Genomic DNA, 72,089 nt, shown 5'->3' with positions numbered 1-72,089 from the left:
TTTCTTCCTTATATCTTCTTACTTCCCTACCATATCCGCCGCTATGCCTCTTGATTCGTTTAATAGATACATACGAGCTGGTTTTATGTAGTCATCCTTGGTATGTTAGTTGCATCATTACCAATCTCCATAATTATTGTTCTGAAAATCTGCACAGTATTCGCTCAATAAAGCAAACCGGAACGCGTTGCGGAAGAATTTCTTGTCGTGCGATATTCGTGGTTCCAGTTACTTTTTTTAAACGCATTATAACTCGAGATATGTTCTTATCAATGGAATAAACCTTCGTGGGAAATTCTGAGAACACACTTTGCGGGCTTCACGGCGAGCAACCTCTTACCTGTGTTTTTGCTTTTTTGTAGCTTCAGGTGTGACCATTCGAGCCAGTGAAGACTTCAGAAGACTGACGTCAAACTTTGACAACCAAACGGAAATCACCAGTGCCGATGTTGTGGATGGCAATCTCGACCCGCTTCCGCCTCGTGCCACACACGTCGTAACCATCGCCCTGCCTGCAACCTTCGCAAGTCTTCGAAGTGACGGAAAATATGACTGGACTGCCTACATAGCAATTCGCGTAGCAAATAGTTACGGACGGAGTTCAGACACTTCAAATGTTGTGAATGTCTCGTACAAGCCTCGGCGCGTTCCAACTGGGGTGGCTTCCACGACCAAAACAGCGGCGCCTACATCAGTTCGAGTTCGTACTACAAAAGAGGCCACCGCAGACAAAGAAGAGGGCGAGTCGTCTGAAGGAGGGCTGTCAAGCGGGGCTTGGGTCGTAATTATTGTTGCGGTTGTCGTTGTCATAGGTGCCATTGTTATAGCTATCATTGTCATAGCTATCATGAAAACAACCAACACAGACACTCTGGAGACGCCTGGTGAACAACAGACTTTTAAGAGCACGGGAGAAACTGTGAAAAAAAAAAGTCCGTAGTCCGTCACGTCGTGTGCTTGTTTGAGAGCGACGTTCTTTCACAAGTGTCTTCCCCTAATAAAAGAGTTAAAAAGACTTTCCGCTCAGAGTTAAACCACTGCATGCCTTGGATGAAATATTAAGACGCTGCTGGAATGTCGCTGCCTGCTATATCCTACAGAAAAACAACCACTCGCCGACGATCCTAGAGTTTTCGAGCAGTTTAAAACATGCAGCAGCCACTCCCGGTATGGAAATTGAAATGTTGCGTACCTATTTTGCAGGCGCAGCTGGGGACTTGCGTACTTGCAGGGTCCGGCATTCGGGTCCGGCATCCGGCATTCGGGTCCGGCAGGGTCCGGCATCTGGCGTACTTGCAGGGTTTGACACGCGAGGGAGACGTGCGCTATGAAATTTCTAGCTTTGCATTTGGAGCACCTGGCACCTGTGGTTGATCGTCAAGTATTAGTATTTGCTCGCAGTGCGACATCCCACGATATGAATCCTTGAGCGAGTTGTGGCAACAGATTCAGCCTTGGACTCCCCTTTAAAATATGCGGCGTGTTTTCAAATCTTTACGAATGACTGCTGAATGTGCTTCACGCCAACCACCTGTTCACTGGTTGAGAGGGTGCTGCAGTTAAATCTCCCATTCAAGATACAACGGTTTAGTGGGCCGAAGCTGTAGGCATTTGAAATCCCCAAGTGTGCACAGCTTCATGTGAATGATTCTGTGGTTTCCTGTGGCCATTTCAGCTTAGTTGTTTTACTTTGGTTGGGAAAATAATACTGGCACGAAATAGAAGAGGGGAATTTTTGTCACCATCGTCGGTGACAAGGTACGTCTGGCTATGTATGGCAGCTTTAGATTCTGTACTGTCACAATAGAATATACAAAAAGTTACGTATAAAAACCCTCTCACACTCAGGAAACAATCGCACCCCGGATGAAAGCAACGGGGACCACAAAAAGACGGCGAGATGCATATACACGGCCCAGGGCTTTGAAAAAGTCCGTGACGCATACAAGATGAGACGGCTTGTTGTTCGGACGGTTTGTCTAACATCCTGCCTTAGTGCCCATACCCAAAAAAGTTTCTGCTCAATGTGTGGTCCCTACGGAGCGATAAATGCAGTGTCTGGTCTGCAGCTTTACTTCTGGCTTTAATGCGGTTCAACGGAAGGACGATTCCACAGTGCACACACGCAAGCTTTGTTGAGGTGTTGCAGTCAGTGTTTTGGACACACGACTACGGCTTGGAATACCACAGTATCCCTCTTCAAATTAGTACACAAAATTTTTCATGGTAAGCAAGACCGGTGCAGAAAGAGCACGACCAATGCATAACAAGCACTACATTTAAGTCCTAGGACTGGGTTGAGAGAACAGCGCGGACTGCAGTATGCAAGAATAGCAAGGATTTTTTGGCACCGATAATACACATGACACCAATCAGGCAAAATAATATTGTAGCATATTAAAGCCGTGTAGACCATGAGTAAGAAACATCACCCCAATGGGGGTGGGCATGCCTTTATATCAAGAAAGAAAAGGCTTTGCTCAGCTTTGAACAAATGTTATCTATATGGTGTTAACTTTTTTAACGTTACACCAAGATAAGAGTAGGGTTCAACTTTTGAAACTACCTATTTATAATTCTACGCTGTTTTATAGTGTGGTTGTTCCGGAACGAAATTGCAATATATTTAGTTTTTATGAGTTTAATACTAGCCTATTATCACTGAACCATTGTGCCATGTTACTCAGTGACTCACTTGTAGAGGATTCTATTTGCTTAGTTTACTTGCTTAAAAGTGGTAACAATAGAAAATTTTAGCAAATAGTTACCTTGTTTGCGTTACCGTTTACCGTGTTACAGGAAGACGGAGTTTTCGTTTACCCCTGAAAACAGTCAGACACACCGTTGGCGGTTTGCGTATTCCCGCCGCCGTGGTGCAGGTAGCGACGTCAAATGAATTAGCCTCAAAGCAAATCACGCATAACTTTGTTGCTCATATCTATATGCTTTCGTTTAAAGTATCTTGAATGTTTCACAATTCGGATGAAGCGTTCGCAGTAACATTAGTTTTGAGAATACTGTAGCCATCATCTGTAGAGGTTTGAAAAACAAACCATGCCTGTGGTGTCGCCATCTACTGAGTTGAGTTGGAAGCAAGATAAAGTAGAATTTACGTCCGCGCTCAGTATTTCAAGAAATTAGTAAGATGTGTTGTAGTAATTACTCAATAACCTACACTACTCGGCCCAGCACAATTTCGCAGGCGTAAAAGCATTTTGTGAGCTTAGAAACTCAGCTAAGTATTTGAGGCGGACGAGGCTTAGCCTAAGCTGCGGCGACCATTTTATTGGCCCATTGGAGAAAAATAGTCGTTTGTCGTGGTCTGAGCATTTTATTAAGAAAAACGTGATGAATAACCCCAACAAACATTATTTTTATCGGCTGCAACAAGCATCAAGCGCCGAGCACACTTCATTTGGTGCAATCAAGACGCGAGGGTACACTTCGTCTCCTCGCTGGCTCGTTGGAAGCTCGCTGCTGACATTAAAGCCTGGCCTGTGTTGGTAAGTGACCGTTCATGGTAACTTCTTGCGCATGCGCACTCGACTCTTGCAAGCACGGCAGATGGTAACGTAAACAGGGTAACGGCATGCTAAAGCACTCTATTTGGCATACCGTTACCGTGTCTACGTTACCGTCTACCGTGCTTGCCGGAGTCAGCTGCGTATGCGCAAGAACTTACCATGAACGGTAACTTACCAGCACAGGCCAGGCTTTAATGTCGGCAGCGAGCTTCCAACGAGCCAGCGAGCAGACGAAGTGTACCCTCGCGTCTTGATTACAGCTAATACAATGAGATAAATAAATCTCGGGGAACTCATTCGTTTCATGTTCCTCCGGCAACGTGTTATGTCTGGCGCGCGGCTGAAGCGCTCGTGTGTAAGGCGTATTGTGTATGCTGGGGTCAGGAAATAGGGCGACCGGCGTTGCTTGGAGCGTGGCGCAGCGTGGAGGTGGCTGTGGCGCAGCATCTCTACTAAAATGAGCAAAATGCACATCGCACGAGACTACCGGGACGATGAGTTCGTCCTCACTTTACTCGGAGACAACAAAAGAAGGCCGAATTCGTACTGCATCTCCCGTGTGGTGTACTCAGCTACTGAGAGAACGGAACCGTGATTGTGCACGTCGAAGTCATAACAGGATTCAACATTATCAAATCAATTCATTATGAACTGCAAAATAGTGCCCCGCACTGGTATTGCGGTGACCTGTACGCGCACATCAACCAGACCATGAACTTTGATGATTGCCGTTGATGTCGATGGAAGTCGCGGCGGCGATGGTGGTCGCCGTGGAGGAACTTTGAGGTGTTGCGCCTGGCTTCCGATTGACGCCAAAAAAATTGTACCGTAGCGGTAATAAACAGCTCCTTTTTGTTCTGCAGAAATGTTTCAGTCTCTCACTACTATGAAGGCTTCCCGTAAGCGTTATTATTGCCAATCTTTAGCTGCCGAACTCTTTCGCTACCACGCCTATTCCAATTCGTTCAATTTGATCTATACTTTTGAGTGCCTTTTCATGGCGTTCCAGGTGTTGTTCGATCAAGTAAAGCTGTTAGGAGTTAGATCAGAAAATGGCCTTTCAAAATCAGTTTTGTTCTCACTTCTGCAACAAAAACGCAATTTCTGAGATGCGTTTGAATCACCTGGGTGTGGAAAAGGGGCGTGGTAATCGCGCGTCACACTTATCTCCACTAGAGTTGCTAAGTGGAGATCAGTGGCGCGTCACTGCTACCAACGAAGAATGCGTGCCACTCGTAATTACTCTGCACCAACGTTTGTTTTTTGCTATCAGTGCGTGAATGGGGACCCATCAAACAATTTTAAATCGTCAGGTTTGCATTCGAACAGTAATAATCCCAGAAATCGGCTGAAAATGTCAAGCAGTGCCTGTTTGCAAAGGTGTTTGCTAAGTTTTATTACTTTTGCGCACGTTGTTCTAAGAGTTGTGGTAGTTCTATTTACCCCAGGACCATTCGCAAACAGTTTACAACAGTTTCGGTTTCGTTTCTGCGTCGCGAAATTCATATTTAGCGCTACTACGCAGTTACCCAACTTGAAGGCTACCTGCCATGGCGCCTTGAGCGTCCGCGACTGATCCTCGACTGATCCTCGAGCGAAGCACGCCGCTCCTGATTTCCCCCCACTTTAAACCGATTTCTGCGATAAGAACGTCAGATGCAAGTCGAAAGATCACACCCAGTCGCCAGATATCTGTTCTGCCGAGGACAGCGCTTCAAACCAGCCTTACACTGCCAGCTGTTCGCCTTCCAATTTCGTTTACATACGAGGGTATCCCCGGTGAACTGTATTCGGACGGACTCTGCGATAAGTTTTTGTACTGTTTCATTTAAAAATTGTTAGGTGGCGCTGCAATGGAAGAAGCTCGTTGTGCTGATCTTTTTTTATCGCGCAACTGCTACTCGGCCAAAGATCCCAGGGCATGATTCCAGCGCATCGTACCCAGTTTTTGCAAGCAAGGGCCCTATTCTCGACTGCACAAATTGCCGGCAATTCGCCCATGTTTTTTTGCGTAAGCACAACGTAAGCAATCAGTGACGTGCTGCACCTATAGCTATGACGACATGCAGTGTAATTTGACGAGTCACTCACAAAGATCGCTACCAAGGTATCAAACATTGTGCAAGAAAAATATAAAAACACTTGGCACGTACTATAAAAATTAAGACGGTAGCTGAGGCTGACAAGAAAAACACATTTCTGGAGGTCAAATTTGGCGTCAGCACCACAAGGCGATCGAGTAACGTTTATCCAAAAGCGAGCGAAAGGCGGATGTCGAGCTAAACAACATCACACAATTTTTTACTGTATCTATTTATTTCTTTCAATCGCTTTCAGTAACATAGCTGGGCTCTCTGCTTCAAGGCAAGCTTTGTTGTGTTATCACCTTCCCTGCCTCCACCACCGCCACGCCATCTTCTGCTGCTATTTTACAAATTTATGGCGTGATCACAGAAAACGACGGCCGGGACCATCGCATCTATGACACATAAGAGCAGCGAAGCGCTGCGCCTGATAACCGCGGAGCGCACCGATGACGCCGATTCACTCATTCGTCAAGCTCGACTTCAATTGTCGTGCGTGCGTGGCCGAGCCAGGACCCTATAAAAGAGTAACAAAGAATAAAAGCGCCGTTTGAGCACGGGGTTTGACCACATTTGGCTTGGGCGAAAGATACTCTACTGCAGTGTCGTTGCCTGATATATCCTACAAAAAACGACAACACTCGCCAACGATCCCAGAGTTTTCGAGCATGGATAGTTTAGAGCATGGTAATTGCACCATTACATGCGTAATTTGCAGGGGTAGCAAATAACTTGAGTTCTCCGGTACCCGGTGTTTATTAAACATCGGAGTAAGATGGGCGCTTATAACTAAGCGATTGGAGCACATGTGGTTGATCGTAAAGTATTAATATTGCTTTGGACTGGGTCATCCTTGTGTGCGAATCCCTAAGCGGCGATATGGCACTAAATTAAATTTTGGTTTTCCATTTGAGATAGGCGATATGTTCTCACATCTTTAACAATGCCTGCTGAATGTTCTTCACGCCGACCAAACGTTAACTGGTTGAGAGGGTGCTGCAGTAAAATCTCCAGTTTCCAGATACAACTGTGTAGTGGGACGAAGGGGTAGGCATTTGCAAACCCAAAGCGTGCACAGCTTATGTGACTGTGAGTGATTGTGTGGTTTCGGTTGGCCATTTCAGCTTAGTTGTTTTTCTCTGGTCGTGCAATAGTGCAGGCACAAAATTAAAGACGGAAATTTACATCTCCAATCGTGGATAAAAAAGGTCCCAGCTGGAACCACATGGACCCAGTTAGGACCACGTGGAAATTTAACCACAAATCAGCTGGAACCAGCTGCATTTTCTCTTGAGTTGGCAACACTGTGTGAGGCAGATTGCCATTTGGTGCTCTCTCAGTGAAGTATTCGACAGAGGGTTACATGTAGAAAAATGCTCACACTGATGAAACAAGAATCACATTCCGAATAAAAGCAACGGGCACCGCGAAAAGGCGGTGAGATGCATGTACATGGCCGAGGCTTTGAAAAGGCCCGTGCATTATACAAGATGGCACGGCTTGTAGTTGTAACGGTTTGTCCAACATCCTGTCTAGAGTCCATACCAAAACGACGTTCTGCTCAATGCGTGATCTTTATAGGGCTCCCGCGCTGTCCGGGGGTGCTGCAAAACCGACTTTCACGTAGTACTTCCGGGTAGTACAATATTGCGGTGGTGCCATGGGATAATTAAAGCGGAGAGTTTGGCGAGTTGTTTACTGTCTAATGACCTCATACCGCTAGCGAACTTTAACACATACCGCTAGCGAACTTAAAGTTCGCAAGCGGTATGAGGTAAAGTTCGTACTTTTCCACAACAGCCCATCAAAAAAAAAAAAAATACGTAACGCAGTCGGCAATGATCGTGCGTAAAAGTCAGCGGGTCCGGCAGACCGCAGGCACACCTGGTGTGGTGCTCCGCACTTATGCGCAACTGCGCACTTAAGCGTGCATTTTCGCAAATCACGGCTCGTTTGCGTTGCCCGTTACGAATACGTCTTGCAGGGCTAGCTTGCCTTTTTATTGCGTGGATCAGTGACAAAATGCCGCGATCGTTAGAAGCATAAAATCTGTATCGTTGTTCCGAAAGTAGGGGCCGTAAAGCAAAGTGATCGGGCGAACTGAGTGGCCGTTCTGTTTCGTTGTTTCCTCTCACTTTATTTACCTACGCCCTTCCATCATATACGCCGGGTTCGCGCTTAATACACTAGAATATGGGTCGGCAGTGTTTTGAGGTGCAGGGCCTAACTGCACGAAGCCGACATTGCGGCCGGCTGGACGGCAAATCGGGTGGAATGAGCAGGGGGCTTTGAAGGCCAAGAGAAAAAATCAGTAAATTGCCAATATTTGACAATAATTGACAATATACTGCTTAAGTGTGAACATGGGGAACAATGTAACTGGAAGCGACCATTTCTTTTATCTTGTCTCACCGTCCAACCCAATTTGATATCAAAACTGGCGGGTTGGCGTTCAGAATTTTAGTGACAGGTGGCGGGCTGGAATTGTAATAGCGTGCTGGCGGCCGCACAATAAAAGCCCCGCGGTCCAAATTTAACCCGGAGTCCATAGATTACCGCCCGCTTGAACTAGAAGATACCGAAGTGAGTCAGTGACGATCGTGTGTAAATGTTTGGGCCATGCACCGTGTATCCGGCTGCGTTGTTATATAAAATAGAAGTACAAATGTCTGCATGAAGCGGTCGTGGGATTTGGTGCTTGTTTTGCGTCGTTTAATTGCGCTTAATTTGTTTTATGTTATTTCCTCACCTAGTCGCGAGTATACATGTACACTGCCGTTCGTAAACCGTGCGGCGTTAGATGTTAAGCAAGGAATATTTAGTTTGCGCAAATACAAAGCAAACTCTCTACTCGTTTTCGAGGCGGTGCCAGGCCAGCAGTGTAAGCTGCGTCGGCTTCGCTTCTCGCGTCCGCTTGCATGCTCCCGCTAAGCAACCATGTACGGTTACGTCAGGCTATAGTATAACCAGAGTTCTGTGTTTATGATTCTTGCGGAGTGTTCTGTTGTCGACCGTACGCAAGAATAAAAACGTAATTATCGTCAGGAAGTTAGACCACCCGACCGGGCGGTACTGACCCACGTCACGACAGCCGCGACAACTCGCTCAAAACAAAGCCAATAAACCGGCTTGTTGTAGCGGATGTTATTTTGTTTAGCCTCTGCAACTACTTCTGGGTATTTTTTTATTTAATGTGCATTCATTTAAATGCACCACAACGTGAATAAATTAAGTACAACTAATTAAGTACAACTTTCAGGCTTGTCACTGAAAACACATTCAGGGTGGCGATCGTCGTCTGCTTTTGTACTACCCAGACGCGTCGGACACAAGGGGGCGCTGCATGTCGCCAATATTCTAGCGCAGGAGCCCTATACAGAATTATAAATGCTGGTTATATTCTGCAGCTTTAGTACTAGCCCTACCTCGGTTCAACGGACGGGTAATTCAGCACTGCATACACGCAATGTTTGTTCAGCTGTTGCATTCAGTGTTTTGGACACATGGCTATTGCCTGGAATACCTCAGTACCCCTCTTCAGACTAGGAAATAAATTTCTCATGGTAGACGAGGCTGGTGCAGAGAGAAAAACAGGCCCAGTGCATACCCAGCACTACATTTAGGTCGCCGGACTGGGCTGCATCAGCCACGAATTATTCAGCTTGGAAGAATAGTAATTTTTTTGGCACCGGAAAACATGCCACCAATTAAGCCAAATACTGTTGCACTATATTAGGCCTTGTAGACCACACTCTAAGAAATTGGGGAGTATTTGAAGAGTCCAACAATCATTGTAATCTTGTAAGCATTGGCGCACTCCCCTAGAAAGCTGCGGGGAGTTGGATGCAATGTTCACTCCCCATGAGGAGGAAGAGCAAAACTGACCGCGTACTCTCCTCGTGTAGGGTGGAGTGCAGCCCCAGTTCCGCTACCGCACCAGTGAAGAGTAAATCTGCGCAATATCTCCGTCTCTCCAGTACGAAGAGTAAAATTGCAATTTCATTCTTGCCCAGTGCGGGAGTAAGCATGGAGATGCACTCCTACCATTTACGCACACCAATTCATCAGCGATGTTTTATTTGTATAGGTATATATTATATAATGCAGATGTGTAAAAAGCGCCCAATTACTTCCTCCGCGCATTCTAAACGTGCAAGAATATGAATTCGTGTGACGATTGCTCGCAGCGTTCAGTGACATCAATGAAGCAAGCTTAACAAAACTCAACAAATGCATGTCTCCTTGTTTTTGTTTTTTGTTTTGTTTTTCCTCTGTCATGGCTTCGTTATCGACATTGAAAAAGTTGGCAGACTATGCATCATAAAAGGTGCGCGCCATGGAGGAAAGAATACTGCGCGTCGATTTCAGCGGAGGTGCCGGCAACTTCGACTCACGTTGTGCGCGGCACCGTGCTTGCAAACATGCATGCGTGCGTAAAGGCCAAAGTGCACAGAGCGAATATGCAACGAAAAGACGACGAACAACGCCCGGCGGAGGAAAAACGTTCGTCCGCTGCCGGTCCAGCTGGGTCAGAAAAGTTCGTCGGCGGCGGAGTGGCGGCGAGCGGCAAACCGAAGGAAATAAATCTACGGGACGCTGCAGACGGCAGCTTTGGAAGATTTCGATAGACGTACGCTTGACCCGCACCTAGTCAAGCTAAAAAAAACGAATTGTAAATCTGAGATCCATTGAGAATAGGTGAGATAATGCACGGGGAACGTTACGCAGATTGTATTTGGTGTCTAAAAATGAGCCCGATTTTCTTGTGTTACGTATTAAAAAGAAATATCCATTTGCCCAATGGGAGTGTGCTTGTGGCGTGACGATTGGGACGGTTTCGTGAGTGTTGTAGAATAGAATGTCGGGCTAGTTGGATCTGATTCATGTTTAAAGCGCCGACAGACGATACACAAGAAGAGGACAACACGAGCGCTTTCTATCAACTGTTTATTCAATACAAAAACGCATACGCATTTACACTCGATCCTTCATTCACAAGACATGCGCAAAGAGCATGGAGATAACTTTTTTTGTCACCATCCCGCATGACCCTCGATTGTTGCATGCAAACATTTTACAAAATAGAATGTTGATAGAAATTCCATGACATCTGGGGCAACTTATAGGTCCTCCGTAACTATAAAAAACAGCATAGGTATCAGACAGAAAATGCACAAGTCACACTATCAAACACCTACTCAAAAAGACATCCCCCTCGCGAGGGGCACGATCAAATGCACAGCATCTCCGAGGGGGTGCGCCGGCAAGTCGTATCTCTCGATCGCGGGACCCGTGTCGTCATCTTTTGGAGGCGCGGGACAACTTGTGGCGCTTTCGAAACAAACGAGAAATGAGTGAAGGATATAAGGCGCGTTCGGTGCATCGAAATCTGTGTCGGTTTCGTGGCTCGGTCGGTAGTGCGCCGGGCACCTTGCGTTCCGCCCGCGGCGTCATGGGTTCGAAACCGCGCGCCGGAAACTGTCATTTCTTTCATAGTGTAGTGGCCTGGCTGCGGACTACGACAAGGCGCGCATGCGGACTACGACAAGGCACGCCAACGCCGCGTGACATCGTGAGTTACTAAAATGCTATGCATTTAAAAATGGGGTCGGAAGAAGTGAAAACGGCGGTTTTCTGATAGCTCAAGCCGCAAGCGCAGCACGGTCCCGACCTAGCTACCGTGGCTTGTGTCACCGAGTTAGGCATGTACGATAGCTTTTATTAGGTTAAATAAAGGGAATACGGCTACATAACTTGTATTAACCGCAACATGGGGCCCGTCTGCTATATCAGCGTGTGAGGAACTGGCGATATCACTGCGAGGGCATCTCAAATACGGCAAAATAGAAGCAGCCAGTCGTATGTATTCAGAGCAACGCCTGACATGGCCTTTTTTTCACTTAAGCGCCCTCTGGCGAGGTGGAGTGGAGGTAGAGCGCCGGTTCAATGTTCTGGGATTATAGGCATGGAGTTAGCCACACTGAGAGCGTCCCAGCGGTGGCGTGCCAGACGAACATACGGCGTCCTGCCACGGCGCATTTCTGCCACGCGAACTTCGTAATGAAAGTTGGCGCCATGTATTCTGGCCTTAATACGTCGGCGGCAATCGCGACGATCTCTCGCGTCCGCGGTGAGAACCGACACAGGCGGTGTACAAGCCAAGACTGGGCGGGCGACTGACTGATCGCGCCAGACCATGATGCTCCGCCAGCGCGGAATACTGGCTTCGCTTTGTAAACAACGAGGCACTCACGAAGTGGACTTTTAAACAGACGCTTCATGCAAGATGGGATGTTGTAAATCTGAGGACTTGCCCTTATCGTCATACAGTATGACGCGTTCTCGCTAACCGCTTGCATGGCTGTGCGTCTTAAATTCATAAGCCGTAAATCTGTACGTTCGTGCGTGCCTGCGTGCTGCGTGCGTGCGTGGAACTAGTTTTTCTTTCGGAAGAACATCACAGCGGCGGCGGCGCGCAGGCCGGTACTGGCACGATGTGCCGGTACTGGCACGAGGAATGAAGAAAGGGGGAGGTGTTGGCATGCTCATTAAACAAGGGACCGACTGGCAGAGAGTGCATGAAAGTTGTGAAGAGCATCTATGGGTTAGAGGCACCATAGAGGGGAAAAATACATGGTTAGGAGTGGTGTATCTGTGGACCGGAAGTAGTGCTCGGGAGGAAAATGAGGAAATGGTAAACTGTTTGAGAAGAGATATAAACGAGTTCAAAGATTCGGGCGAAATAATCATAGTTGGAGATATGAATGCCCATATAGAAGGTTTGGATGGATACACAGACCACAACGGTTCTCTAGTGATAGATCTATGCCAGGAAAACCGGCTTGTAATAGTAAACACGGAAAGCAAGTGTGACGGACAAATAACGTGGGAAAGCGGCAACAGACAGTCCAGCATAGACTACGGTTTAGTATCCGAGACAGTATACGGAAGGCTGCGGGAAATGAGGATAGATGAAAATGGAACAGACAGCTTAGGAAGCGACCACAAGCGGTTTAGCTTGCACTTTGGAGGCGCAACCCGGACAAATGCAGAAATAGGTACAATAGGAGGAAATAATTTGAATAATGAACAGTTAAAGATCATCGCTGATAGATTTGACGATGAAATCAATAAATACGCAGGCAAAAATTGGGATTCCGACGAAATGATTGCGTTCATAAAGGGTAAGATGAATGAAGCAAAGGAACGAAACTGATGGAAAGGGAAGAGAAAGCCGAGAAGCTGGTGGAATAAGGAAATAAAAGAGGCTATTGACCAGCGAAGAAAGGCGTCGAGAGAACATAGAGAAGCAAAAAGAACTGGTATGGAACCGGAGGTAGTGAAGGAAAGTGGGATGTCTACCATGGGAAAAAACTAGAAGTGCAGAAAATGGTGCAAGCAAAGATCAAGCAGAAAAGCGAACAATGGATGGCAGAAATACGGAAGAGGGACAAAAGCGCATCCAAGAAGTTTCGGAACCATGTAAAATCACTAAGCTCAAAAAACGATAACCATCAAAAATTCCTGATTGATGAGGAGGGGGAACATTTAGAAGGAGAGCACGCGTTGGCGCATATTCATCGAGTGATTAGTGAGAAGTTTAGGACAATAGTGGTATGGAAACCTCCACCGATAACATCAGCGCCACTAAAGACTGCGGAAAGGGAAATAAGTGTGAGCAACCTTGATTGGAAAAAAGCAGAGCAAAAGGTTTCCCCCCAGACAGCAGTGGGCCCGGACGGAATACCAATGCAACTGATAAACCTACTTGGACCTAAAAGTAAGGAATCGTTTATGAGGGCAATAGATAAGGTGATAAAAACAAACAAATACCAGAGGACTGGTTAGAAAGTAGGATGAATTTAATATGTAAAGGCAGAGGAGACAAAGCCAGTATTGATTCATACAGACCACTCACAGTAACGTCAGTGGTGTATAGATTCGTAATGCAGGCGATAAAATCAGAAATTCAAGCATGGATGGAAGAAAATGATATACTTGGGGAACTGCAGAATGGATTTAGACAAGACAGGCGACTGGATGACAATCTGTTCGTGATAACGCAATGCATTGAAATTGCGAAAGCACAGAATAGACCACTATGGATTACGTTCTTGGACATTAAAAGGGCATATGACAACGTAAACAGAGAACGGCTGTGGAGAATGCTGAAACTCCAGGGATTATATGACGAGTTAGTACAGCTCCTTATAGCAATCTATAAAGACAATAGAGTGCACCTTACTTGGGAAGGACAGAAATGCGCCCAGCAGGTCAACATCCATCGGGGACTGAAACAGGGATGCCCTTTGAGCCCAATACTGTTCATGCTTTACATGGCAGGATTAGAAAAGAAACTGGAAGAAAGTCAAGTAGGGTTTAGCCTAACCCATATGCTGCAAGGCGAAGTGGTACAACAGCATATTCCGGGAATGTTATACGCAGACGACATTGTTCTTTTAGCTGATAACCAAACCGATATGCAGCGGCTAATAAATATTTGCGGCCAGGGAGCCACTGACCTCGGGTTAAATTTCAGTGCAGAAAAATCAGGAATAATGGTTTTCAATGACGCTATCACCGACGTAGTGCCTATCCATCAAGGCGAATTACCTAGAGTGAAGGAATATAAATATTTGGGAGTGTGGATAAACGAAGGGGATAACTACTTAAGTACTCACGAGGAGCAACTTAAAGTTAAAGGAAAGCAAAACGCAGCTATAATGAAGCATAGAGCTCTGTGGGGGTATAACAAATATGAAGTAGTAAGAAGAATGTGGAAAGGAGTAATGGTTCCGGGTCTCACGTTTGCGAATGCTGTACTCTGCTTAAAATCAGACGTTCTATCAGGCCTTGAAGTAAACCAGAGAACGGTAGGACGTTTGGCCTTAAGCGCGCATGGGAAAACAACTAACAAAGCAGTTCAGGGAGATATGGGCTGGGCGTCGTTTGAAGTTAGAGAAGCTCAGAGTAAAATATGCTTTGAGATGAGGTTGAGGGCAATGGATCAACGAAGGTGGGCGGCTAAGGTTTTTAGGTACCTATACTTGAAAAGCGTGGACACGCAGTGGTTAAGAAAGACTAGAAGACTAACGATGAAATACGGAAAGAACAGTGGGGAATCCAAAACAGCCAAGGTAACCAAAAAAGAGGCAAGGCATATTGAAACGAATAAATGGAGGGGAAAAAATGGAAGCTAAAACGTCGTTAGAGATGTACAGGGCTGAGAAGATGAACATCAGAAAGGAAAATTTCTACGATAATTCCCAGGGCAGTGATTTGCTTTTTGAGGCTAGAGCAGGTTGCCTGCGAACTAAGAGTTTTGCGAGGAAGTATTCACAAAATGATGGGGTATGTGTGGTCTGCGGAAAAGAAACGGAAACTATGCGGCACATAGTGTTAGAATGTGAGGGTATCCATCCAAATCTACATGAAGGGAATATTGGGCTTTCAGAAGCCCTAGGATTTAAGGGTATCAGAGAGGAAGTTAACTTCAAGGCTGTCGAGGGGACGAAAAGAAGATTAGAATGCTGGTGGACGAAAAGCAGAGAGGGGAATATTGCCTAGGACAGTTACCACCTGTAACAGGGAAAGGAAAGTATTTCGGGCCTAATAAGCTCTAGTACCTGCCCTAAGCAGCGCTAGTATTAAACCAAGAGTGTAAAACATGGTTATATTAGTCCTTTTTGGTAAGATGACATGTCATCACCGCGCTTCAAAGGGGAAACCAATAGGAATCATCATCATCATCATCATCATCATCATCATCATGTGCACTGTGTAACAATGCGCGCGCAACTGGCCGAAGTGCATTCGCGGCCTTCGCAGACTTCGCTCCTGAAGCTTGGGATCTTTCGCTGCTGCGACGACCTTGGATTTATCTACCGGACGAAGAAACGCTGGCGAGAACTAGTCTTGTCTGATGTATTTAACGAAGCAGAGTTGCTGTGTAACTTCCATCCGCCGAAGCTGTTAGGCCTAACGTTTTAGATGCGACGCTGAGAGCATCTCTTGTCGGCGACCCCGTCCTTCCTGCGTGCGTCCGTCATCGTCGCCGGCGTCCGCACTCTCCTCCGCTCACCCCCTCTCCTCTCCAATAGCGAACACTCTCTCGCGAGGGGCATTGGATTGGATTCGATTGGATTGGCTTGGCTTGGCTTGGATTGGATTCGATTTCGATTGGATTGGATTAAAGTGGATTGTGTTGGATTGTGTTGCGTCATAGCCGCGGCAGACGCACTGGCGCCGGCGCGTGCCCAGGTGAGAGCGAACACTCTCTCTCAACATCTGCGGGTGTGCGGCCCAGCGCGCTCTCACTCCGCCGGTGGGCGGTGCTGCGCGCGGTGCTGCGCATGTGCAGTACTCTCTCTCTCCGCGGTCTCCTCGCCTTCGGGCGCGCTGCGCATATAACCGGTGTGCCACTCTCCGGTGGCCTTTCGGTCGACGGTTGCTCTGCGCTTGCGCTTGAACCCCCCTCAGCGTCGCATCACACCAGGATTCCCGCGAGGGGAGGTGGGCGTAATTTTTTGGGACTCATTTTGACCGTTGCGTAGATCTGAAGGGCGGCTTTTGTATCCTTGTGCAAACTGCATCAGTTGTTGCACCATTTCAATCCTTTTGTTTCGCGGAGTGTTGGTATCCTTGCCGAATGTTTTCGCAGGTAAGAAGCACGGTCCCGCGAATAGTGGCAGCGCTACCCCGCACTCTTAGCTCGGCGGCTAGGGGTAGAGTGGCGGCCGTGCAAGGGTTGTGGCTACCTGCACGGCTCCAAAGAATTGCGTACAATAAGCTAAGTGACAGGAGCGCATGTAGCGCTTGGCAGTCACTAAAAGTACTATAATTTTAGTGACCGCCGCGTGCACAGCAGCATACTGAAATGCTGTCCATAGAGGGTTTTTGCGTTTTGATTGAGGACACGACGGACGGAAACGGGACTTTTCGGGGCGTACATCCCGCACAGTTAAAGGGTAATACATGCGTCTACGGCCATGAGCGACGCGAGAAATCTCACACAATGGGTACAGCAAACAGGTATTGTGGGTGACACAGCCGAGCGAAAAATTTTTACACAGGCCGGTGGTGGCGGCGACTGCGGCAGGCGACGGGCCGTCGCCGTAGCGAGCTTTTTACCGGCCAGAAGCAGGCCACAAGCGAGCGGAAGCGACGACGACGGAGGGCATTGGCGGCAATGCATTATTAAAGACGATAGTCTTTTTTGGGCTACTTAAACCCAGAAATTTTGGTCTGTCTGTCTGTCTGTCTGTCTGTCTGTCTGTCTGTCTGTCTGTCTGTCTGTCTGTCTGTCTGTCTGTCTGTCTGTCTGTCTGTCTGTCCGTCCGTCTGTCTGTCTGTAACTCGATTCAGCCACCCGGCCAAAGAAAAAGTGATATTGCGCAATATTCTTATATACTCACAGCCAAATGTAAACGCCTAAGCCCGGTTTATATGTTCATACTTGTCAACTTTGTTGAACAAGAACAAGACATTACGCAAATATAAGACAAAAAATTAGTACACAAGGGATATTTACAGTGTTCCTTTATTAAAAAATTCATGGATGCTTGGTTTTTCGGTAATAAATGATATTCTACATTAAACCTCGGTAATTTTATTTCCTGTTTTCGATTTTCCTTTGACGTAATAATGCTCACCGAAACATGGTATCAGAACGACGACGAAGTTTGGAAACAACCTGGTTACACAACGCCTTACCTCAACCACCGCACTAAAAAAGGAGGCGGGATTCTGCTAATGACTAGAAACGATGCAAAATGTGACTTAGTTGAGAAATTCTGCCAAAATAATGATGACTTTGAAGTATTAACAGTTATGTGCACACAATACGTCTTCTCTGTTTTAGATCGCCCACCTTGTGGTTGTATTCCTAAATTCCTAGCTTTCTTGAATAACTTCCTGGGATGGGTAAACGATAATTCCTTCACACTTGTTTTGGGTGGTGACGTAAACATTAACATGCTAAACAAAACTTCAACACAGTGCGAGCTTACGACTTTACTGGATTCAAATGCCTGCATTAACGCTGTTACTTCCCCAACTCGTATAACTGAAACATCGGCAACCTTAATTGATGTGTTCATTACCAATATGGCCGCAGAAATGCTTCAGTCCGGCGTTATAGAAGCTGAAGTGAGTGATCACTTACCCATTTTTTTAAATGTTCGATGGCTCTTTAAAAACAACTCCAAAAAAAACCCCAGAATTAGTTATCAAGATATAATCCCAATCACATTAGAACTTCTCCGCAACGAGCTGTCACTAGTGAACTGGGAAGCAGTTTACAATAAAACTGAGCCTGACGCTGCCTATGACGCCTTCATGTCAATTTTCCTTAGAATATACAAAAAAAAATTCGAGACCAAAACATTGTGCCCCAAGAAAAGCCAAAAACCATGGATAACATGTCACTCATTAACATTGATTAAACAAAAAGACAATCTATACCGACGATTCCTACAAACTAGAGACCCAAGCGACCTGCGCGCGCATTTAAAAAATTTCGCAACAACGTTACAGCTGTCTTGATACAAGCTAAACGCAGGTATATCAGTAATTTATTTAGTACGCAAACTATGCAACGCAGCGATATTTTGTGAAAAAAAAAAAAATAACAGCGTTCTCGGGCGAGAACTGGGGCAAATTCAAATCAAAGAACTTGCACTAAATGGAACGCCAACATCTGGGACAGCACTGGCAAACGCATGCAATAACGTTCTTGTTTCCCTTGATAACAGCGCATACAATGCGCAATATGGGAAATATATGCCATCCCCAAACAGTAACAGCGCATTTTTATTACCAACACACTGTGCCGAAATCACCCATACCTATCTTTCTTTTAAAAATAGTAAAGCACGGGACGCTGACGACATACAGATTGGCCCGGTAAAGTACACTACACATATTATCAGCGCCGCCCTAGAGCACGTTTATAACCTTGCCTTTTCACATGGTATCTTTCCCGCACGCATGCAAATAGCAAAAGTGGCTGTTCTGTCAAGGGGGGAGACAAAAACAACTTATCCAATTATAGACCAATATCAGCTCTACCAATTTTTTCAAAAGGATTAGAGAGAGTAATAAAGGAAAGAATGACCTCGTTCTGTGAAAAGCACACCATAATAACACCTTCACACTTTGGTTTTCGCAAAGGTTTATCAAGCGCATCGGCACTGCTAACCCAAAAGGAAATAATGTTGCGTTCCATAGAAAAAAAATTCTTAACAGTTGGCATTTTTATTGATTTTTCGAAGGCGTTCGACCGCATAAACCACTTAACACTGTTAAATAAGCTGGAACACTATGAATTTAGAGGCGTATACTTAAACATAATAAAAAGTTACCTTTCGTTTGGGCGCCAGAAGGTCGTTATGGATAATGCAGTTTCCGAAATCAAACAAATAACGTCGGGCGCACCACAAGGCAGCATTCTTGGGCCGTTATTATTTAATATCTATATAAATGACGTAGCAAATGTTGACAGCTATACAAAGTTGGTTATCTACGCCGACGACACTACTTTGTTTTTTATTTCTCGTAATGCTACAGAACTACTAACTAAAGCCAACAGTGTTCTAGCGACCCTTAACGAGTGGAGCATGCTTAATTACTTGACTATCAACAGCACAAAGTCAAAAGCAGTTATGTTTAGGGCCAAAAGTCACAACTACAGTGTGGATCGGGAACTGCTTATTGGTGCATCGAAAATAGAGATTGGTGCTTCTGTAAAAAGCCTGGGAATTATATTTGAAGAGCACCTTAATTGGACAAAACATACTGACTTAGTTTCAAGCAGGGTTGCACGCGTCGCCGGAACTCTTGTCAGGTTGCGATTCGTCTTGCCCACCACCATTAAACTACTCATAGTCAAGTCTTTATTTCTTTCACACCTTAGCTACTGCTTCTTAGTATGGGGGAACACCACGATTACTAAAATTACAAGGCCTGAACGAATACAGAAGAAAGCGGTGCGTGCGATTTCAAATGTTGCGCATGACGCACATACCGCACCTCTTTTTAAATCTCTGAGCGTCCGCGAAATTCATCATCGGTACAACGACACTTTGCTTAAACGATATCATATGGGAATGAAGCAAAATAACAACTTCATTGCTTCGCTATCTAAGTTGGCTCTGAATTGCCCCAGCTATCCAACACGCCATTCTGAAAAATGGCACATTCCTTTTCCGCGAACAAACTACGGAAAACTGTCGCTTCAGTACTCATTGCCATCATTACTAAACAGGCTATCGTGTGACTGAACTTCTTTGTTGTCAGTGTTTATTTCTACAAAACTGTTTTAAATGTATATTCTGGGATTGTTTTGAGTGCCTCATTTATTTATTTTGTGTGATATACAAAACGTATTTTCCTTGTATGACTTTGATTGTGATACTGTGAAAGTCATTTATTGTCAGCATCTATATATTCTATAAAACTGTTTTAAATGCATATTTCAGGATTGTTTTGGGTGCCTCATTTATTTAGTTTGGAATACAAAGTGTCTTTTTCTTGCGTGACTGTGATTGTGTAACTGTGACTGTCATTCATTGTTACGGACGAAAACCGGATCATGTTGGATGTTGCTGCTAAACGTTTTGTACATTTTTTAAGTTTTATTTTTGTAGCTTAGAAAAATGCTTTCTGGATGATGTACGCTCAAATTAGGTGGCACAGACCTCGTCAAGCCTGTCTGAAGGGCTTTTTGTCTGGGCTCCAGGCATTTGTACCCATGAATGTCAAAATGAAGAAGATAGAGATGGAACAGCATGAGAGGTGAGCGGGAAAGCAAAGCGAGGCATTTCCTCGGCAAATGTCTACAAAGACTGTCGTCTTTCGACGACATTTGCAACGAAAGGAGCAGATACGCGGCCATTTTTTAAATGCGGAGCATTTCTAGGCTCGCCTTGTCCTGCGTCGTTGATGGCGGCGCCGTCCACACGCTCACTGCGCATGCGCAACTCTCCACCTTACACCCACAGCTCCGCGATACTACACTATAAAAAAAAGAAATAGTTAGCGGCGCCCGGTTTCGATCCCACGACTCTCTGGCCGCAACGGGAGGTACGCGGTGCTCTTCCCACTACCCTACAAATCCGGGACAGGAGCAAGTGCTACGAACGCGCCTTATGTCCTTGACTCATTCAAACTACGTCAAGAAGCTACTGATACAACGAAGGCACGCGAAGCTGAACGTCAACGGAAACGACGAACTGAAAACTTTAGAGGGGGATGCTGAATTTCCCGTGGGAAAGCTGTGGCGGGAAGCGCCACGCGCCTTGCAGCTCAACCAGCCCCGTCCGCAGCGCCTCTGATGCTGATTGTGGCAGGATGCCCCTAGGGATTGGCCAACCAAAGAATCCATCACAAGATAGGTTCGCGTTCAACCACCGTCGTCATCTTCCCGTAGGGGAACCGCCGAAGAAGAAGAACGAGAAGACAAAGCTGCGAAGAGGAGGGCGTGTACATTGCTCTCAGCCGGCGCACCAATGTTAACAACCTTTACCTCACCAAAGCTGACGGAGACTACCGAGTCTACCACAGAGACAACATCGACAAGAACATGATGGGCGAGTTTCGGCGCCTCGAGAATCACCGCCTACTCACCGTAACACAACAGCACTTGCGTGCCTTTGCCACCGGTGTGGACCCGGACGCGGAATTCCCTCTGGCTCTAGTAAAAACCACATCACTCAACATAACAACAACAGAATGGAACCACACGGAACCGCCACGATGCTTCGCATCCTCATCAGGGTTCCCCACGGGAAGATGGTGTAATTTTTTTCGCTTCTCGCTGCCGCACACACTGTTTGTTTTACCAATTACGTTACGTTTTTCGCGTCACTTGTCGCCGTCGCTGCATGTGGTTACCCCTTTAATGTTTGAGCGTTCTGATCGTTAAATAACGAGCGTATTGGTTCTCATCAAATGTTGCTATCTGCAGCGTGTATGCAACGAAGCATACTCAAGAATGAAAAAAAACAGTAGCTATGTTACCCACTAGCAGCTTTTCCCCACTGAACTTGTGAATGTATAATGGGCCGTACGTTGCAGTCGGCTGAGGACGACAAAATCCTATGCAAATTATTCAGGGATTATAAACTTAGTTTAATGACCCACCGACTTGGAATATACTTAACATGTTCGCGTGGCCTCTATTCCTATAAAAGGCACAAGTTATTGTCAGGCACTAGGTTATCACATACCCGAATCATTTTCCTACGATGTATATATTCGAAACAAAGCCGCATTCGTTGTCCGCGCAGCAAAACCAAACCAACCTCTCACTGTGCCAGTATCAGGTCTAAATGAGGCGACAATAAAATCCACTTGCGCCTGACATATTCGGAGGTGACAGTGATGACATGCTGCTGCTGCTGCCGTCGCCGACGCACGTAAGAGAGGCGAAGAAGCGCGCAGTAACGCGTCCGTGGATAGCTCTTGTTGGCGTTCGTGCACTCCATCAGGACACAGCTGTTTTTTGAAGTGCCCTAAACTTACTATTTGCTTACAGCCATCACCATAACAAGTTGTTTAGGGCGCGGAAAGGCAAAAAATTGGGCCCATCTTCCCGCGAGGGGGACTCGAGTAAATGCGTCGCATAGGGGATATTGCGTTAACGTTTAGTGTTTATGGAGTTGGTGGTAGCGAATGCGTTGTATCAGCAGCTTCTTGACGTAGTTTGAATGAGTCAAGGATATAAGGCGCGTTCGTAGCCTTTGATTCTGTGTCGGTTTTGTGGCGCAGTGGGAAGAGGACCATGTACCTCGCGTTCCGCCCACAGGTAGTGAATGCGTTGTATCAGCAGCTTCTTGACGTAGTTTGAATGAGTCAAGGATATAAGGCGCGTTCGTAGCCTTTGTTTCTGTGTCGGCTTTGTGGCGCATTGGGAAGAGCACCATGTACCTTGCGTTCCGCCCGCAGGGTCGTGGGATCGAAACCAGGCGCCGATAAGTATTATTTTTTTATATAGTGTAGGGGGAGGGGTGCGGACCTGTTGTTGAGAGCGAGGAGGGTAGCGTGATGCGGGAAAGGAGGAGTGGGGGAGAGGGCGCGCCTGCGCGCTGAGCTGTTGCGGACGGACGGCGGACGCTACACGTGAGTTAAAGAAATGCTCTGCATTTAAAAGAAGCGAAAGAAAACCGAAAAACTGCATGAGCCGCTATAAGCTGCGCAGCGGTCATCCCGTAAGCGCAGCGAAGAAGCGGCGGCAGGAGGCGAAGGGATAGCGAATCTCGACCTGCGGCCACAGCGGCCGTCTGCTCCCAGCGCGCGTCTCCCAACGTACTGTTTCGAGCGTCGCGGGGCGTTGTCTAGCCGCGCAGCAATATGCTCTCGCCGCGTCTGACTCATGTCCACGGTCGCTTTTAAAGACGATAGTCTTTCTTGGGCTACTTAAACCCAGAAATTTTGGTCTGTCTGTCTGTGACTCGATTCAGCCACCCGGCCAAATTAAAACAATGCCTGCGCAATAGTCTTATATAGTCACAGCTAAATGTGCCCGTCTAAGTCCGTAGTAATGTTCATACTTGTAAATATTGTTGAAGAACAACAAGACATTACGCATATATAAGACAACAAAATTAATACAGAAGTGATATTTGCAGTGTTCCTTTATAAAAAATCGTACATGTTTGATTTTGGCGAGATAAAATACTTCATCAACTGAAGAAAAAAAATATCACTCCGCCGTCGCCTGCTGTCGACCGCGCCATATAGCTTCTGGCGGCATTTGGAGAAACCAAGTGGCGAAAGGGTCCACTAGATAGGTTCCATGTTCTGCTTGCAACGCACGTGGAGTAGGGAAACGCGGTTCTATAAACGTTGAAGTAGGGCGCCTCGATTAACGCGCGTCTTCGCCGTACGGCAGCGTTCGCATCGAGACACCCGGTTTGGAGCAGTGGAACGCGGGAAATTTGAAATGATTTAAGCAAACCTCTGGCGTCTTTACCTTGGAAGGAGCGCGACGCAAGAGGAACAACATGAGAGGGGAGCGGGAAAGCGAAGGGAGGCATTTACTTCGCAAAAGCCGATAAAGACTATCGTCTTTTGACAGCATTTGCAACGATAGGAGCAGATACGCGGCCAATTTTTAATTAAGCGGCGGACGAGATCACAACGTAGGGGCATTAGCGGTAACTGCTGCCGAAGCGGAATTGACAGCGCTACGTCAGCTCTGCTCTGTGATATCCGTCCGACAGTCCCGCGGGCAGCTTTGTTTATACCGAATACAACCAAAACTGCTACTAGCCACATTCAAAACATCATTAATTAAGCAACCGTGTCGAGCTCTGAAGCAAACGAGGATTCTACACGCGATAAATAGGTCATTAGCTACTTATCACAACAACAACAAAACAAAACATGCAAAATGTCTGTCAGTGCCCCTAAGCGCCGGAGGCTAACAGGGGGCTGAGAAAGAGGGCGTGCATAATCCTCGATAGGTGAACACGTGCCGTCAGCCACGGCCCCTACAGAGAAATCCGGCCCGGGAGTTGAGAGAAAGAGTGGCTTTTCTCATCCGACGGAGAGCGAGAAAACGGTGGAGTCATTACGTAACAACTTCACTGTAAAATCAATGCGGATAACGGGAACGAAAAGGAAGAAACAACCAACACAAGCGATTTCTAAAATGAAATTCCTGCTGATGGTTTTCATGCGCAAGTATATGAGGCTGATATGAGGTACAACAAAAAAGAAAAGTAACTTAGCCACTCCTCAAAAACGCGTGACGTCGCGTGCGTCCGTGTATAAGGACGTCGCGCTGTCGTGCGTTAAAAGTCTGGTGACAAAATTTTTTTCCCGAATTCTCGTAACTATATTATTATAATCTTTACTCCACCCTGTTATTCACCTTGCTTGTTTTTCTTCTTGCATTCCTGCGATATTACCGAAGTTTGCGAGAGCAGGAATTAGAAGCTACTACAGCATAGCATCCTTGATAGGGTGCCATGATGCAGGATTTTGTAGTACTGGTAAGATAAATCGTTTGGGACGGTTTTGAGTATTTAATAAGTCACCGGAACTATAGAACGAAAACCCCTAAGCTAAATCTACGGGCTTCAATTGCAGCTATTAAATTACTAAAAATTGTCCGCGCGTGACGATGGTTATAGAAAACCTGGTGAAACAGAATTATCACCGCACTTTATTGTCAGAAAATTTACTTTCCTTTTGTCTTCAGGGGGCGGGAGCAAAACTCGGTACTTTGTACTGTGAAGGCGAGTGAGTAAGCCGGAAGCCTTAGTTGTCCATGAAACGCGACAAGTGACTGTAGGCGCGGCCTTCGTCGGCAGCGTGAACACTAGTGGTATCATAGTGGCCGCCGCAATAAAGAGAAAATAAATTCGGTTGGTGCGGGTTTTCTTCAAAGGTTGCCAGAGCAGGCTAGCACCACAGCGAAATGGGAAAAAAAAGTTACGCTGGTGCTTGCAACGGGAAATGTGCACTGGTGACACGTGCGAAGAGAGGGTGTACGCGAGGAGAGCTTTAACTGTGAAGAAGGTGCTGTATGTCTTGCGGTCATCCAGCTTGTCGGAGCAATTAGCGGCAAAAGACGAGTAAATGAAGCGAGGAAAGATGCGGAAAGACGATGCAGAGATAGACAAATCATCAGTAATCGCTAGACTTTCGCCTTCAAATAATGTAAGCAAACTTAACTTTCATAGGAATGTTTTCAACCAACTTTACCCTATCTCCAGTGTTTTTCGTATGATGTCTTGCATGGTTGTCTTGATTATACTATACCCTACTCCACACCTCCACACGCCGCAGGCATAGGGTTCAGATTTGAAACGAAACCTCAGTGACGTCGAAGGTGTTAAATAAATCGCGTACCACACGTTGAAGCTGCCTAGTTGAGTCAACTGAGGGCACTCAGCGTTTAGAATTGCTTTGTTTTCGGCTAGCGACCCCTAACGTGGGGCGCCACGCAGTTAAGAAAGGGTTACCATTGCGGTAGACAACATAAGTCAACATACTGCTAATCAAGAAATATCCTGGACATAGACATTCCTATTACGGTCCGTCAAATGCCACAGCTCCACCGCGTTGCACACTGCCTTATCACACGAGCGCGTCCAGTGTACAATCGACAGCAGGAAGTACCTTATCTGGGCTCATGTTTACACGAGGATGACACGTGTACCACGCCGTGTCCACAACACATTGGTATGCGAAGATAAATCAAACAGGTCAATGTTCGTCCTCTAATATGCGCTATGCGTAAGCCGCCATTATACCTTGGACCTCATTACTCAGGGATATCCGCTTGGGAGTGAAACGAACTGAGGTTCCAAAAGATATTAACAGCGCTAAAAAATAATAGTTCGACATCACATTGCGTTGAACTCCTGTATGAACCGCCAGCGTAGTTCTAATATCAAAACTTCTACACAGAAACGGCTTTTGTGGAAAGATCAATGTTGAAACTGGGGTGGTATTGTCGAGTTTTGTCCCGTTTGCGTCCCTTTCAAAGGTGTCCCTTTTGGCGAGCCCTGATTGGCTAAAAGCAACAACCGGAAGTGACGTAATGCAAGCGACACAAACCTACTGCCAACGCCCACTCCTTAACCGGAAGTACGTCACGACGAAAGGGACTCAAAAGGAACGTTTCCAAAAGGGACAGTTACGAGAATACCGCCCCTGGGTTCTACATTAGGAAGCAGCACTTTGGTCACGAGAGTGGCTGTAGTGGAAGGCTCCGGTTGCTTTAAACACACTTGTGGTCTTTAAAGTGCGCCCAAATCTCTACGAACGACTGTTTTTGTTTTCCATGGCATAAGAAAAAACGGCCACTTCTACCGGGCGATGCAATAACAGTACGGGAAACGCGTTTTCCACCCACTTATGTAGAATTAAGTTTACGTTTCGGATACACACTTTTCCTTTTTACTATAATTTACAGGATTTCTGTGGGTATGGAGCTAAAGCGTGGCGTCCGAGTAAGGTCGCCTTAAATTGGATTGAAGTATGCAGCACACCGAGCTGTTCATCGCAGTGGACGTATCTGCGGTTCTGTGCCATACAGATTGTTGTGATTATGTTTCGCGTTTGTGGCCAATTAGCAACCGTAAAACAAAGTCCTCCATAAGTCTGCTTTTCTACTCACAGTTTGCGTTCTGTGAGTACTTCCACAATGAGAACGTCCCCCACACAGATAGAGCGCTCGCGTTTTGTTGCAGATAAGTAGTCTGTCATCCATCCGTGGAAGCGAAGGTGTGGCACTGTTGGCGGAAAGTCAAGGTATTTTTATTGTCTCCACATTCAATTGGAACAACTCAAGAAGTTTTGACGGGCTGCCTAATTAGCGCCGTGCCTGACACGCCATCGGAGATAGCAAGCTCAGTTTGTCAAAACGCTCATACGCACCGCGGTAGTAACGCCAAAGTCACGACCGTAGTTCCTACGGCAGAGTAGAGCTTCTGCTGGCGGCCGAAGCTAGTCAGGGCGCTGGTCCACCCGGCGACGAAGGAGGCTCGAAGTTGTGCTTGATGTCGAACATCGCTTCTTGCATGCGCACTTTTGCGACGCCCTGATCATATTCGCTCATTCCGGCCAGTTGTACCATCAGCAGCTGGTAGAACAGAACCTCGCCCTCATCTTCCAGAGGCACGGGGCATGGCGCTATGGCGCCCTGACTCAGCTCAGGTTCAAGTCCGCTGTCGGGTGAGTGATGTCCCGGTCCTGGACTGACGACAGGCCGTCCGTTCCCTTCAGACGGCTCGGCTGGGCTCGCGGCAGCTGGTGGCATTGGCTGGAACAAGAACAACCAATTAAGCAGAACTTAACGTGTGGGTTCGAGCTCGTTGGTGCTCCATGATCAAAAAACAACTTTTAAGCTTATTAACAGATGTATAGCGCAAAAAAGAAGTAGCGCCACATTGGGCAGCATTGTTGCGATTGTGGATGCGTGCCTTTGTTTTCAGAGTGCAAGATTTTGTTCAAAAGCAAGAACCAAACGACTAGGGAAATAGTGGAACATTGTCATTCCTGAAGGCCCAGGTTGCAGAAGGCCTAGATTGGGCCAATTCTCTGCAATAGCTGTTGTCGTCCCAGAAGGCCCAGGTTGCAGCAAGCTCGTATTGGGTCGTTCCTGAGGTGGGATACCCTGTGCTGCTGTTCTGGTACCCTGGTGGGCATGACTCGCCGGCTCCCCGTCGTCATCCGAGCTGTCATCCGCCAATGGAGGAAGGATCATGCTGCCCGGGCCTTCGCCATCTGGAAATGCTGGGTACACTTCCGGTGGCTCGCACTTGATTGCCTGTGCCAATTCACAGGGTACGTACGGTGAGATCTGCTGTTAAAAAGAAGCCGCCGCGAGGAGAATTGGCGAAAATCATAAATTGCTAGCACTTACACACTAATTTGCGAGGCGAGAGCAGCCGCGCGTCGTCTGCTACGGGGCGCCGCTGTGCCGCTAAGCTTGTTAGAGCTAGGAAATTCCACACTTGAAGGATCATTCCATCCTTTTCAGTACGATATTTCCCAGCTCTCGGAAGCTGAACGGCACGGCGGCGCGGCGTAGCAGACGACGTGCGCGTCGCCAACCCGCCCCGTGCGGCCAGCGCGCCCATTGGCCGAATGCTTACGATTCTTGCCACTTCTCGGCGCCGGCACTGCACGGAGCGCGGCGGCCATCCTCTCACCGGTTCCGTTTAACATTACACCGCAGTGCACATTATGTATGTGCACTCCACGAAAATGCCCAACAGCTTTTTCTGAGCACGACAAGATGGACCCACTGTTACAATTTACATTTGTAGGAACCATCCCACTGACGTTGCTCTTGCTGCCGCCAGGAAAGTAGTTCTTAAGGGCTTCGGGTAATTAACCACAGAAAGGGTCCTTAAGCATGGCGGCTACAGTAATTCACGAGCCCCTGTTACTCGCACACTTGTTTGACTTGTGGCAGCCGATAGCAAACATTTTATGGAGAGATACTGGTCACAGCTTGCGTTTTATGCAGAACTCTCTCATCATCTAGGTCTCCAGTATCATGCCTTAAGTTATCTGTTTTATTGGCAGTTGCTATTGTTTGTCACAGTTTCTGTGCATCGCTGCTTGGTGAAAAGCGAGATTCCATTCCCAGATAGAAAAGCCCGACGCTTGATGATGATGATGATTGATGATTGCTATTGGTTTTCCCTTTGTAGCGGGGTGACGACATGTCATCTTACGAAAAAGGACTAATATACCCATGTTTTACACTCTTGGTTTAATACAAGCGCTGCTTAGGGCAGGCACAAAAAGCTTATTAGGTTCAAAACACTTTTTTTCCCTGTTACAGGTGGTAACTGTACTAGGCAATATTCCCCTCTCTGCTTTTCTTCCGCCAGCATTCGAATCTTCTCTTCGTCCCCTCGACAGCCTTGAAGTTAACTTCCACTGTGATACCCTTAAATCCTAGGGCTTCTAGAAGCCGAATATTCCCTTCATGTAGATTTGGATGGATATGTGCCGCATATGTGCCGCATAGTTTCTGTTTCTTTTCCGCAGACCACGTATACCCCATGATTTTGTGAATACTTCCCCACAAAACTGTTAGTGAGCAGGCAACCTGCTCTAGCCTCAAAAAGCAAATCACTGCCCTGGGAATTATCGTAGAAATTTTCATTTCTAATGTTCCATTACTCAGCCCTGTACATCTCTAACGATGTTTCGCTTCCATTTTTTCCCTAGATTTATTCGTTTCAATCTGCCTTGCCTCTTTTTTGGTTACCTTGGCTGTTTTGGATTGTCTGCTGTTCTTTCCGTATTTCATCGTTAGCCTTCTAGAATTCTTGTACCCACACAGTGCCACCCAGTGGTTCGTTCTGGACAATCATCGTATTCCCTTGGGTTACGGCTGAAACAATCCTCCTCCCCGTGCACTAAACTTTTCTACACCCTTTTAGCCAAAAAGGGGGAAAAGGTAAAAAGGAAGAAAAGGGAAAATACGTGAAAAAAGAATGATGGAAGGCCTTTACAACCTTTTGCTTGCATCTCAACACCCTTTTTCTTGCTCTACACCCTTTTTGTGCGCACAAAAGGGTGTTGATCAACTTCAACACCCTTGGTTTTTTCTTAGGGTGATGAAAGGGTGTACAAAAGGTGTTCAGCTGTTCATTTATTAAAGCCATTTGGATGCATAACAGCACTGTAAAGAACAAGACATCCCCTCATATACTCCTCTACTCGCAAGAAATTTTCAAACGCAAAAAAAATAATGGCGCGTATGCAATTATCGCTCGTTTCCATACGCGGTGCACCTCATGCCCCAAATTTAGCTTTGGCACGTGAAACACCAATTTGAACCTTCAAAATTAAAAAGACTATAGTCGTGTGGCGAAAAGGGTGTTTACCGACTGCAACACGCTTGGCCTAATGTAGGTTGTTGAAACGGTGTGAAATAGGTGTTCAGTTGCAAAAAAATAACAGCGAAGCTGAGGGTCGACCTAGTTTCTTCCGGTGTTGATAAGTTTTGTTGTGTTTGCTAAGCTTTGCAATGTTCTTGCTAAGCTAGGATGACCGCTGAGGGGTGAGGCCAAATTTAACCGGATTTTACAAGGCTGTTCCAGTGAGTGTGCCCGCCCCCCTCACTGCCTGGGGATCCAAGGGGAAAACAAGCTAGGGCGGCCCCCAGCTATGCTGTTTCTCCAGCCTTGCACCCCTACTGCAAGCTGCGCCAATTCGTCTGCCTTTTAGAATCCAAAAAAGTCTAGTACCTTTGAAATGGTATAGCAAGAGGTGCGCTTACGCAAACGCCCCCTGTGCTCCCACTCTAACAAGCTCGAATGCCGACTTCACTGTTACGATACCCTATCTGCGCTGGTGCACCATATATAGGTGCCGCAGTTTTTTCTTCGTATTTTTTTGCTAACGCCACCTAAAATATCTCAAGCTTAAAGAGCTCCACTGGTAATAAATTATGCCAATTCATATTGCTTTAGACATCGTGAGGTACGAAACACCGACCGCTTGGAGAAAATGTTCAGTCCACCCGTGTAAACAGGCACAAAATGCCTCCAAAGTTGGTGGTCTCTTCACCTTATTTTTAGTTGATCGTCTTTTCTCACACCATTTTTCTTGCACGCTTTTTCTTTGCGCCCTTTTTCTTAGTTTCGAACACCCTAATTTGTAGCTTTAGGCCCTTCTGGGAAAAAGGGTGTTGAAATAACGAACACCCTTTTTGAAGGGTGTTGGGGTGGCGGGGAAGACTTGTTTGGTATTTAATAAAATTCCATAAATTATGGAACACAAAAACTACGTCATAATTAAAAAGTTTTTGCAAATCCGCGTGTTAATTTGTTTAGTCTCAAAGTAAAATCCATACTTCCAAAATAAGCGCTAAAATATCTGTTTTTTGCGACAAGCCCACCGACTCGATTGGGGGGCTTTCCTCTGCTGGATATAAAAGCAAGAACACCACATGTACCACTAAGTAAGTATGGTCTCCCTGTACCGCTTGCATCCCGTTGGTTTTCTTGCTCAATTCATTTGTGTTCCAACTGAACGATCTAAAGCGATTTTCCGAGTTGTCTACCAGTGCAGTTAACTGGAACAAGTGCATATGATTTTGGCATAGCGACTGGCCAAGTGGGCCAGTGTTTTTCGAGAACATTCCTTGGACGAAAACTCCGGCCAGATATCTGGGCATCCCACTTGAAAACTACCAGGACGCTAGACAGTACTGGGACGGAGAAACTGATAGAGTTAGAAAGAAATTAACACAATGGGGGGGGGAAGGGATCTGTTAATGTTTGCCCGTGCATCAGTATGTAATGTGTCTGCTGTTGCCAAGGTATGGTACGTCCCACAGGCGATTTGTATGTCAAGAAGGAACATACAAAAGCTGCACAGGGTGTTTGCGGTGTTTTTGTGGGGCTCAAGTTGGGAGCGCATGAGTCGAACGAATTTGTTTCGCTCGGTGAAAAGTGGTTGATTAGAACTGGCACATTTGTTTATCCGACAAATACGTTTATATTTCTGAGAGATCAAAGAGATTGCTTTCTACATACTGTGGTACAAGTCCGACTACGTGATGTTATTCCACACTATGTAGTTTCAACTTCTCAAATGCGATTTGTACGTGTGCGTGGGTTCTTGCGCGAAGTGGTGGAATTTAAGGATTTTAAGTGGTGGAATTAGGATTTTAAGGGTTAGGTTTTCCTCGGAGTAGTTGAGTAGTGTACCGCGGAAACGTTTGTACAAAGTTATGATTGATGTGTGTCTGCCTGTTTCGGCTTATCGTCAGTTATATGCAGTGGGTTCAGGAAAAGATGTTCTAAAAATGCCAGTACGTTCATCTGTAAAATCTTTCTTCTTTAAACTTCATAGCGGCAGGCTACCTGTAAAACCCTGGCTGCAGGAAAAAGGACTATATGTACACCCATGGACACTTAACTGTAGATTATGCCAAAAGCTGGAAACAATTGAGCACATCTTTCTGGATTGTTGGGATGCGGTGTTTCACTGGGACATCCTTCAACGAACCCCGAAAAAGGACTTACCATTAACGCCTTATGGCATTCGCTTTTTGCCCATTAACAATGATGGAGGCATGCCCTATGATATATTCATGGCACTTAGTCTGCATTCTATGTGGAAAACTCGCATGGAGGTTCAAAATTGCGAAGAAGATGCTCGTACAGTGCGAGAGTACTTCATTGAAAGCGTTGCTTATATAAGAGAAGTTTATCGAGTCATGCCGCAAGAGCCTGAGTGGTTACCCATTCTGGATGTTCTAGCGCAATTTAAAATGTTTTAAGCCACTACCTTTAGCCGATTGGTGGCTGGAGCTACTAATTTGTGTACTGAGCAGTGCGTGTTGTGTTGACGCCAAGCAGGCAATAAAGAAAAAAAAAGTAACTTGTGTGTATTGACTGCTTGTGTTGAATGCTGCGCGCTCCGCCGATTCACAATGCCACTGCGCTTGCCGGATGCTCAACACCCTTTTTAGGGTGCTGAGCATCCTCAACACCCTTTAGGAGTGTAGAGCTCAACACCCTTTTTTTATCCCTACACCCTTTTATTGCAAAAACACCTTTTAAGGGTATTAGCCATGGGACAAGATTTTTACACCCTTTTGGCCAAAAAAGGGTGTAAAAAAATTTAGTGTGCGGCCTCAGTCGTGTAGCGCTAAAATGGCGGGTTTAACACCAACGGCCTGGAGTCGGTATGTTCGTTGTGTTTTCGCGACTCATACGTGTGCAGCTTTCCCGCTCATGGCAGTCCTTTCAACAGTGATTACTCTGCAATTTTTTAGCGAAATGAAAATTTGCACAGCTAATACTTGGGGTGAATACTTGCTTTGTGCACAGTTTCAAGTCGCGCACGTGTCGGGACTAGGTTCCTGAGCCATGGAAACTATCCCTTAGAAATGCATTAGGAATAAGATTTGACAGCGAATTACACAAAAAAATATTCAGAATCCTGGAAACTTCTTTTAGTGTTTTCATCTTCACGTTGACTTCTGGCGTTATGCCAAATATCACTTTCCTAAAGTGGTTTTGCTAGGTTCCTGAGAGGTTGGAATTTTGAGCGAGAAAGCTGGGTATGACTTTTTGCACTTCAAAATGTTCTCTTAGCTCAATTCTACGCATTTTCATAATACATAAACGCGGTTTGGTAACTTTTAGCTTGGTGTAGACAGGGTACACGGCATATCAACGCGTTTAATTACCCTTTTGCAAATGCTATACTTGCGGAACTGGTACTAATATCAAGGAGTAAACACGCAGGGTGCGGCCTACGCAGAGCCACTTGGCGAAAGTTCACACAAGCGACAGTGATATAGACAGCGACGAGCAAGAAATTATTCCGGCAAGTGGGACGGTTCAGCCCGTTATAATAAAAGGAATGAGGGCTGGATACAGAAGATATGCCGCTACCAAGAATCACCGTTTATAGCCTTCACAATACCGCCCAGGTCACGGCCACACAGCGTCATGGTATATGAAAGTCCTCTTGCAAGCAATGTAATTAGTCTCTCATTTTGGAAAGAACGTTTGACCTCAAACAGAACGAAAATACCCTAATGCGTGTAAGAGTATTCAGAGGCATGTGCTGACGCCTGAATTATAATTTAAACAATACTAATTACACAATTACCGTTAGACGAGTAGCAGGTAAGGTTAAATGTCTCCTTTGCTTGGCAATGCAGATAATGTGAGGTGCTGAGTCATAGTAGCCTAAAAACAAAAGAAAACTAAAGTAAAAGATGATTTCTCAGCAAAACATGTTTTTGCGCAAGTTGATTGATTGATTGATTGATTGATTGATTGATTGATTGATTGATTGATTGATTGATTGATTGATTGATTGATTGATTGATTGATTGATTGATTGATTGATTGTGGAGTTTAAGGCACCGACGCTACACAGGCGATGAGGCGCGCTGTAGTGGAGGGCTCCGGATTAATTTTTAGGGCCTGGGGATCTATAACATGTGCCGAAATCTCGAACACATGGTCGTTTTCGCTTTTCGCATCCATCAGAAAATAATAGATGTGTAATCGCGCTCTATTTTAAAACGATGATGAGCATTGTTGAGATGACCCTTGCGGATCCCACAGTTGGACATTGCTGGTTTCGCAATCACTACCTCATAAGCAGCGCCTAGGAATCATCGTAAAGTTCAAGAATTGTTGCCATTTGCCGAAGGAGATTTGTGGGGCAACAGCTTTTACCGCAGTATGCATTAGAAGTATCGGCAATAGCTGCTGCAGGGTTCCTCAGCTTCCCCAGAGTCACTTCAAAGGATACGATTCGGTCGTCGCTGCACTGACACCAATGGCCACCAACATCCCCCAGTGAAGGGGAGCTCAATTTAATCAGGTTATTTTAGTGGAGCAGCCCCTTAGCGGCTCGGGCTGTTGGCGTCTCTTGTCTTCATCGTAATCGTCGTCTCATGTAGTCACGGTACTAAAAACTCGGGACACTCGTTTATGCTTCGCGCTACAACGCTTCGTGCTTCAAAGGCACGAGACTTTTACAGCCAAGCTGTATACCTCCACCTCCCAACGGTTTCATCCCTGTTGGCAAAAACGCCAAGGCGCCAAGAATACACTCATACACTGCATGGTAAAACTTGCAGCGCGAACCAAAAAGGACGACAGAAAGACGACCAACTAGAGCGCTTGTGTTTGTCGTCTTTCTATCGTCCTTGTTGATTCGTGCTCTAAGTTTTACCAAAGATGCTCCAACTTGCCCAACAACGTGTTTTACTGATACACTGCATGCTTCGCCCCTTCCGAGGTTTCACTTCAGTGGATTTGTCCCGGTTTTTTTTTTCTCTCCGTCTCTTCCTCTGTCCCACCCTCCCTCCCTCTTCCTCTCTCTCCCTGTCTCTCTCTCTCTCTCTCTCTCTCTCTCTCTCTCTCTCTCTCTCTCTCTCTCGAGAACGGACTAGGGCAGGGGTAGCTGAGCCGTCCTGACACTCACCAGATTGGGCACGTTGGGCCGGAAGTCGCGGGGGTCGCTGGATGCTGTGCAGTGGCGAAGGAACTCCAAGGACGCAAAGTGTTCCCAGCGGGGCACGTAGCCCCGGAAGTTGTGCTTCCGTTTGGATTCTTCCCTTTTCTTCTCCTTCACGTAGTAATCCCGCAGCGACTTGATCTTATTCCTCACGTTCCCCACTGGATGACAAAAAAAATTCCCCAGAACGATATAATTTACACCGAAACAAACATTCTTAAAATTTGCCTATTGCAGCTTTTATCTGGCTATAATAAATGTTGATTTCATTTTGACAGTTTTATAAACCAGCCCACACATAATATTCCCCTAAAAATGAATGAGTCATTGTATCGATTTATTTTGACTGTTCCTACTGCAGTGACCTTCGCATGATTTAATTCCGGTTTTGGATAGAGCCGTGCTCACGAAAAAAAATGACACATTGTGATAGCACAAAAACGAATACAAAACTCAGAACTTAAACAGCGATGGAGTGCCGTCGCAATAGTATCTCTTTGTTTTCAATTTTGAATGAATTTACTCCAGTGCCATTGGAAGTTATGATCCTTGTCCCAAATGCGTTTATGGTAGCTATTTACCTAGACGAACCTTCATTTTTACGTACAGCACCAGCTGTATATAAGAAGGTTCCCAGAATTTGGATTGTCTGTGTTCTAATCATACAATCTCATTACGATTGCTGCGACTGCAATTGCCTATGTAGGATTGGCCAAGAGGCTGAGGGAGATATTGTCGTTGCTACGCCCATTCACGCGAGATAGGACAAGACGATACATTTGCCTTGACATCGTCGTCGTCCGTACAGCGTGATTATCCCATTGCGGGCAGTTGCCGTTGGTACTGATAGAATGGCCGAAGATTGCTTCGACGTGCGAATAAGGCCAATTGTAGAGAGGTAATTGAAGGGCAATTGATGGACAATTGAAAGGTGGCACCGGCGGCGAAGCGGGCTCGTGGGAAAGGTGTTCGTAAAATTGGAGGCCGCTAGTTTTACCATACCGATGAAGGAATCGGATTGGACAGGGTCGCATCATCACAACATGATAGTTGGTACCCGCAAAGCACAAGGAGCATATATTTGGGCTTTTGGCCTTTTTCATTAATTTTTTTGTTCGATCTTAAGCTGCCGCAGCTTGGATGGAAGTGCGAAACGGAATAAATAAAAGAATTAAGGAGACCACAACGTGACAGAAACCTCTACGAAATGCGAAACACTGTGTATGAAGGTATCAAGAGTCTACGTCGCCTGCGAAAAGAGGCGAGATATTTGTACGGGAGGTTCCCGTTTGAACCCATTCCCATTTCAACCTTCCCGTTTGTTCCTTCCCATTTCATCCCGGGGCGAAATAACCTTCCCGTTTCGTGTTTTCCTATTTAGCCCGTTCCCAGAATAACGTACCCCGTTTATGAAAAGTTATAAAAAACATTTTCATATTGTTTTTCATTTATTTCCGTATGTTCACAGCCGCTGCGATAGCATGCTCAGTACATCCAGAGTCCTCAATTGACTGCTTTTCAAACGTGGGCTTCACTTTTTGAATCTAGAGACGACGACATTTGGTTACAATTCGTCATACCAATTAACAAATCTTTTAAATTAACAAAGCTTAACAAACAAATTAACAATTAACAAATTATTGACAAATCTTTTAAATTAACAAACCAAAAAATGATAAATTCAGAAAGCCCAGAAAAGCGCCGCGGACGCACAAATAAAAAATCGCAAAAACACCCTCACTTTGAAAGAAATCGTATTTGGCGGACTAACACATTTAATCGTTATAATAGCGCAAGTGTACATCAATGTCGAAATAAAACACATTAAAACTATAAAAGATAAAAAGATGTATAAAAATAAAGTAACCCTATGTATCTGGATATATATGCCACATCTGGCTATAAAAAATCGCAGTCATGAGAATCGGCGAAAAATATAAACTTAGCTTTGCGTTTTATTGATTCTGTTTATTCCCGTCAATCTATCGTACTCAATTTGCATAATAGGGCAAACCTTCAAACACTTAATCAGCGCATGCAGGGTCGTCTTTAGCCTAAATTTTCTTTACTACAGAAACTTAAAATTTTCGCGGGAATACTACCTCCAAGGGCCTTTCATACGTTCAGCGAGAAAACATCATAGTAAGACTATTTGGCAGCCAATCAGCTGAATTGCTATTCGAAAGTTCTCTTTGTTTCCTCGTGCAATTTCTTACTGGAATAAGTTAACTGCACGAACAGTGAACTCGGTATCGTTAGAAGAATTTTCTCCACGTATTGTAAATATGTGTTCTGGTTGAATCGGCGTATTTTAAAATTGGAATACATTACGAATGCATATCCTTGTTCCCTTTGCGTCTATTACATATTTATGTCTTTTACTTATTTGTGTGGGGAATTTGTAAACTACGCCAACCAATACTGATGTGTTTTTATGTTCACTCTTGCATGAGCCCGACCAGGCCGTAAAATATCAGCAAATAAATAAAAATATCTGCCCATTACTCACGTAGGAAAGGCATTTGTAGCCAATTCTCAGATTTCTGCACATGTTTTTGCCTTTTTTAAAGTCTCTCCTACAGACATCTTTGATCTATAGATCTCTCTAACCAGAAAACAAAACTCCGCTCCAAACAATGAGCATAAAAGCGGCTGATAAATAAATTTCAGCCGCACGTACCAACACCAACTGCAGAAAAATACAATGCGTGCATTCCTCAAGATATTGGGTATCTTTATAGTACACTTTCGCCACTACAAATTTTTTGTCAGGAGGGCAGTATCGGCCTAAGGCATTCGGAAACTTTTATCGGCCGGAAATATCGGTCGATTCCGGAAAATTTGGTGCATACTAGTTTTTAGTGCATGACCCGTTGCTTGTAAGCACATTTTGGGGAACAGTTTCGAAGACGGTAACGCATATTTTCAAAAATTCAAATGGGTTGCAACGATGCGGGTTCAAATGAGAAGGGCGCTTAGGGAGCGGGTTGTAACGGGAAGGGCGTTTTGGGAACGGGCGGAAACAGGAAGCGCCCAAACGGGAAGGTCGTTTCGGGAACAGGCGCGCACGGGACGGGTCAAGCGGGAAGGGCGTTTTGGGAATGGGTTCAAACGGGAAGGGGTCAAACGGGAATGGGTTCTTTCGGGCTACACCCATTTGTACAGTGCAAGATAGCAGTATCGCAACTCGCGACCGCCTTAAACCACAGTTTGTCGCACCGGCTACACGACCCTCCGACTCGTTTTGCACGAAGCGTTTCGCGAAGCAGGCATCCCGGTACCGGCGGCATATAGTTGTATACTGGTGCAAAATGATTTGAACTCTTAAGGGGACCCTTTATCTAACACCCACACAGCCCAGAAAAATCACAACAAACACTCAAACACTTTTTAAGGGCATTATAGGCGACAAAACTACCCCTAAAAGGGTGTCCTTTTTGCCATAGTGTGTAAGGATGTTAGTTATCGGCAGCGAAAATTCTCGTGAAGGGAGTAAACCCGCCTAAAGTGCTGCAGGAACATGGCGTCACCTATCGGCACGCATCCTTTTGTGTCTCATGTCGCGTTCATCGGCAGTTCCACGGCCAAGGAGTTGTAAATCGGCTTCCCGGTTCTGTTGTACGCGCGTTTGATTATCATCGTCCGTCATCGTTGTGTATCGACAATGCCAGGATGCCTCACGGCGGTGGTTTCTCTCAAGGAGCTTATTTCCCATATGACTGCGCGTAAATGTGCAAACGAGACTACTGCCGCCCCTTTGGGCACGCTAGACATGGCTGCTCTTTTCACCACGCCAATCAGGTGCGAGAAAAAATGCTAGGTGCACGCGCCACGTGAGTTGAGCTACTTGCGGAGCAAGAATGGAGTGCGCATGTGTTCACGGTTTTTTTTTCTAGGACCGTGCGAACGAGAAGCAGTGTGCACCGCCACTCCTGTACAGGTTCGCCTGTTTTTGTTTAAAAAAAAAACGTTCAGACAGCTAACGGGAGAGGAAGCTAAAGGCTGACGAAGGCTTCGCATAAAAAAAAAAAATGAGGGAAACAGAGCCCAGATAATTTGTCGGCGCCGAACCTATTTTTAAGCAAAACTCCGCGAATGGTTCATTTGGATTCCCGTACTGCGTATAAGACTGTCCGTGGTTCTAAAACGACTGAATCCTTATTTTAACAGTCAGTCTATTTTATTCAGCTAAATGTGAAGTTGACTAAGGCTTGGGATTGGGCTAGTTGGTTCGACATATCAGGGTGAAAAAACAGCGCAAAGAATGGGACTAACGGACGAAAAGACAGTACAGCGCTTGTACTGTCTTTTCGTCCGTTAGTCCCCGTCTTTGCGCTGTTTTTTCACCCTTAAATGTGAAGGTCAGGCCATTCCTTGTGTAGATATTGCTTACAATTTTATTCGCACGCAAGAATGTAGAATGTATAAACTTTGCAGTGCGCTATTTTTATCGCGGTAATGATAATACGCGTACTTGTTGACAAGGCGTCCTGAGGCAGATTGTCGGAGACTACGCCGCTGTCCCGAAAGACCGAAACACGACCTATCACCGCAGTTAACACATCCAAGTTGTAATGCTCGGCTAAAACCGACCTCAAAAGGACAAATCCATCAGAAGCGCATACGTAACGGCCAAAATTCACTTAAAACGCGCGAAACCAACTTTACGAAAAACGCGCGTTTTGTTACCCCAGCTATCTGAGCCAGCCGTTCGCTGAGTTAGGTATTAGACAGCCAAAACTTACGTAGACATGACACGACAAACTCATAATAGAAATTGTGAACCCAATACTAGCTATTACGCACGAAACTACGGTAATGTCGAAGAGCATTCAAAAACAATAGCCGAAACTAACGTAAATCAGGCAAAGCCATTAATTCACGCCAACAAAAAACACCATAAAGTGACTTAAACAAAGGAACCACCAAACATTGATTTAGAACGCCCTAAACGGTCATAAATATATCACACAGGTTATAACAACTGTATTTGAAAAATAAGAAGCAACCAAAAAACGGTCACTCAAAGAATTCGGACGCGGCTTCGTAGCGTTGAAGCACAGCCTTTACAGAGGCTGGACTCCACGAGACTAGCCAGCCCAGTGGCACGCGGATACGTGTTCCAACGTGACGCTCAATGGCGCTATGTGTCACTTGACTGGGAACTCCTAAAAGCGAATCGACGAACCATTGATGCGAAGCGAGCACTTAAGAGCTCCATTCGATTCAGACGCGATTCCCTGCAACGCCTGCACCGTTGCACGGTGCCCTGCACCAAAGCACTCGATTCGCCGCTGCAGGAATGGTGCCGTGCACCGCGTCGCTCGATTGCACATGGTGCAGCAGCGGTGCGGCCGCGGTGCAGAGCACTGCTGCACCTGCTACGGAGGAGGTGCAGAGCGTAGATGCTGCGAGCGCGAGCCGTATTTGCGGCGTTGCACGTTGGCAGGCGGCTACTGGCAGTTGCGGTGACCGCGTCGGGCTTAAAGATACGCGGGACGAACTTCGAACGATCGCGTCGCCGCTGCTACGTACGGCGCAACCCAGATGGCCGTAAACATCCAATTGCAGAGAAGGACAGGCGAGTATAATTAGCAGGTGAGTATGCCTGCACCTCGCTCGATTGTAAACACGCAGGGGCACTATTGACGGTGCAGCCGTGATGCACGGTACCGGGGAACCACGCCGCTGCACTGCACCGGCACCGCAGAACTTTCTCTGCAGCGTTGTCGTGCGCCGCTTCAGAATCGAAAGGAGCTAAGGACACGTTATGCCAAGAGCCCTGCCAAAAGAGCAGGAGCAGAAGCCTTGACCGCTGAACGGGAGGCGCCTAAAGCATAGGGTGTCCGCATTGCTTTGCCGTATTAAAGAACAAAAGACAAACCCTGAATTAGTGCCCCTCGGAATTTGTAGATACCCACATCGCATCCACACCCATTTTTCGGGACATCGCCGACGTGAAAGGCCCTGGCCCTCAATATTTGTAATTAAGCTTAATCTTAAGCGCATTCTTATAAACGGCGCTACCTTCATCCACGAACAATTCTAAAAAATTTATGCATCTCCACGAAGTGAATCATGATGCGTGGGCGAAGCACTGGGGATCGTTCTTACCGTAAATCACCCGTGAGAGTGCTTACTGCTGGTAAAACGAGTTCCAATCCAATCCAATCCGACTTAATCCAATCCAATCCGATCAATTTCAATCCAATTCAATTCAATTCAATCAAATCCAATGCTTCTCACGCATGCGCAGCACGGCTCTCCAGGAGCACTCTCTCTCCCTCTCTCTGTATCTCTCTCTCTAACCTTTTGTGAACCTTTTATTTTGTTCTTGTTAACCTTTTGTGAACCTTTTGTTCACAGATATTTCGATTTACACGGTGCTGTGAGTCTCTCTCTCTCTCTCTCTCTCTCTCTCTCTCTCTCTCTCTCTCTCTCTCTCTCTCTCTCTCTCTCTCTAACCTTTTGTGAACCTTTTGTTACAGATGTTTCGATTTACACGGTGTTGTGCGGTGACCACGGACGCCGGACCCTCGGCCATAAGGAGCTTCGCCCCTAAAAACAGACGGCAGAGTGCATGCACCTACCGGTGAACTTGTCTCCCATTCGGCTGGCGATTGCGCGAAGGGCACACTGGCGCTGCTCCTTCTTGTAGTAGTCCGGGAGGCGGTTGTCCCACAGCAGGCTGAACTGCCTGTACAGCTCGATGAGTCGCATTTCTTCGGCGCTGCTCCAGGCGAGCTTGCGCTTCTTGGGGCCCGGCGGGTCGCTGTTGCTGTCCATGGAGCCCAGGATGGTCGACGGTCGGAGAAGAAGCGCTCTGGTGCGTTGGGCGAAATGAAAGCTTCGGTGTGCGACGCGGCGACCACGAGAAGAGCGTTTTAAGCCTTGTGAAGAATGGAACGCAGTGTTCCTCAGCTGTCTGTGGCCGGCAGACGCCGTTGGCACGCGACACCAGGCGCAGCCAACCGATCATAAGCACTGCAGGACCACGTGCGCGTGCCGCAGCAGACGCTGACCGACAGTTTCTTCTTTTTTTCTTTTTTAACACGAAAGTAATTTAATGCCGGGGTCCACTAAGATCTGGCTGACGTCATATTCGTCACGGAAATGACATCGCCGGAGAAACTTTGCTTGACGCGGCTGCGCCGAGATTTGAACTACGAACTCCCGCCGCAACTTGAGGTACGAAACGCGCTCCCGACTGCGCTATGAACAGACGCGTAAACGAGACGACAAACGCGCTTTATATCATTCCCTTCAAATGGTACTGCCGTCTAGGAGAAATGAAGCGAAGCAGTGCATCACGACGCTAATGAGCGTCGGCAGTTGGCGCCTCGATGCCAGCGGCTACGTGCACGGGGGTCGCGCAGCGTAACCTGGGCGGAAGCCTGTAAGGTAACGCCCACGGAGTAATATAGACGCCTACTTGCGAATTTCGCGCTCGTGGCGCGGTCCGATGTTCTTTCCGCTGCAGCGGACCGTGTGTTGACCAAACGATTCACTGAGAACCCGTTTGGTTTAATTCGCTGGGACGCTTTGCGAGCGCTTGTGGTTTCAGTCGGATTTACGCAGTGCTCCGGCGCGTGCAATCCAGGGTCTAACGCTGATGCGTGCAACTTTGCCATACCGACGAAATATAAATAGCAATGTGGAAGTTCATATCGACACAGAATAAACATTCAACTGCTCCTGTGAACGCGCATTTCACTTTCGTGTGTTACGGGTCCCTATTGAAGAGAGACCAACCACATTTTTTAACTACTTCAGCAGTTCTAAATCCAGGTCGCAAAGCACGTTCGTTCGTCAATACCGTGTTTTAGCGCGTACAACCCGCATCAAAAATGCAAAAAAAAATCTGTGGCAAAGTAGGGGTGGGGATAATAAGCGGAGTTTTTGTTTTAGTGGAGCTTCATAACAATGCCGTTGTGCCGTGAAGCTCGTACGCAGTAACATTGGCTAAGCTTTCCATGGCAGCGATTGTGCAGCAACATAGAAGGAGACGCACAAAAAACACGGACGAGCGCACTGTAACAACTGAATTTTATTAGTGAATTCTCACTTTAGCCTTGGAGTCATGGTATTCAACGGGCTAAACACACGCTTTTTCTGTCTATATAGTATGTGATTGTTGCTTAAGCAGTTTTTTTCTTTTCCGGCTGGCTAATAGTGGGGGTGCGTATTATGTGCGAGGGCGGGATATACGCCCGAAAATACGGTGTTGCACGGTTTTCTCCGGTAACGCACAATGCAGTCTTCGCTCTACCGAGTATGGAGCACAATCATAGGGCTGACAGCGTTGCCGCGGCCATTAAGTACTGCATACCTACAAAACATTTACCGTTTTATCAGTTCCCAGCACCTTATCTGCTACTAGGTGTAATGAACAATGCACTAGACTTCACACGTCGAAAATGCCCCTGTAAACAGCTTGTGGACTGAGCCCAGCTAACTGGGCCAATTTACGATTTCACCGCGCCGCTTACAAACTGAATGTATTGCATGCCACAAAATAGCCTACATACTAGCCGCTTTTCACCCCTGTTTGAGGATGTTTATTCAGGTTTATGGTGTCTAGAAAACCAGATACCTAGATCGGGATTCCACTTCACTAACTCGCACGCCAGAGGAAAGTGCCGACTTCTCAGATATGGTCTACACTCCCCCTCCTAAAGAAATTCCTGTTCATCTCCAACGAGCCCCAATCAAAACTGATTCCCATCTCCCCTTCTTCTTCCCCTCTTTCCCTTCACCAACTAAAGCCATGTGGCCTACCCCATCTAAATAAATGTTATTCAGTTCAGTTCAGTTGATTGTGATCTACAGGTCAAGGTTTCTTACGCCATCGGAATTTATGCACGGAAGACTTTGAAGAGGTCGCACTAAGCGAGTTAGGTCTTCCAGAGCCTTCGCCTGGTTGAGACAGCATTCAACTATGACGATTAAACTTATTCTGTAATTTACTTCACGTGATTAGCTGCATATAACTGTTTTAGATGCAGAGCATCTGATTCACTCGCCTTGTCCCTCCGGCGTCGTCATCGTTGTCGTTTTCGTCGTCGCCGTCGTCGGCGTTGTCCACCCCTCCCCCATTCTCCTCGCCGCGCCAGCTGCGCTCTCCGCCGCTCACCCCCTCTCCTCTCCGATAGCGAACACTCTCTCGCGAGGGGCATTGGATTGGATTGGATTGGATTGGATTGGATTGGATTGGATTGGCTTGGCTTGGCTTAACTTGGATTGAATTGGATTAAATTGGATTGGATTTGGATTGCATTTAGATTGGATTGTATTAAAGTGGATTGTGTTGGATTGTGTTGCGTCATAGCCGCGGCATACGCGCTGGGGCCGGCGCATGAGCAGTACTCTCTCTTCCGCGGTTTCCTCTCCTTCGGGCGCGCTGCGCATATAACCGGTGTGCCGTTCTCCGGCGAAGCAACATCCACGCTTGGCTCAAACACCTAGAGTCCACGCCGCTTTACAAGTACGCCAACGTCGTCATCGACTGGGACCGGCTTACACAGTCCCCTCAACGTTATGTGCGCTATAAAACGCGGTCCCTTCGCCGCTCCGCGTATGCGTCGCATCTACACAGGGGTTCCCCCGTGGGGAGGTGGGAGTTTTCTCACTTGAAACGCGTAGATTCTTACCGAATGGCTTTTCGCCAAGATTCTTCTCCTCCACAAATCTCGGGATAAGTTACACATTCTAAAATATAAAGCCAATAGGCCTCCTGCACATGGAGTTTGGAGCACATGTAGCGCCCCCTAGTTGCCAGCAGCAGACACCCTGCTGATGTGTGAATTGACTATTGCTCAGGGGCAGTTTAATTTTATTTATTTATGACGGAGTTTAGTGAGGTGTTTCACCAACAAATTGGTTACGATAGCGCCATAACAGGCTTCACTAGTAAAAAAAAAACTCAAAAGCAGCGGATTTCCTTTTTCTCCCGTAAACAGCGGAGCCAGCTGCCGCGCGCGCCATTCTCGACGCGAGTAGGTGGCGGTATGTACATGCATTCGCTCGGTGCTTTGAAACCGCTCCTTCTACCGTGTAGCTCCTTGAGAAATCCAACCGATAAAACTTTCGTATTTGTGGTCCGTAACAGCTAAGCTTGGAACGTGGCTAAGCTTGGAACGAAATCGCTTGGAACGTGGTAGTTTTGTATTCGGTCGCAGCGATATCGCTGTACCACACCGTTGCCTCTCGATATTCAGGCTTAACGGAGTACAAATATCAGCCAGATTTCCGCATCATTGAGTCGCTGGGGTTGCAACAACAGGAGAATGCTTTCTTTACTCCGAGATTCCTCGGTTATAACGGCATGTTTTGCTGCGGAATAAACGCTCAGAGGGCTAAGGGGAAATCAGCGGATCAGGCACTCGACTGAAAGAGACTACTTGAATGTGTTTTAGCCGATATTCTAACGCGGGCACGATCAACCAGGGATAAATTCATTTGAACAATAATCGTGGTGTGCTAGCGTTAGCAATCACTTGTTTACAGCACACGTGCAAAACGATAATTGCCCTATTCGTTTACACCAACAAACTGAAAAACAAAAACAAAACATCACCTCTGAGCATTGTTCATACAAATAAGCTTTATTGAAAACAATAAATAAAACACTTGCTCTCTATGGCTTTTTGAGATGACAGGAATCATGTTTTTTTTTTACATTGAGCGGTTGGCAAAGCATCTTACATGACAGTGCTCACAGCTTATGACAAGCGCGTTACGCTTCGCCAAACAAACAAAATGAACGCAACCCCCTGTAAGATTTTCACAACGCAAGAACTGTCCATACAGACGGAACAAAAAGTAGATCTTTTTCCGACACAGCAACAAAACAAAACCCAAAACAACAACATTAAATAACAGAAGTCTCCGCACTTGTTTTCTATCATAAAGTTGTACTATGAAGTGCTGGCACCGCTATGAGCACGGTCGAACAACCATCGGGACAGTCGGAGTGATTGCTACGTGTTAAAGGAAACTTGCCCAAACAAACCAAAAAAGGCCCGAGTCAAGGTTGCTTATCTTGCCTTTCTCAGTCATACCCTTCCTAGCTTAATGCTTCAGGCTTAACACTATCGACGATAAGCCTGCGTAGGTTAAAAATTCTGCCATAAAGGGGACCCGAAACACGCCTTAGCCAATCTTTGACCCCCCATGCATGGGTGTGAAAGAACGCCATTCGGAAAATCCCCTGTCGGGAAAATCGGGGAATTTTCTCTTTTCCACTTCCCCCTCCCTCAGTGCACATATGTCCCCGTTTCCTCTGTACTTAGTCAGGCCGTCATTTCCAAGGCGAACCTGCATACCCACAGACACACTCTTTACCCACGGCACGCTCTTCTTCCCTTTTTTGTTCTCGGTGGCTATCTTGCCTTCCGTACACAATTTACTTTTGCTTCAGACAACCCCAGCTTCACAACCCTTGCTTCTCTCAAGCTATTTCAAATAGCTTGGAGAGGGACTGGCCTGTGCATTGATCGTAAGGGTTCTCGTTGTGCGTAAATGTGCAGTAATTTGCTCGATCAGATCTCAATGATCCTACGGTCTCAATATTGCGCTGCTATATTCAAGCTTTTCGACAAATATTTCCGGGCCCGTTTGAAGACACATAGAAAATAACAGTAAGCGGTGACGGTATATCTTTCGTCTCTAAATGTTTCCCCGAGAAATTGGTGTAAATTATCAGCTAGTGCATCATGGGTGGATTTACAGACGAGCAATGAACGAAGGAGGCAATGGACGCTATCAATGCTTACGTTTCGCATTTAACAGTCAGCATTCCAGTCAAATAGTGACTCGTAGACTAGGACATGGCATAGAAATCATCTGACAATAATACCGAATCTATGACGGCAGTTTTAATATTACAAGTCAGCAATGTGCAGGCATTTGCTGTTCCGAAGGCCTCAGAAGCAAGGTGGGCATGATGTCATCACGATTCATATGCCACATTCTACGCGGTGCCATTTATATTTAACCGCAACTGCGACCCGGCGAATAAGGGGTCTGTTTTTACAACGCATCGAATTACCGACTGGCGTCATGACATTTCCGTGACAATGTAGCTGGGCTGCGAAAGCTTTAGAGATGCACTAGTTGTTTAATGCAGTCAGTAGAACAACCCTCCGAGCTGGTACTGCTATGGCAAAGGGGCCACTTCTGCAGCCATTTGAGGCGTGTCAACAGCGCATGCTAACCCTTTATTCTTTCGTTGTATTAGCATGGGAATCGTCATTTCAAGATCAACATCCCGAATGCAATAGCCAAGCTCTTATTACCATGTAAATGAGCATTTCTCACAGACTAGACACCGGCTTTCGTGGGGGTGGCAAGTTTGCACTCTGCTTTCGATGACGCCTGGTGGCCCAAACACCGGCGGCGACGAGAACGGCCAGAACGGCTAAAGCAGCCAAGACACTAACGACCACAACCCACACGGGCGTTCCCTTGGTCGTCGACGAAGGGGAAAACTCTGGAGGGCGTTCGAACGTTGCGCGTGCAACGTTGGAAGCCGACGACTCGAGGCCTCTCTCGTTAACCACCTTAGCGGCAAAGTAGAAATCGAGGCGCGAATTATTTTGGGCGTAAGACAGCAGGTCATGGGGAAGGGTTATCCGCACTTGCTGCCTCGAGCCGACTGGTCCGGCCTGGATGCTTGTGTCATTGTGGCCGTCGGCGGAAATCTCCAATCCTGACGTGAAATTCTTGACGAGATTCTCCAGGCTTGTGGAGGCCCTCAGAGAGATTCGTGAGGCTGCATGCACAAAGAAACGAGCTGCATTTTAGTCCGAGTATTAAGCGAGCAGTATGCAGCGAGGATCTTTAGCCACTCTACTTGCTCACGGCCGGTAGAAGAGGAAAGGTCGATTTAAAAAGGTGGAACGAGAGCATACTACCAATTCTTTTAGGCTGCAAGTAAAAAGCGACCATTAGGTGCCGACTTGACCTCAGTGGGGTGACATAGTTCCCTATTAATACATGCAACGTTTTCTGGCCAAACGAAGCTCAGAACAACAAAAGCAATCTCAGGGTGAGGTGAACGCTATGAGCTAGTACGCTGATGTATTGCTTTTCTAGTTTGGGCAGGCATATCTCGAAGTAGTAACCGAACTCTATACTTTTTATAGCTAGCGTAGAGGCTTCGGGGTTTATTTGTTGTATCCAGCTCCCGCACGTTAACAAGAAAATGCTAAATTGAAAATTAAATTTGGGCGGCTGGAATTCAATTGTGTCGTGAATAGTTTCTTTCTGAAACACGACGTCGCCCTGGCCGTTTTAATTATCGGCTACATCCCCCTACATCCCCGTTGGTACCATGGTCGTAGTTTTCTTGAAAACAACTCTACAAATAATTTGCTTTTGGCTATTTTTTTTCAAACGTCCTTAGCCTTTGTCGTTTTAAAAGTTTCAAACACATTATTGTACTGTGCACAAATCAGTTGCCGTGGATACATTAGCTGTAAGTGAAGAAACGGAAACTATTAGAACATACGCTTCCCAACGCTGTCTCACTGTTCTATCGTTTAAGGTTTTAGAGGGCAGCCACTCAAGAGTATCCAGAAACACGAAGCTCCCTGAATACTTGACACGTTCGCATGCGCCAGTGACAGATTCTATCCAGGTTCGCTCGGCCGTTGCCAATAGCTTGCTTCGTAGCTGCGTGCTCTCTCCTCCCCGTTCGCTCGCCGATAATGATGCTAAACTTATACTATGTCATCATCATCATCATCACCAGCCTATCTACGCCCACTGCAGGGCAAAGGCCTCTCCCATTATTCTCCAATTACCTCTGTCCTGTGCCAACTGTGTCCAATTTATCCCCGCAAACTTCTTGATCTCATCTGCCCATTTAACTTTCTGCCTACCCCCTGCAACGCTTGCCTTCTCTAGGGATCCACTCTGTTACCCTTAATGACCAGCGGTTATCTTGCCTTCGCATTACATGCCCTGCCCACGTCCATTTCTTCTTCTTAATTTCTACTAATATGTCTTTAACACCAGTTTGCTCTCTGACCCACTCCGCTCTCTTCTTGTCCCTTAATGTTACACCTATCATTTTCCGCTCCATTGCCCGCTGAGTCGTTCTCAATTTAAGTTGAACCCTTTTAGTGAGCCTCCAAGTTTCTGCCCCGTAGGTGAGTACCGGTAAGATGCAGTTAACCTATATTACATATTATACTATGTAATATAGGTTAACTTGTTAAACGATGCTAACGATCACTTATGGCAAGTGTCCTTAGGTGATTGGTTCTAGGTTTTCGCCTCCTGAGAGGAACTGTACAAGGGGCCTCTCCTAATTTGAATTACCGGGAATTCCTTAAAAGCTTTACTGTTCTGAACGTACCATTTCCCGAGTTCATGTGAGCTCCCGGGCAGCTCCAAGTCAGCAGCACGACGTGCTTTCCGTCGTCGTCGACGAAGGCATCCTCCACTCCGAGGTCCTGGATTGAGCCCGGAGGAATGCTGGACTCGGTGATCTCGTTGCCCAATCGGAACGAGCCCCCTTCGGCAATCCGGCTAAACTGGGGCGCCTTCTCAGAGTCTAGGACGATCGGCTCGGCGACGCTTATGTCCTCGTCGACGTAGACGAACTGGTTCAAAGGTATGCCATTAATGTGTTCTGTTGGTGGGGCAAGTGTAGTACTTCCGGTGCCATCTGGTAAGAGAAAGGATGGGGAAGCAACAAAGAAATAATTGTTAACTACGACACAGGAAAGTAATGTGAAAACAGGCCGTTAACTGGAACAACTAATTTCTTCAAAATATTCTTCCTCCAACCATTGAACAAAATAGCAATTTGGTGTCAGCACTTTTTGGTCCATTTTTTGGAGGACAACTCGGCAGCAAGTGTCTTAATGGAGGTCGTATTACGCTAAAATCATGTATTGTAGAATATAAAGCATTCCTTGTAAAATAAACTCAGTTTCAGAAACCTGTATATACCATTGAATCCTCTGAACTGCCTTCAGAAATCTCATGTTGGCTCCATTCAAGTGATAGGCGAGACTGTGCAGACGAAAATTAAAAAAACACGTAAAACCAGTGCCAATTCATGGGATCATATTGACAAAGTATTACGAAAATTACGAAGCCTACCAATTTCTTTCTGTGGGACTACATGCATCTTTCGGTATAATCACTATCATCAGGGAACGGTCACCTAATGGTCTTGTCAATGTCAGCGTCAGCTGTCCAGTGTTTATAAAGGCGAGAGCCTTACGTCTAACGAAATGTGAAAAATGAACGCTAAAAGGGACCGTGTCCGGCGTCAACACGAATGGTACAAAAGTCACGTGACCCAAGTGGTGGGAACTGCGCCGTGAAAGAACGCAGGGCTTCCCTGGAACCAATTCTCGGCTTTCGCATTCTTACATGTAAGCTGGGTTACAATTTGTGAGTGATGTGAGTGGATTTTGAGTGGAGTTTGCGTTACTGTAATATTGTTATTGGAACATATACCACTTAGTAGTTCCTGTTGTATCAGCCTTTCTTTAATACCCCTCTGTGCGTAAGTGCGGCTGTAGGCATGTATATAAACGGGAGCATATCCAAAAGGTCTATTGATAAACTCTTCTTCCAGCGCACCACAAATGCTGCCATCCTGGCGCAGACCGCAGTGGTTCCGTTGCCGAATCAGGGCCGTCAAGAGCTGGAAATCGCACGGGTAATATCCCAGAGACTTTGATCTTGAGTATAACCTCGGTTTAACCAAGCGTTCAGCTTAAGCGTATATGCAGGCCGACAAATTATTCAAGATGTTACACGCACCGACACCTGGCGGCACGGCTGGAAGACCTCCCGATGCCTTCCTTCCCTTTATGATGACAGACCGGTTGCTGCTGACCACGTGAGCTGTGACCGAATAGCGGCCAGCGCCTTCGAATTGTGTGAAGTAGGAGCTGTAGATACCGTCGTTGGCCGTCACGTCAGCGCCTGCGGTCGCAACAAAGAAGAGGAGGACCATATGAGGAGACATACGGCTCACCATTAAGAGCCTCGCACGACATTTCTCACTGCAGAAAAGCAAAGTGAGCTTTATGAATGGAACAATTCTTGCAAGTTCTGAAATTTCAAAACTTGATATAAAATCAAACACATCTTCGCAAAATCCAGAGAAATTTCTTTACCTACGGCAGTCGACTCCACGAGATCAATGCTTTCCAGTTCTCCCAACATGTCAATTCTGCCTCTTTCCCTGCACCCTACACCCTACTATGTCAATGCTCCTACACCCCAAATTGGCCTCCTGTCCCAACCACTTCCTGAGAGGGGCAGCAGGCGAGCTCCCGCCTGTACGATTAGTTTCAGCTGAACTTACAGATGCAGCTAGCTGCGCGTGCCCAGCACACCCTCGGCCGAGGATTCCGCCCACGCGAGCGAACGATCTTCCGTTTTACTCTACATAGACGCTTATTCGCACTCGTGATGTATCAAACGTACGGTGGCTTCTTAACATTTACTATAGCGAACCCTGTGCCGTACCGATGCCGTCGTCGAAGAGTTCAACTTCCACCTCGTGGGGTGGCCGGGGCCTGATGACAGTAGCCGTGACTCGGGCGTGAAGCACTGCGTGTGGGCCTTTGCTGACCTCGGCGTAGATGGCGGCTTCTTCTGCGTGGACCACTTCAGTGCGCTTCAGGAATGCGCGCACCAGCACTGGTTCCTCTGACGGGTCGCTGGCCAGAGATGTGGCCCTCACGTGCACGTCGACGCTGACACCGCCGGTGATGTTGTGAGACAGGACGAGCTTCCATGTGCCGGGCTGGATGATAGTCAGGACAAAGCGGCCGATTTAAAGTAGCAGAAAAAGTTATAACACGGTAACGACAAACGGGGACGAAGAGGCTACCTTAAACCACTTACAAACTATTTCCCAGCGGAATACGTGCCTGCATCTCGTGTTCCCACTTCAGTAATACGAAACATGTATATACTGCCCCGCACCACCCACCTTGCTCGACACAAGATGGGAATGCACAACACACAAACGCCCCATTGTTCCTCGCCTCCAGTTGTTGCCCCAACATTGAGCAGTGGAAGGGCGCGCTGACTAACTTATGTATGGAGGACCAGATGACTCTGGTCTGTGAGACCGGGACAGCGACAAGATCCCAGAGATATCTGGACTGGGGTGCCCCAGTCACGAAAAGGAAAGCTTAGACCATCACCTCATTTGCTCACTACAGTTTGTTGCTCCTCCCACAACATGAATGCCGGCACTGTGCCGTCTTCTAATACTCTATGCTGCCTACATTTGTATTCAACCATCTTGCCTCTGAAACCTCTTCCGTTTTATTCCTACCATTTTATATTATGCCAAGGGAACAAACTGACGGCCGAATATTCCGATCGATGCAGTGGGCCTGCGCTAACAATTCGATTCCAGTTGTTTGACAATTTATTATTTACAGACAGTACTTTCGTGCGTTGCTGGGGAATTTTAAAAATTCCATAGCTCAGCATTACCTCGTCATGACTTGTCGCAGTGTCTAATACGGTCATTCTCCGTGGAAGGAAGCTCTACTGGTTAAGAGGTTCTGACGAGGAATATTCGCAATTTTACTGCGACGCCGTATACGTATAACCAGCCAAGGAAATTTTCGTGTCCGCATCAGCAGAAAACTCCCAGCCTACACAAAGAAGCACTCGAAGCAGAGCCTCTGGTTTCACTGTTTTTAGAGCTACGTGTGTGAATTCAAGTGACGCCGCATCGGTGATTGTTGCGGGCGTCGTTTACAGCTTCGCAGTTCAACTACCTTCACAGCGTAGATTGGAGCCAATTTTCGTAGCACCGGATGATAGATCAACACATTCGCGCATAGCACATGTATGCAAAGAGGTTGCCCACTTGCCGATTCGAGCTGTCCAAATTATGTTCCATCAAACGTTCGGGTTTTACGTATGTTTTCTTATGTCTGCACTTCCAAGCTTAGGAAAAAATTTGTTGCGGGCTACGATTGATTTCCCACTAAGGACGTTTCCCTCTCCTACGCTGAAGATAAGTCCTTCGTACAACCGGAGCTCTGCGCTGCCACTGTCCAGACCTCAGAGACTGCTGTTTTCTTTACATTTCGTGTATTCATGTTTTTCGAACGAATATCGTCCTGAATTGCCGTGCGTTTGTGTAGTAGTATGTTCATACCGTGGCGATGCCCGGGACTTTAAGTGTGATGTAACTATCCGTGGTGCTGGGGCCCGCTTGCAGGCACTGCTGGCAGGCCTTGCCGTCGGGGTAAAACAGCTCCACTTGCAGTTTGGATGCCTCGCGGCCCAAGACCATGATCGTGGTGCCGTTTCCCAAGCCTCCATCGATGACAATCTCAAAATCTTGCTTGGCCACAATCTTTGCAGGTTTTTCGAAGATCTGAAACCAAGGAGTTGCATAAATTAACACGAAGGCTGCAAAATTCTGCAAAAATTCATTTTAGCAGCACTACCGCCAGATGCACTGAGAAGTAACACAAGTGAACCTCACGTGGCAAAGGTATGGCACCAACTCAAACATGAAGCTCACCCGTGCAGTAGTTTCTATCTTATATTGTTCACATGAACTGTAAGCAGCGTAAGTTAGTGAGTAGAGTAGAATTGTGAGCACTGTGAGTAGTGCAAAATTGCTCGCAGGTGGGGTACGGAGTTTTGGGAGAAAATCCCTGACAAGGAACAGAAAATAGGCACGTAGTAATAGTTTTTAAATATAAGATTTTAATGACACACAGGAAAATAACACTGGCCTGAGTGAATGAGAGAGAGTGAGAAAGCCAAGAATAGAAATCACGGAATTCAACATCGGATGTGTCCGTACGAGGTCCCTTGATATCTGCAACCATTTATTTCCGCGATATTTTCGGTTACCTTCAGATCCGTCGCCTCGATCTGGTTTCGTAACCCGAAAAAACTCTGTCAGCACATGTATATTTAAATAAACTCAGCCTAGATTATTCAGTAGTCCTCTTTATAGCGTTTCTCATGGCTCAGATGATGCTCTGACGATCTTTAAGTATTACGATTTTTTTGTGTGTGTCTACGATTTTTTGGTGTTTCATCGGTGTAGGGGGAAAGAGGGTTCGTTCGGAGCGTAATAGCTTCTTCAGGCAGGCTTCGAAGTGTGCTAAAACTTCGATTCCTCTACAGCGTACTTATAGCTCATTGACATTTTACACGTAAGCAGTGATTGCGACACGTTTTGCAGACTTTTTTCCGTCTTCGCAACGCCTCTGCTAGCTCAGAGCCTTGTTAGCTCAGAGCCAGAGCCTCAGGACACTGTCGACGGATGTGTGGGAGGTTCTCCGTAGGCGTATTTGTCTGCCTCTACGTGAACACAAAAACTTCGTGCCGCAATCTTTTTTGTTGCATTTTCTTGCAGTAAGGGCTGAAATTAAAGTGTAACGTTCTTCAACTCATGAGTCGAAAACCGTCCCTAATGTGGCCTACACCAACTTCGACAAGCGGTAGCCGCTGGTCGACAGGAAAACGGAAGGAGGGTGGCGGACATTTTACTGCGCCCTAGTTGAATAGAAAATAAACTACCTCAAGAGAAAAATCAGCCACATCGTGTCCGATTCGTATTATTTCACACAAAAAAAAAATTGTAGATATTGATACATTTCAGTTTAACTAGGAGATATCGGAAACCTCCAGAATAGTACTCCTAGATCAAGAATTGTGCACCGTGTTGCCTAAAAAAACTGTGGTCGATCCCTCTGTCATAGGAATCGGTAAAACACGAAAGTGAAATGTCCGGCGAAATCTGCAGCTGAGCATGATTTGCTGGTCGGCAGGTGTCTTGTGGGTGTGCTTGGCGAGCGACATCCTGCTGGCGGGTCGCTTCGGCAAAGCTGTACTGGCGTCATTTCCGTGATGGATATGACGTCAGTGAAATCTTGGTGTATCCCGAAATAAAACACTGTCATGTTAAAACATATGCAGAGAGCGGTTGGGAGCTTATATCATCACGGAAAGCTCTAATCATATTATTGACCATTGTCGTGTCGGCTTGCTGTGTGACCTCTTGACTGTACACAGGAACCGACAGTGTTAGCAGCATTTTCTTTGCCCGCAATGTCGGCGGGAAACACTCCTGTTGACCCAAGCGTAGTAATCCCGAGGCGGCTTACCACGACAGGTTTGTTAGCGTCGTCGAGCAACGAGACGGTGGAATCCAGGAAGGCCGATTCTAGGGCTGCCGCGACGTTGCGCTGATCGTCCCTCAGAGCAAAGGGCTTGCCACCGGTAGTGAGGGCAAGCTGTTCCAATTTATCCTCGGCCTCGGTGCCGAATGCAATCGTGTTCACCACGATACCAGCGGCGACCAGTTTGTCCTTGACATCGGCGATGTAGGGTGTCTGATTTTCCTCGCCGTCGGTCATGAGAATGATGACAGAGCCCTCGGTGCGTTGCCCACCTTCCAGGAACATCTGCGAAGTTCGGTGTACAGCAAGGAGAGAGTAGTGTTCCTTTTTCTTTTTCTGAGTAAGGCCTGGCTTAGTCGCAGTAGGAACTGCCACCGCATGGGAGTACATTTTGTTCCCGTAAATAAATTTTGCTAATAATACCTTGGTTATAGCATTTTACAGCATTGAATTAAAGAGCCAAATGTAAAGACGGCTATCAATTACACTTTCTAAACTTTTAGGAAAGGATGGGACTAGAGATGTCAGTTGTTGAAAAAAAAAACAAGAAACCACTAAGAAAAAAAGTTTCTTTTCGTTCTTTTTTTTTCATCCAGTATAACTTTAAAATAACAGAGCGTCTCCGGAAAAATCCGTTGGGATGCGACTAACTGGAAAAGACGGAAACGCCTTCTGAAATCAATACCTTCGCGTGAAATTGTGCGCAGATTTTGAGAGCGGAAGCTCTGATGGGACTTTTGTGATGCAGCATGTAACATTTCTATTCTTTAGCGAGTTAACGGAAATGTTTATCGGGCCCTTCACTCTCATCAGTGATTTGAAGAATAAAGCCACTGATTATCGAAGACTTCTTCGCTGCTGCATCGTGTCTGCGGTGCCGTCACCACCACCTCTCATGCGGCACACATCCGGGTAGTTCTTGTTGCAGGCTGGTACGGTACAGAATTGGCGCTGCAGTTACCCCACTTGGCTGCGGGTCTTGGCGACCCGGGTTCAAATCCCATTCCAACCCAAATACGTTTCTCTGTATATTTTATTTGCTTATTTTTTTTTTACAGCGAACGTAATTTGGTTTCATTCGTGTAGTCACCAGCCACACGGCAACTTTTCGAGCTTGATGACACATCTAAGCTGTCGCCTTAAAAAGTACGCAGAATTTTTATCGATCTGCGCGGAATCGCCTTCTTTCAATTTTTCATACTTTTCTGAAAAAAAAAAAAGAAACATGAAGAAGAAACTGTTTTTTTTTTTTTTTTCATGCCCCTCAAAATTTTATGACAGCTTACATTTCCACACGGGACTCCGCACAGATGCTTTCTGCCGTTATAGCGAACCCTTTTTTTTTCCATAGCCCTACCTTGTACCTCCTCCCGCTCACTTCAACACACCATTTATGTTTTGTTTCTAGTGATAGGAACTTCACCTTCTGCGATGCCAATGTTGAATAACAATTTCTTTGAACTAATGCTCAACACAAAAGTCGCCATACTGCGCAATATTAATTTTTTTTCATTTGCGTTCATGCAACTGCTAAGTACGCACTAAGCCCGTTATTGGTTTAGTTTAGAAATTGGAGAAAAGAGCTGGGAATTCGTGGCTGTCCTAAGTACCCTGTAATTGTCTGATCTGACTGAGGGCATTTTTAGGCGGCGTTCAAGGAGAATCATACGCAGTACAGCACTCGACTCCATGGATAAATACGTATCTCTCAGAAGAGTTAATTTGCTTCTGCCCATCTGACATGACGCGCAAGTGAAGTTTGGCATGGAATTCATATGCGTGTTGTGATAGTACTTTTCCCATGAGGTTGGGATTTATTTAGTACTGATTTATATGTACTTGTATCCCGGCTTGGCATTTTAACAGCTGTGATACAGTGCAAAACAACGCATGTTTGACAAACAACCTTACCGTTCTTTGTACACTCATGCGTTATACATACTTTGCAACACAATATTATACGTCGTCAAACAGCATTTAGCCCGAACAAGTTTTTTTTTTTCGTAAAGTTTTCTTTGCTTCATTTCGATCCTGCTTGCAGTGAAACCGTCTCAACGTGGAGTATCGGGACCGTCAGTTGGGATGCCCACTATAGCGGTAGCCTCTCATATACAGCTATCCGAGTAAGAAACTACCTAGATATGGCAAACCACAGCATGCGGTATAATGCTCCAAATGTTCTCGTGTACCAAAAAGCACCGTCCTGCTTCCTCACCTGAAGGGCCATTTCCAGGGCACATCCGATGCATGTACTACTATCGGCACTCAGTGTACCAATGGTCCTAACCAGGAAATCCCGCGTTGACTTCTCCACGTATTTCAGCTCAGCCAGCTTTTTGGCGTTGTAGCTGAACGAGACTAGCCCAACTTCAAGCCCGTCCGGTATGAGCACCTGGACGAAATGGGTTGCTGCCACTCTGAGCTGGTTGATTCGATCATTGGCCTGCGGCCGAAAAAAAAGAAAATTATCAGGAGGACGAATGATACGTGCAAACATTTTCTTAAACATAATCCTCTCACTGAAACTGCATTAAATGCAGTTACAGTCGCTCTCGTATATTTAAAGTCCGCATTTCGCGGTAACGATTATGCTCATGCATGCCACGTTGTCAAAAGATTTGCTCTTGCAGTTAACAGTCACCGACACACTTGTATGCCGCATTTGGTGTCTGGCATTTTCGCATTGTTCGCGTGCTGGGCAAGAATCCTACATTAAAAGATGTGCAAGGCGGATAAAAATAAACGTACGTGTCATTCAGCAAAGCCACAGTCTTTGCATTTGCAGGAAGGCTTGGAAAAGGGTTAAATGAATGGGTATGGGGGTGAGAGTTTGGGGTAGACGTCGCGGACTCATTTCAATGGACCTCGCGTACTCCTTGGTGTCTTCGAACCACCATTTGAGAACCCCTGCACTACTGCATGAAAACGACTAATTGATTGAACGACAGCTCTCTTGTGTGGCGATATTGTGTGGTCAATCCAGCTGGCCCTTCGGTTGCAAGACACTTACTCTGACCTTTTCCTAAATATTCTTAAAAGGTGTTCCTCTCAACGTCAGCAATTTAAAACGGTTCCTGTCGCCAGTTTCAAAGTGATACTGGAATCCTCACTTTTTTGCTGTCGCTGAGTTTGGGATATAGGCTTCGCACTAAAGATTTATCGTAACACCTCATCTTTTCACAGTTAAACGGTAAAGCAGCCTACACAGCACTCGAAAAAGCATCCAAAATTCAGATACCAACAATGATCGACACATGAGAATAATATACTGCAAAGAAGAACAAAATGCATGCACAAACATCCCACCATGTCCCACAGAAAATTTCGAACCGAAAAAATTCGATGACAGAAACTAGCGTACAGGTCCATGTGAAATTGCCCTTTTGAGGCGACCAAGAAAGTTTGTTTACACACGTGCCGGCGTGTCTCTATTTTACAATAGCCAAGCATTTTCTGTACCCAGTGATGCGGCTATGTATTTCGCTCCTTATTCAATTTTTTAACCTTTCGAGCACCGGTGCCTGCAGTTTTCAGAGGATTTGTTGTTTGTTGAAAATAAGCCGCGAACTGCTAGCATTTGCGTTTAACCGGCAGACATTGCTAGCTTTACAAACCTATTAAAATATATTCTCGCTCTATCTGTTTCCTCAGCGGCAAGCACCGCCTGTAATTGGACCACGGAAGCTCGCAATTTCAACGCACAAATATGCCACGATGGGATGTTTTCGGTGTGTATTAAAGAATCATTATTCTTACGATAAGAAGTGTGGTGAAAATATAGGACGGTTTTTTTGGGAATCACAGGGACCTGATGTTTCTTCCGTGTGATTTCAGTGGGAATTTTGAAACTGGAAATAAGGGTATTTGAAGAATTTTTGATGAATTTGCAAACGTTCGGGGATACTTTCTGCCTGGTGAAATTAGACGTTGGCCCTGTGATTATTCTCGCTGCTTTATTTTAAGCATTGTCATACTCACGCTCATGCTGCCTGACACGTCCAAGGCAAGAATTACCCGCCCGAGGGTGCCTTCTCGTTTTTGAACTTCCCTGAAGTTCACCGTGATGGATTTTTTCGTGTCACTTGGTGGCAGGCTGAAAAAAAAACAATAGGGGGAGACATGTACCAATTACCTAAATGCTGGGAAAATCATCCAAGGGTAACTAGACGTAGCATCTTTAAGCACGCAAATATACAAAGCATTTCTGGTTTTATGTGCTGGTAAGGACATGAAGAACTGGACATATAATCTCGTGCGCATATGATTGTGTTGAAACACTGCTTTGCCCCTTCGCACTACGCGGGACTATTCAACGGCGCTGTTAAACGTCGTAGCAACAGTTCCTGTTTTTCCTGTTAGCATAAAGGGATTCGCATTTACGCCACACGCACTTATCCGAAACAAAAATTAAACACTTGCTTTCTAACTCCGAAAGTGTTCCAGTTTCAAGTTATAAAAATGAGTCACATTTCTGGGCAACTCAAAATCCCACCCAAAAATTCCTAGATCACTGGAACGGAGTGTAGCAGCATTAATGTGACCTAACTAAAAAACGGCCCTTTCTGCATGGAAAGTGCCACATAAGGTTGCACTGCATGGAATTCTGAAATGTTCCAGCGCATCGAATCTACCAACGTGCACAAACTTTCTTTTTTGAGTACCGATCGCCTGTGGATGGTAATATAGCATCAAAAAACGAGCTGCAAATTGCGTTGAGGGTGACTTTAGGCAACAAAAAAAACTGGGTATGCAATGCGGATTACACAAAAAGGACAGAGATTGAGAAATCTAAAACTCTTTGTTTTCTGCTCACCTGTCTTATGCCATGCGTGGGAAATGTACGTGTATGGCACAGTTAGGATACACCTGGAGCTAAGATAAAACATATTGCACACAAGACATACTGAAAGAGCTATTACGTTAGGAACCGGAGCTTGAACAGTATTGATTTCAGCAGTATAGTGCGGAAGTGACCGTACCAGTAGTAGTAGCAGTATGAGTTGTGCAGTACTGCCAGCAGCAGCAGCAGCAGCAGCAGCAGTAGCAGCAGTAGTAGTAGTAGTAGTAGTAGTAGTAGTAGTAGTAGTAGTAGTAGTAGTAGTAGTATGGTAGTAGTGGTAGCAGTAGTAGTAGTAGTAGCAGCAATAGTAGTTAGTAGAGGTACCAGCTGTACCAATAGTAAGAGTAGTAGATAGTAGGGGCAGTGGTGTTAGGAATAGTAATAGTACCTGTAGTGGTGGGGGCAGGAATAGTATTGATAGTAGTGGTTGTCGTACCACTAGCCGTACCTGCAGTACTAATACTAATAGTACAGTAAGTAGCAGTTGTAGCAGTACTAGTATCTCTGGTACTACTATTCTAGAGCATTTTTTACGGTTCACAAAACTTGTGTTGCTAAATTTGCGTTACGGCTCTCCCACGTGTATTCTTCCTGGTGTGTTTCGCGCTTATTAGGCATTTAGCTTATATAGAAACATTCATTTTGCTCTTTCATTGTTGGAAAAAGGGAGGGAGAGCTCGAACACACTTCTCAAAATCTTCGTTGGCGCTGATCACTTCCCAGGTAGACCTGCGATTGCAGAGGTGGTTGTGCTTGTTCGGGGCGAAGGCATTGTGCTTTTTTTCCTTGTCGTCGCAGAACTCCGACACCTACCAGTGAAAACGAGCGAATAAGTTTCTGAAACCAGCGCATGCTCGCGTAAGCCATTTTGTACCGCCAACGTAAGAGTACTAGGCCAACCATTGCCGGCATGCCTCACAAGGCCTACTCACTCACTGACTCACTCACTCACTGACTCACTCGCTCACTCACTCACTCACTCACTCACTCACTCACTCACTCACTCACTCACTCACTCACTCACTCATGTGCACTAACTCAGTCACTCCGAAGAAGAGGCATTTGTACATCACTGTGAAACGTATCCCGTTCTGGCATAATTGTCACTGCCAGTCGGATGCGGCTTATCATCATATTACACAACATCAAACGGGGTAGTGCTTAGCTTTTAATTCCTGAAACGTCTCTTCAACTGCTGCAAATTTAACGGTCCTGTAAGGGCATTTTTCGAGAAAAAAGACACCGTCCGTTCTCTCAGCCACAACATAGCTCCCGAAACAAGTACCTGCAACTGAATTTTGGGGGTTTCGCGAGGCGAAGCCACACCTGATCATTGAGGCGTGCAGAAGGTGGGGGCTCCGCAATATTTTCGCCAAGCTGGGGTTACTCAGTGCACGCCTAAATTTCCAGTGTAGTTTGAGTCGGTCTGAATCAGTCGGTTTGCGTTTGCACTTGTTCCTAATTGGCCTAACAGACCACCTCAAAAATCTCCCGTATTTCAATCATAGCGCTCGCACATTTCACGGAGCCCGAAGCCAATTGCGGCCTTCTACAATTGCGACAATAACTCGCTGCTGATCTCAAGAGATCTAGACTCAGCCAGATTTACGTTGTTCGCAGTAAACCAGCACAAACGCGAATTGTTGGACGTCGTTAACAAAGAATTACAGACCGGGAATCACTACACCCGGTGAACTTCAAGCTAAGCAAGCGTGTTGTTGTTGTAAACATTTACTTGAGCCGGCAAAGTTCCAATTATATTTAGGTGGATTGCATCTTCTTAGTTTAGAAAGTCGCGAGCGCACGTGAGAATTTTTTTTTTCGAAGTTAACAAAAGTAAGCATAAGGCCCTAACGATGTCGAAAATAAACGACATTTAAATACAAAGAATACGGCAATTCAAACTAAAAAAGCGGGCCTTTATCTGTTCATGCTTATGAAAACCGACCTTTGTGCGCACTAGGGGCTTGGAAAGAAAAGAAGCATACTACGTCGCTGCTCCGCTAGTACGGCTATGCGCTAGTAGTGTCAAGAACCTTTCGCACTTATGATCAAGAGCGCCAAAGTGGAGGCGCCAAACTCTAGACGAGCACAACGATCGAAGAAGACGGGGTAAGACCTCGTCCTGTTCTGTTGCAGATGTGTTCGCTAGGGTTGCCCCTTCACATTTGGCTGTTAAACCATGAACCGCCAACATGGAAACAACAAGTTGTTTTAGACTTTTGTATCACTGGCAACGTCGCTTTTAAGCCGGCCGCACTTCGCAATTTTAGCAGCACTTCCAGTTTTCGTAGGCACATTTGAATGTTGACGGTACTTGTACTTAGGTGAAGATTATTCAAAAACAAAATTCCCGACAAAACAAGAGGAAGAAGAAAAAAATTCCCGCATTTCCCCGAGGGGAAGAATGTGAAAGTGCGAATGCACGAGTTGAATTTGCGCGGTTCGGTAATGTTCGCGAAAGAGAGATCTCACACACACACACAACTACAAAGAAAGAAAGATGCATTTATTCACAGACACCTATTTGTGTTGTCGTTGTACTTGATTGCTAGAGCGGATCTCAGCTTTGAAATTTCGTGTTAGTAAGTACTCCTTTAAGCAGGTGCATTAGCCCTTCTCACGCCCGATTCTTGGCCAATCCCCCACGTGGGTATGTGCCATGTCAGCGGCCAGGCAGCGCGCGCCCATCTCCCCCCGTTGCCAAGGAAGACGAGGAGATTCCTGGCCAATCCCCCACGTGGGTATGTGCTATGTCAGCGGCCAGGCTGCGCGCTCCCATCTCCACGTGCGCGGACATCGCCGGTGGACGCAGGTTCAGGGTCGCTTAAGAAGTGCATTGCACTTAAAATAGTTTGGTGCACTAAATTCATGCGTGTTTTAAAAGCCAAAGCTTACTTATTGAGACCGACGGCGCCTTGGGAAAACAAACTAATGCATTTTCCCGCAGACAAGCTGTCCATTTAGAAGCTGGAATAAGATCACTGGACGTACGGCGCGTGCGTGAAACGGGGCTGTCATTGTGTCAGTATACGGTTACTTGCAAACCGCGAAAGAGGGATGGTTCTATATAAGCCAATTCACCCATCGATCATGAAAAAGTACAACAATATACCCATACATATCATAAACCACGCATCGGTATACATCTAGATGGTTCGTATAGATGCGTTTACATAGCGCGCGAAAAATCGTTGTAGCTCTCCCCTGTGTTCTGTAAATATGTCACCTCTATCATGTCTCTCCTCTCTATGAATCTGTCATCCTCTGCCCCAACCCCCACACCAGCTGGCGTTCCGGTGTCCACCCCTAGGTGTGACAATTTACGCCTGCTGGTGGTCTTTCCTTTCCTTTTTCTTGACAATAAATTCATTCATTCATTCATTCGTTCTTCGTTTGCGATTCGGGTCTTTGAAGGTGGGACGATGAATTGGACGCACTTTCAGCGAAAAGTGTACGAACACTTTGCGAAGGCTTTGGCGTGCTTTGGACGCAGATTTGATGTGAGAACGCTTTCGCGCTTCCCTCACCTTTCTTCAGGAAGAGGTGGGACAATCTCGCTTCAGCACTCCATCATAAGTGTGGACCTCTGCGGAATTTCCGCACTCACCCCTTCGAGGTAGGGCATAAACATGATGGACGATGTGACTGGATCCTTGGTGTCCGCGATGAATCTGGCCTTGCACTTGGAGGAGACGCGGCAGCCCTTGTAGATGCGGCACGGTTCGCCTGAGTCGGTGTATGCCCTGAACTTGATTCGATCCGAACACGTGCTGGCCCGCACCTGTTGGGAAAGCGTAGGCCGAAAATCGCAGCTACCTAGGATCCAGCGGACCTCTTGACAACTTCAAGAACAACAAGCAAGGCAACGGAACACCGCGTGACATTCGCAGGAAGCGGAGACGTTGGCTCATCAACAACCGCTACGTTCTTTAAATTTTTCACAGCGCAAATAGAACGCATCAGCCCTTGCGAATAAAACACATCTCTTATAAAGTAATTTTTGAACTCCAGTTTCAGAACCTATACAGACCCCCGTAGATGATGATGATGATGATCTTTTTTTTCAAAGTTTTTCCTTTCCCACGTGTAAGAGAGAGAGAGAGACAGGTTAACAAAACTTGCTTAACAGTAGTCTATTTCATCTACCTCTTTTTTTCTTCGTACAAAAGTGCGTTCAGTCTTTCAAACCACAGCCTACTCATTTAGGTATCCTGAAGTATTCTAGTTTGCTCTGTTAATTTTGCGTCCGAAATACATTCGGGGATACGAGGCAAGAAGGCTCTCTCTCCAAAATCTGCCAAAAAATCCTCGAAGGTATAAAAACCAAGCGAGGTTTTTAGCTCTCCTAATATGGGTTAAGCTAACAAAATTATGAGCAACGCGAGACTCCTTGAAACCAAAAGAAACGCTGCCGCCTGTCACAAAATACTCTGTACTTCCCTAACGCACGCAACACTTCCTGCCGGAGGGTATACTGGAAACGTTAAATGGAGGGAGAAAGTTATCATGACCTCGCTTCAGCCGCCCAAAATATCGTGGGAAATGGCTGGCTTGTTTTTTTCCTTGCCCCTTTAAGAAATATTGACTAATTTCTTAGTTAATGCCCTTACGGCTCATTTTCTTCAGTTCCGCTCAGTTTTGTGTAGAATGCCAGCAGTTTACGGGCTAAAACGCACTTGTAGGAAATTGTGTTGGGAATTTTTTCTTGACTCCTTTCTTTTCCTACTTGTCTTTCTGTGTAATTATTCGCTTTTCTTTCTACCTCACTTTTATTTTTCGCGGTTGTTTCTTTCCTTCGTCCTCTTTTTTAAACTATTTATTTATCTTGTATCTTCTTGTTTGCAATCCTCTAACTTAAACTTTTTTACCTTCCTTTCTTTCGTTCTCTCTTTGAACCATTCTTCAAGCTCTAATCGTGCACCCATTGAAAACTCAAACGAAAACTCAACTCCACTAAGTTGCTCACTAATCAGCGACGACAAGTGCCAGTTTCATATCTCACCATGCCAAACTCGCAGTACATAACCGGGTACCGGAAGCTCTCCGGGTCCCCGTACTCGTCGAACACGCCGTACCGGAAGTGAGCCCACTCGTGTACAAGTTGGTAAGCTGAAAAGATGATGTAAATTAGTTCAGGATGGGATGTCACCGCTAAGCCTACTTCGAAAAGTTTTTGCCGGACTGTTTTAGGGTTAAATCTTCGGTAACAAGAAATCCAGACAGCACCCTCATTACGGTGTATTTACGTTTGAGGCAATCAGTGAAACAAAAATAGCGGTAAATGTTCAGGCTAATTAGCGAACGTTCGTAAATAATAACGCAAATAAAATTATAACAATTCCTAATTGATACTTCATCCCAACCCTCCTGAAAGGTTGCGTATATACGGAAATATAGGAATACGGTGTACTTTCCTAGAAGGACACAAAGCCGCAACAAAACGCGGAATATTTTTGAGAAACACACGTGAACAAAATAGGGCATACTTATCCAAAAATTTGACACCGATTTTATGCCTAAGTTTACTAGAACCGCCAAATCATTGTCCGCATGAATTCATTCCGTATATACGGAGTATACGGAAAACATACAGAGCATCATTTTGCGTATTATTGGAGATAAAAACACAAAACCTGTGCCAACCGTTTTTATTGAGCACACAAGTCTGATTCCCTGTGTTTTATACTAACATCTACTTTCGGTATGCTTGGGGGCGGCATAATCCGTATGAACTCCGTATTCCCATAATTCCGTATATACGGAACGTTTAAGTAGGGCAGTAGTTCATTAGGGATGTTAGAAATTTTAGCTGTGACTTGGAAAGCTCAGTTAGCCTTGGTTATGAAGTTTAACGGTTTGGTTTAGATTGGATTTGAGTTTAACGCACCGCCGCTGCACCGGCGATAAGGTCCGCCGTAGTGGAGGGCTTCGGATTAATTTTGACCACTTTGGGATCTTTAACGTGCGCCGAAATCTCGAACACGCGGATCGTTTTCGCTTTTCCCTCTAATTTGTAGTCCACTGCTTTCGTTACCTGGGTTAACGTAAATCTCGGACATGGATCCGTTCATGTTGGCCAGGAACCGCGGCGTCAGGTGGATGTACTCTCCGCGCTCCCCACATCCTCGGGGTTGCAGCGTGTACGGCGTGTCCCCGTACTGCGGGTTCTCGGTGGCCACACGGACGTCGGCGCCCGGGAACATGTTGGCCGCTGTAACCTCCGCCCGTGGCCTCACTGGCCATGTGTCTGGCACGGCAATGGTCACGCTGCTGAAGTGCACCCGGCCGCCGGTGGCTCGATGCAGAAACGACGAGGCAGAGGTGAACAAGGCCTTCAAGGGAACAAGGCATGCTCATTGAAGTTGCAATCAGATTTCTTCCACATCATCAAACATGATGCGCTTAGCAGGGACGAAAGGTAAGCAATTTCGATCATGCAAACTTAATCCTACATTCTTTACCAACACAAACCCTTATGGCGCAATGGGTCTGTATCGCGTAAAAGGCCTACGACAATTACGAGTGATTGTGCATACGTCAAACGTCCCATTACCGTACCTCATTCATCCCCAAAGTCCTACAAACTGCCTTCATGATAACGTGCTCTTAAACCACGAGGACCGTTCCTGCAAGGCCTCCCTTCCTATTGTAAGGACAATACGCGGATACTCGTTAGCGCTAACTTTGCGACGGCATTGCGCCACAATTAATTTTTTTCTTCAACTAGCTTGCTAGGCCAAAACAGCTACAACCCACAGCCTAAACCAGGTGTTGTTTTTAATCGCAGATTGGGTAGCCCAACAGACCTGCGACATGAGGCCAAGCTTACCCGGCTCATGGTGGCGTTGTTTCAAATCCGAAGTGCTAAGCGAAATGGCATCTTGAAATGTAATCATGAACAATCAAAATTTAGAAAAAAAATGGATGAAAATGGCTGACGATTATGATTCTCCCTAATGCTAAATTTTAGCGCAGCGCGAACTGCCGTCTATTCGGCGACGGCGCATAGCTGTTGCGTCTCGGGAAGTGATTGCATCACCAGCGAACGCACGACGGCGCACGCTTCTCTGGCCTTATCTCGCACCCCGTCGCCGCCGCCGAGCATGTTTGACGCGGCCTTGGAATACCACCCTACCCCACATACTTTCGCCATACTTTCCTGTCCTTTTCGCTACAACGGTTACAACGAGGCCGACGGCGACGGTAGATGCGAAACCTGAGTAGCGGGTGCTTAATTAAGAGGTCCGCCCTAACAGACTACTTCGGCAATGCACTGCACCTTGATATTGTCGATGATTCGCTCGTCGGGCTTCACAGAAGGGTGAATGGACACCACGATGTCTTCGTAGCCACCAGAAGTCTTGTTCAGCCGGATAGCCTGACTTGACCACGTGCAGCACGTTAGCACAGCCATAAGCACCGGAACCGACCGCATCTTTCTGGGAAACCACAAGGCAACAAAGATTTCGAGGCCTTTCACATCTCTGAAATAGAAGGCCACCGAAGCTGTTTTTATGTATAACTATGTTGAGTTAGGTATGGTGACTTATTATATTGATCGAACGAAGACACGCACACATACTTACCTTTCAAAATAATTGTGCGTTAATCCTCACACAATTTTTTTCGGGATAGTTTCCGCAAAAAAAAGAGTTACACCCATTTTCTGTAACCATACACCCGTAGACGGCAGCCTTGCCACATGGTTATCTGAAACGTACACTGACCCAAGCCCCACAAGATACAAAGCTACACATGTACCAAACACTAATTGATTGATGGACGGGTTTAACTCACCTACGCAACGCAGGCGATGAGGCGCGCTGTAGTGGCGGGCTCAAGATTAATTTTGACCACCTGGGGATCTTTAACGTGCGCCGAAATTTCGTACACACGGGCGTTGTTGCTTTTCGCATCCATCAAAAAAGCGGCCGCCACGGCCGGGAATCGAACCCGCGACCTCATGCTCAGCAGCGTAAAGCCTTCGCCACTGAGCCACCGCGGCAAGTTACCAAACACTAATACGCCCGATACTTGAATACGCCTGTGCCGTGTGGAACCCGCACAAACAATGTGACGTCAACCGTATTGAAGCCGTGCAAAAGAAACCCGTCCGATTTATCTGCCGCCGATAGGACCGGAACTTTTCACCAACTTCAGCCCTATCATCCTTGAAACTAACCTAACTTTCTGCGCCGACGCATCGAATAACTCAGGGTTTTCCCACCACATCATTCACTCTCCGTATCGCTTGTCATCTGCCGGCTATGTAACACTAGCTAAGCCGATAACAAAAGAATCAATTATTATTTGAACGTTTCCCCTTACCACCCACGCACTGACACATTTAAATATACTTTTTTTTCCGCGCACGATAGAACTTTGGAATTCTTTGCCAGGCCACGTACGTTCCCTCCAGTCGAATAAATTTTCAGTGCACTTCAAAGGGAAATGCATTGTTCCCCCTTCAACACGCATATTTTAATTTTAGTGAGTTATGCCTTGTCTGTATCAAATGTGTGGGCTCTTTGATGTGTCCGTGAGCAGGGTGCTTAGTCAATGGTGTATAACAGGCGTGAAAATGTTGTTTAATACGCATACCTTCTTTATTGTTATGCGAGCATATGTCTGTACTTTTTGTACTTTTGTTAGACGTAAACACTCGCTTCTTTAAGGGCATCTTTACAGACTCCAAGGCAGCTCTGCAAATTCTGTCAAGGAGGAGCAGGTCTTCCCCTCACCATACCGCAGCCGCCGATATCTCCTACCTTCACCACCTCGCTTGCATTGCTGGACACACTATAAAATGGCAATGGATACCTGGCCGCAGTGGTATTATTGGAAACAAAAAAGCCGATGAAGCGGCCCGTATGGGCCTTAACCACCGGAAATACCGCAAAGTGTACTTTACAAAAACAGACGCTTCCACCATGGCCCATCGCTTTGCAGTAAGTGAAAGAAACCGGCTATGGCGCAGCAACGAACCCAATAATGAAGTATTTTTGCACGCGATTGACCCTGATTTGACATCAAAACTTCCTAGAGAGCTCCCTCGTAGGCTGGAGACATTATATCATCGCCTACGACTGAACTCGGCCTACACCAACAGTTACCTCTTTCGCCTCGGACTGACGACCAACCCGTACTGCGATAACTGTTCTTCCATAGAAACCGTCGAACATATCTTATTAGAATGTGTGGCCTACTTGGCACCAAGATCCCGTTTTCTTGAAGATATTGAACGCCTAGATCAAGGGCCGGTAACTTTGAAGACCATCTTAGGACCATGGACTAGCCCCTCGAAGCAGCGTCAGGCCCTAAAAATTTTGTTTTCATATTTGGAAGACATTGGCCACATTTCAAAATTGTAAATTCTGTAACACAATCTAAAAAATAGTCCGCCAAGCCCGCCATACCACGCCAGTGTTTTTTTTTTGTTTGCTTCTTCGTTTTTTTCTCACTCTTTTTTTTTCTTTTCTGCCCACCTCTCTCTAGGGCCTGTTCTCCCTACATCCCCGACCCCTAGCAGAGAAGCATGTAGGTGATCACAAACGCCGGCAAAACTCTCTGCTTTTTCAATAAAGAGCCTTCTCTCTCTCTCTCTCTTTTGTTGTTTACTTTGTTTTTCATGTACGACTGCTGTACACCCGTGACTGCGCAGAAACGTTGTACATTCTCCCTACTCATGCTATAGCCCCACAGGGGCTGTAATATATTCAGACAAATAAAGCAATCAATCAATCAATCAATCAATCAATCAATTAATTAATTAATTAATTAATTAATTAATTACTTAATTAATTAATTAATTAATTAATTAATTAATTAATTAATTGATTGATTGATTGATTAATTAATAATTGATTAATTAATTAATTTATTAATTAGCTAATTAATTAATTAGTTAATTAATCAATTAATTAATTAATAGTAAACCTAGACACCAGGTTGCGAAAATATAGTGAAACTACGGGGTTGGTTATGCTGAGGTGCCGGTACGACTTTACACCAGGAAATATCTGGTCAAAAGGGGTGCGAAATTCTCTGGCTGCTTTGAGCCAATATTTCTTCTCCCAAAATTGAAACTCTAACACTCCCAAACACCAAGAGCCACTGACGTGTCCTTTAAATCTTTAAACAGGCACTGTGATGGATATATGAAATTTTATTTCCCTTCTCTCCAACCTACTTTGCTAATATAATTACAGAGTTAACTGAGTCACCCCTTCGGTAATAGGATGGACTGCAGTGCATGCGCAGGGAAGATGTAGGAGGCGGGCATGCGCATTAGCGGCCATATTTCAGTGCTGGTGAAATCTGGGGAAATTTCCACTAAATGCTGGGATTGAAGCATCTTTCCCATCTGGCAACGCTGGTAGACGGCAACGTATTGGCAACAGACGGCAATTCTGTAATGCTTACTCTGAACTAATTAAATATGACAAGCAAAAGAAAACTGGCGTATTGATAGAGTCGTCGTATCGGTCCATTTCAATATTTTTTTTTTTCGAGATACCTTACAAGAGTGAGATTTACAGAGCATTTTACACTATCTCTGGACTGAGCGCGTGCGATTCTTTGTCGACGCGACCGGATAGACGGGCACAATTCTGTCAGACCCTAACGCCAGACAGCTTCGCTGTAAGACACAATCACGGATTGCAGCCAATTTAGTTTACCGCTAAAAGGAGGGCGATTGCGACGTTAGAAAAATCAGGCGGTGCGTTCCCGCTTGGCTACGAAGCGAGGTAGGCGAAATGCCTCTACTCTGGAGGCCATCGATAAGGACAGTCGTTGCCGGATGTAGGGAGAAACGTTCGCGTATCTTGTTTGCGCGCAACACGGCATGGCCGATGAGAGCTTTTACCCCTGTGAATTTATAATTTCTGCACCCTGTTATCTTACAGCTTCTTGTTTTTTGTTGTTTGCTTTTCTGATGACGGCGAAAAGCAAAAACGCCCGTGTGGAGATTTCGGCGCACGTCAAAGATCCGCGGGTGATCAGAATTAATCCAGATCCCTCCACTACGGCGCGCTTCATCGCCTGCGTTGCGTCGGCGCGTTCAACCCTACAATCAATCAATCAATCAATCAATCAATCAATCAATCAATCAATCAATCAATCAATCAATCAATCAATCAATCAATCAATCAATCAATCAACCAATCAATCAATCAATAATTAAAATCAAATTTTACAGTTATGGAACTAAAGCTGAATCGACCATGCCAAGCTACTAACTGGCGAAAATGAGCTGTCACTTGAACGGCAGTTTTCGATCCTGTGTAAGGTGCAAACTCACTGAATAAATTGATTCGTTGAATTCAAGTGTTCGTGCGGGAAAATTCTGCTAAGTTAGGTGGGACCGCAATCCGAACCAGTCGCATTCACGTGGCAGTTGACTTACCTCGAGTGGCAGTGAATATCTTCCTGTGTAATGAGAACGATGGAGGGCCCACTTCACTGCCCTGGGGAGTACCCGAAGTTAGTCTACGCTCGGTGTATGGTTACCAGCGCTTGAAATCAATCGAGAACAGAGTAGAACGTGTTGGAGCGTCTGCGCCACTGACTTGTGCAAGGTAATCGGGCCAGAAGATATATACATCCTGCCGTGGCTACCTGTGTTTCTAAATCCGGTGCAACAGGGCTCGACAAAGGCAACTCCAACGTCAGCGATAAGATATGGGACCCACAGCGCAGGGACTCCCGGGTTGCTCGGATAGGTGATCCGAACGAGAAAGAATGCGCCAGGCTATCATTGCGCGGCAAAAACGGGCAAATAAGTCGTGATTGTGTTTCCGGCAATGCATGTCTCGCTTCTCTGTCTTCTGTCACGCTTCACATATGACTCGAAAACTCGCGCCCACTGCTCAAGAAATGAAGAGCTTGTGGGCAAACAGCAGAGTGCCTCTGTAACTAGAGCACAGATAACGCTGTGCTTTCGAGAAATGCAACAAATTTGTGACCTCAGAGCGTTTTTAGCCGATAGTTCCCGTACACAGAAGAAAAAACGAAT

At 46.1% G+C, this 72,089-nt stretch overlaps 2 protein-coding genes across 2 annotated transcripts; both read right to left on the bottom strand.

Annotated features, from left to right (window-relative positions):
• Positions 1-26,867: 26,867 nt before the first annotated feature.
• LOC144157909 (uncharacterized) lies at positions 26,868-42,412 on the bottom strand. Its single transcript, XM_077688625.1, has 3 exons — positions 41,674-42,412; positions 35,051-35,244; positions 26,868-27,383 (listed from the first exon to the last, which is right to left on the bottom strand). Exons 1-3 carry the CDS (start codon positions 41,867-41,869, stop codon positions 27,072-27,074), a joined length of 702 nt encoding a protein of 233 aa, XP_077544751.1. The 5' UTR covers positions 41,870-42,412; the 3' UTR covers positions 26,868-27,071.
• Positions 42,413-45,668: 3,256 nt separating this feature from the next.
• LOC144159142 (calcium-activated chloride channel regulator 1-like) lies at positions 45,669-71,682 on the bottom strand. Its single transcript, XM_077690446.1, has 14 exons — positions 71,481-71,682; positions 67,353-67,512; positions 66,108-66,405; positions 65,076-65,182; positions 63,681-63,854; positions 60,758-60,879; positions 59,209-59,323; positions 57,446-57,673; positions 55,216-55,515; positions 53,244-53,465; positions 51,584-51,863; positions 50,870-51,034; positions 49,446-49,757; positions 45,669-47,855 (listed from the first exon to the last, which is right to left on the bottom strand). Exons 2-14 carry the CDS (start codon positions 67,506-67,508, stop codon positions 47,398-47,400), a joined length of 2,937 nt encoding a protein of 978 aa, XP_077546572.1. The 5' UTR covers positions 67,509-67,512; positions 71,481-71,682; the 3' UTR covers positions 45,669-47,397.
• Between the last annotated feature and the right edge of the window lie 407 nt (positions 71,683-72,089).

Source organism: Haemaphysalis longicornis, unplaced genomic scaffold (genome assembly GCF_048455015.1).
Source record: "Haemaphysalis longicornis isolate Haplotype H1 unplaced genomic scaffold, Haemaphysalis longicornis Haplotype H1 scaffold_10, whole genome shotgun sequence".
Lineage (NCBI taxonomy): Eukaryota > Metazoa > Arthropoda > Arachnida > Ixodida > Ixodidae > Haemaphysalis > Haemaphysalis longicornis.
This window is presented reverse-complemented; position numbering and strand designations above follow the sequence as displayed.

What these genes read in the sequence shown, in the direction of transcription:
- LOC144157909 (XM_077688625.1), bottom strand. Translation starts at nt 41,869, where the DNA reads ATGGACAGCAACAGCGACCCGCCGGGCCCCAAGAAGCGCAAGCTCGCC. An exon ending in AATGGGAGACAAGTTCACCG is followed by an intron (nt 35,245 to 41,673) that starts GTAGGTGCATGC and finishes TTTGTCATCCAG; the next exon opens with TGGGGAACGTGAGGAATAAG. An exon ending in GGCCCAACGTGCCCAATCTG is followed by an intron (nt 27,384 to 35,050) that starts GTGAGTGTCAGG and finishes TTCTTGTTCCAG; the next exon opens with CCAATGCCACCAGCTGCCGC.
- LOC144159142 (XM_077690446.1), bottom strand. Translation starts at nt 67,508, where the DNA reads ATGCGGTCGGTTCCGGTGCTTATGGCTGTGCTAACGTGCTGCACGTGG. An exon ending in CGAGATTTACGTTAACCCAG is followed by an intron (nt 65,183 to 66,107) that starts GTAACGAAAGCA and finishes TCATCTTTTCAG; the next exon opens with CTTACCAACTTGTACACGAG. An exon ending in TCACATGAACTCGGGAAATG is followed by an intron (nt 47,856 to 49,445) that starts GTACGTTCAGAA and finishes TTGTGCATGCAG; the next exon opens with CCTCACGAATCTCTCTGAGG.